Here is a 58047-nt window from a genome sequence, read left to right on the forward strand (position 1 = left end):
AAGGGAGTGGGGCTTCTGCTCCTTTGAATGCGCTGTAGTCATTGTCAAGGGGTATTCTGGTTTTGTGCCAACTTGTGTAACAGGCAGAAGAAAGCATCGACGACCATGAAATGCATAAATATTCTTGAGCAGGCAGACGAATCGATTGTAGCCGACTGTACGAATACCCTAGGAATGTAGCTCCTTATACGAGCTGGATACCTCAAATGCTGCATATAGTTTTTCTTTCTCTCGTTTCTTGAGGTATTGCTATATTCAAACCCAGAAAATTATAAACCAATCAGACATTGAATGCTGCAGCTATAAAGGCTTGCTGTGTGTGTATGTGAATTAATGTACGTGCATCTATAATGCAATATGGAATGAATAACGAATGTATAGCGCTCTGTTTACAGGGTATTTTGTTGTTGCGCACGCCTGACTCTCTGTTCTGGCTTGTTTTCCTTTTCGCTTTGTGCAGCCTGCCCTTGCAGCTCCCCTGCACTCATCAAGCCTTCCACACATGGACTAACAGCGTGTGCCAAGCAAGACAAGCAGGCAGCCGCCCCCTGTGACCCCCCCCCCCCCTCCCCACACTCCCCTCTAACATACTACCCTTGCCTCGAGGTTTGCCTTAAAATCGATAAACTCATTTTGAAGTTGTCGCTCCTTCTCGCCCGCGCTGTGTGCCTGGGCTCTCTCTGTGTGTGTGTGTGTGTCTACTTACTTTTATTTTCTATGCGCCTATTAACCCCGCGCTCTGCAAGCACCCCTCCCTCGGGCGCTTCAGTTTTTAAAGCTCTGCTCATCTGAAATTGCGGCTGTTGCTTTTGCAGCCAGCAATAAATTTGCCTTACAGTCAACATTTCAGCTAATTAATTTAATTAAATTTGTATGCTCCAAAGTGCGGGCAGCTTCTATTTGTCTCTCCCTCTTTTCCTTATTTTTTTATAACTCGTAATGCTCAGTGGGTAGCTGGCAATTTACAACGGGATTGTCACCTTTTTGCTTTTAATCGGGGTATTGAATTTGATGGATCTATCCAGATTATGTGCTGTAAATGTATAAAGGAACTGTGAGGTTAGCTTTAACATGGGCAAAAGGCGACTTGGATGAAACGTTTATTCAAATAGGGAATGCTTTAACTAAAACAACATTTTAACTCTATGGAAATACTTAGAGAGCGAGTTAAACTCAAAATGAGTTTTAAATTTTAACCATTTTTGGATTTTTTATCCTTGTTCTATTGTCTGTGTAAATGAGAACTTAAAGCTCTCATTGATTAAGCACATTTAATAAATTGTATTTAATTTTTTAAATTTATTCAATCTCCGTTTCGCTTTAAAAACAAAGCCTTATAAATTTAATTTAAATTGACTTCCTCTCGACATTAAATATGAATCAGTTTTGCAATCCTTGTTCTGGCACCAGAATAGCAGATTTATATGAACATTGGATAAACATTGTTTCAAGTTGTTAATTTTTTTCACTTTAAGCAATAAATTCCGCTTCGCATAACTTCTCCAAAAATTGCACATTAACTAATTAATACTTCACATAAAGCACACTTCAAACAATTTGATTTATTATTTCCTTTTTCTAAATAGCAAATATTACTATGTAAATGTTATAACATTTATTGCTTTACTTTCACAAGTATACCCAAAGAATACAATTAAATTATAAAAATAATTCCCAGCTGCCTTCAATTTTCAAACAATTCAAACATTTTTTTTAAATATTACCCAAAATTATTTAAAATTTAAAAATTTAAACTGCATGTTAACCTGCCTGTCTAATGCTTGCCAATCTCCTACTATTAAAGCGATATGGCAACGCCGAGAAGTGTCAGTGATGATAAACCAAACCGCAAGCTACCGCAATTTCTCAATCATAAATGCTGACAATGTTGTCACTGGACAGAGGAGCTAAGTCCAAAGCCACCTGCACCACAATGCCCACCTACAGTCCCCACGCCCAAACGTTTCTGGCGTGGATTCGATTTGTCGACTGTAGAGCGACGACAGCATTTGCCATTCGGTTTGCCGTCTTTTTTGACTGCAGGATAAACGGGCGCAGGAGTACGAGAGCAAGGATAACGGCGCCAGACGCCAATTGCCAGACAGCAGTTAGCATTGTGCGTCGGCATTTGCCATCCTTAGACCCCAATACCGCACGCCCTCCCTTCCTGCTGCCCTGCACTCAGCTCTCGTATTTATCTCCATCTGCATTACTTCACGCATTGCACTTCTCCTAGCTGCACTCGTGGCTTCCCATTTGATGGCGTTGCGAGTCTGTCGATTACTTGCGTTGAACTCTTGGCTGCCTAACGGAGATTATATAGAGGGTGCCCAGCTCTGGCTGGGGTAGCATACGATGCACTCATATGTAAAATTAACCCAAACAAGCCACCAAACTCAAGTGTTATATACGTAAAACTCTTTGCAAGGGATTTCTTATTTTTTAGGCAGCTCGACATATGCTGGTAATTTAATGCATGAATAGATAGTGAAAAAGCTCCTTAAAAGTTTATTTTAATAAACAACTTGGTCAATCTTTAAAAAAAGCTTACTAACAACTTATTAAAGGCGTATGTGACAAGTTAGTGAGCTATTTATTCCATTCAAAGTTATTAAATTCCATTTAAGTTATTAATGATTTATTCAATATAAGCTATTTGTTCCATTCAAATTAACTTTTTTACTCTTAACAGCAAAGCTCCCTAAAAGCTCATTAATGCTATTAAATATAACATTTCAGGAGAATAAATAACTAATTTAAAACACAAATTCTGCACAGCTCGTTAACAGCTCACATTCTGCAATTAACAGCGACTTAACAATATATGTAACATAAAACTTTTACCTGACAGAAAAGTGCTCCGCAGCTATTAAAGTTTATATTTATTATGTTAAAAGATATGCCATACTAGCGGGTATAGCCCGGCCTTGTCCGTGGCACGTATAAAATAAATTTTCTTAAAAAGCTTTGAAAGATATTTTGAAACTGATCGGACGGTAAACAAATAACTTTCATACAATCGAATTTCCCAAATCACTGAAACACGTATACATTAAATTCTTATGTAGAGCTTTGCAAATAAGGTTGAAGCAAATTGGAAAAAACTTAAAACCCCATCACAAAATTTTTGAATTGCCCTTTCTACCGTCTCCAATGATTTTTCATATAGATCCTTGGATATGAATTTGAGCACGAAACGAAACCCACCCAATTTTTGGACCCATTTCCACCAAGGAGGACGGATTTTTCGAAAGGTGTGAAACACCATTCAAATGAATTTGAACAAAGATCTTTAAAATGAGTTTGAGTTCTGTCAGGACGAACAGTTTTATATATAGAGATGATAAAAGTCTACGACTTAGCTAGATTTTTAGCAAGCTTTAACAACTTTTCGGAAAGTTTTTAACATCCTTAGTTTTCTTTTAAAAAGGACTTCAGTTAAATTTTCTACAATTAGATTGATTACTTGCCTTGTTGATATCGATTTCTATTGCTATTTCTATTCCTATTTGTGTTCCTATTCTATTTTATTCTATTCTATTCTACTATCGCTAATATCTTTTTCTGGTTTATTCTGGGAACTTTAGCTTTTATATATCCTCACACTGGATTTCATTTTGGTTTATTACAACTTTAATTTCTTGTACAGTCCATTTCTGGAATTTGTTCTTAACATTTCAACCATCTGGCAACGCTTGATGGCTGCCATAATAACCATAACGGTTATGTCCAAGCAACATGTGACATCAGCAGTTATTGTGACCAACTGGAAGAAGACCTGAAGTCCTGCAGGCGGCGTCTCTGGTCGCTCGCCCGTTGTCCGGCTTTTGCAACCTGCATTGCACCCTACTTTGCACCCTACCTTTTCGCTTCAGACGCACCGCTGTGACAATAAAATCTGTTGTTAGATGCCCTTCATTAGATTTGTTTTTGTTGGTGTTGTTGTTGTGACTTTTGTCTCACCTGCAGCGCAATGTGCTCATTTTCTGTGGACTGCCCGCTGTCTTAATTCAGGCATTTTGATGCCGTGCAATTTGCATATGACATGGGATTAGGCAACGAAGGGGAGGGGCAGGGGAGGATTCGACTCTAATGAGCTTTACGCTTGACGCTTTTGCTGCCTGCCCCCCATTGTGACTGTGTTTGATGATTGAGCGGCAACTGATTGTCGTTTAATGCGAGCCGTGAGAGCCGAGTCCTGGCTGGGCTTTCCATCATTTGGGGCTTATGTGGCGTATGCGCAATATGCGAATGCACTCGCGGCGGCCACCCTTAAGCTGCTGATTAGCGAGGGCCAACTTGGAACAATGGAGACGACTGACCACTTGGGCACATTGTGTGCCAAGGGTAGGGGATTTTCGTTAACGGGATTTTCGTGGCAGCATTTTCATTTTCATAGCAGCAAAACATTTTTCATTACTTTACTCGAGCGGAAATGGCAAATTAACTGCACAAATACACGAACACACAGCACACACGTCTGTGAGTCTGGCTGTGTGCGTGTACGTGTGTGTATTTGATTGTATGCTCATTTATTCATTACACTGCAGGGTCGCTGGCACGCCTACTTTTTAAAAAGCCCACCAAGCATCAACTCATTGACTGAGCGACAAAAGTCGATTTGGGTTCGGTGCGGGCTGCCTTTATGCTTTATGCCCTACAGACGCGGGTGCTTGCGACTTGCCATGTTACATGTCATGCATTATTTATAATTTCTCTAAGACCTTTAAAAGTATTCATATTAATCATGTATGCCGATTTCTTTGAATAAAGTAACAACGGCGCCAAGTTAGGTTCAAATTATAATAGCCTAAAATTGGAAAGTTATATGTTTCGAAAAGGAACTATGGTAAATTGATTAAAAGTTGTATATATATAATAAAATTATTTAATAATTAAGTAAGCTAACGATCATGAAAATGCATGATTAACCTAACTTAGAGGACACATAATAATAACTATAATTATTTTTAAGGCATTGACTGAATGAAGAAAGCTACTTGAGAACTATTTAAGATATATTTTATGATCGATGTCGCTAGAGAATATATTTTAAAGAAAGATTAACAAACATTGTCTGTTGAATGTGGATAATTTAAACGAAGAGTGAAAGATATTCGTTTTAGTTTATATGCAAAACAATTTCTGGAGCTTTCGAGGCATTTTATCGACGCAATCTTTGCAGGCCTTTGTGTTATTGTTGTCTACCTTATAAATAAATATTCAGTTAAAAACAAAGCAAAAGTCAGGGCGGAGGATGATGAGAAGGATGATGATGAAGATGGTGATGATGATGATCGCGATGATGATGATGGGGAGTTGAGTGCAGGCAACGATTGAAACTGACGACATCGTCATCAATGTCAACGATGACGAAATGTGTGTAAATAAACAAATGCCCGAGCAACAACAACAACAGCAACTACAGCGAAATCAACGACAACAAATAGAAATGTTTAATGAATCGCGCCCCTGCCCAGTCGAGGGAAAGGTGCTGCTGTGGGAGGGAGAGGGCGGAAGAGGGGTTGAACAATGAGCTCGCTCAACGATATGTAGAAAAATTTACGTCTGAGTGAACTTTAGCCAACTGGACAGACACACAGACACACACAGTCGGGGAGAGGGGGCAGACTGCCAAGGGGGTAGCCGAGTGGACAGTCAAATATATCAACAGACGCCGCCGACGACGACGGCAACGAGAGAAAAAAAGAAGAAAAACGGAAGTTCAAAAGGTGACAATGACAAAGACAACGACAACATTCGCGCTGATGGGAAAGTGCGGCGTGGCGGCGAGGGCGGGGTTAAGCAACATAGGGGTGGGGGGTGGTCAAAGGCTGACTGACAACTGGGCAATTTTTTGCAATGGACGGCGGCTAAATTCACTTTAAACAATTAAATTTATGAGATTGTTGTTGTTGTTGTTGTTATTGCGGCAGATGAAAGGGAGAAAGAGCTAAGGTAGAAGAAGAGTTGCCCAGCAGCTGTACAGGAAGGAATGTCAAAGGTTAAAACTAGGCCGCAGCCAGGGTTGCCAGCTGGCAGGCTTTGTCAATAAGCGCCAGGCAAAGTATACTAAATTACACTGGAGGAAAAAAAACAAGCTTAGAAATGTTTATATAAAATTAATTCGCAGTTATGCGCTTTGAATTTAAATTACCCTTAATTAAATAACCCTATTACAAATTATATTAAGTAAAAAATTAACAAACAAACTTGAAATGAGCCTTGAATAAAGGGAGAACAAAATGTCTTAAATTTAGTTCTGCAGTTGAGTATTTTATTCAGGAATTTCAAGATTCTCTCGAAATAAGTATTTCGTTCTCAGCTTAAGATATTTTAAGCTCTGCTGTATTCTTTATATACATTTCTTTTCTTTGAGTGTATTGCCTTATATATATATATATATGTATATATATTTCTCAATATATACGCACACATACAGCGCGAGTGGCTATAAAATTTCTTTGGTTCGCATTTAAATCCGTAATTTCAATTCAACTTGTCGTGTTTACACACACAATGCATAATTTATAGAAATTTGTCTGCAAACGCAGCAACAGCAGCGGGCCAGAGCGAGATGGCAATGCCAATTGTAGAAGCCAGCACGTGCGAGCGAACAGGATGCACAGACACGAGCGTCTCTCTGTTTGAGTGTGTGTTTGTGTGTGTGGTAGTGTGTGAGGCTCATGTAATGTCAAGCAAGCGCTGCGTGCGACCAGCCAAAGTGGCTGCAAAAAGTATATGAATCGAAAGACACAAAATGAAATATAGTAGCTGTGTGTTAAATATGCGATTAAGACTTAATAAGTATATCTGGCAACTGTTTAATTAAATATTAAGAAAAATCTAAAATAGTAATAATATTTATATTGACACTATATCTCTATTTCGTTCTACTCCAGTCTTATCGACTTTTATCAATTTTGTTATGTTCTTATGTGCGCACACTTTTAATACCCACTGTTCTTATAGGCAATCGTTCTCCCCTGTCCCTTTTCATTTCCCTTTGGTTATGTGGCGCATATGGCGAGCAACGTGTGCCTAGCAATGTGCCCCAGCCCCCCGCTTCTCACACCGTCCCTCTGTCAGCTGACACCCTGGCTACAGCCTCATGTGCTGCAGCACTTCGCTTCCCTCTAACCCTGCAACTGTTCTCCCCTCTCTATTCGCATTCGCCTCGTTTCGTGCGCTTTGGAGCTGTAATGGGGCAGCTCCTCGTGCCTATCATTGCGAGTGTGAGTGTGTGTGTGTGTGTGTGTGTGTGTGTGTGTGGTCGTGTATGCATGTGCGTGTGTGTGTTTGTGTTAATCTCAACGAAGCTTAAAAGCTTTGTTTGCACCAGGCACGACTCAATATTTGCTCCTGCTGGACTGCGTTGATTTTGCCCACTGTGCAAGTGGAAAGTAAAAATGGAATTTTATTTAATTATTGCCTAATTAGCAATGGCCAAGCAATTAATTTGCATCTTTTAATTAAGTGAAGAGAGCGGAAAATCTTGAGAGTATATGCATTTAAATTCTTGTATATATATAAATTTTTCATTTTCCAGCTAGATTTTGCTGCAAGACGCCGCTCAATTGGGGCACGTTGATAAGAAACGTTCGCTGTTGTTGTTGTTGTTGTTGTTGTGGCAGTCAACAATCAAAAGTGCATGGAAGAGGAGCGGGAGGCAGAGGGGGGGAGAGGAGAAATTGCAAAAAAAAGAAAAAGCGTTGCCCTGGCCATTGAGCGAGCGCCTCGCGACTTGCCGCGCCCACAATTCACGCACGCCTTTAACAGAGCGCAGGAAAAATACGACAGGCAGCCACATAATCCACTTTTTCCCACACCCCTCCCACCTCCCCTGCCTTCCTCTATGTACACAAACCCCCCCTGGCAGTCGCCATATCCCCGCCGCCTCCTTCTGTTGCTTTTGTTGCTGCAAAAATATAAAAAATAATTGGAAGTCGCTTGCAACGATGTCGTCGTCGACGTTGACGTTTTGCTTGTTAGCTGCTGCTGCTGCTGCTGTTGCAAGCAGCCCCCCCTCCCTCCCTCCACACCCCCTGACCGTATGCCCCTTGCCAGCCCACTTTGCCTGCTGCGCCTCACGTTGTGGTTAAAAATCTTTTGCCTGGCTTCTCTTTTGATTTGACTTTTGTTTGCTGGTGATTAGGGCCAGCCAGCAGCTAGCTGCTCGGCAGAGGGGGGCGTGGGGGCGTGTTGAGTCGGCAGTTGCTGCCGCCACACGAGCAGCAGCAGCGGCAGCGGCAGCAGCCTCTACCAGCTGGGCAAGCACAGCGTGTGTGCGCCATTTGTTTTTTAACAAATTTGGGCCGCCTATTTATTTTTTCTCTAGCTTTTTGCGCTTGAGGTTATCTGAAGATTTTTAATTGATTTGCAGTCGTACGTTGAGGGGTCGCCAGGGGATTTGCATGTAGGGTGAAGTGGCAGGAGAGAAATCGAGAGAAACAGAGAAAGGGATAGAGAGTGGGGAAGCGGCAATGGGATCACAAGTGCTAACCCAGTTAAGCTCTCAGGCGCATTCAATTTGTGGCAGCAACTGGTTTAGATATTTGTTTAAATAAAGTTGAAAATATCTCAAATATTAATATTTATAGACTATTATATTTATTCTAAAAATAACGATTCACTTCATATCAATCGATTGTGTTTATTCGATAATAATCGATCAATAAGTAGCAATATTTCTTGATTATTGACCGAGTTATGAGAGTGAGAAATTTTGACCCATGTCCATAAAGGATATTTGAGTTTACCATTTTCACATGAATTTTGACCAAAATTAATTATCAGATTTAGATGCCAAATTGATCTAGAGGCCATTATTATTAGTCTAAGATTATAAACCATTCATTTTATATTTATCGATTGTATTTATTCGATATTATCGATCAATTGTATGCCCATATCTATCTTTTATATTTGAGTTGATCAGATTTGATCGTTTTCCAATATTTCCCTAATGCTAATCCCTTATCAAGATAAATATTTATCTCATTTGGCGCAATCTAATCAAAAGCTGTTTGCAACGTTCTCAGATTTTCATTAGAATATATTTGTTTTCTTCTTCTTGGCAAATGACTTACACATATTGTTAGTAAATTAATAACTTGCATTGAACTTTTGCCAGCTTATTTGTTGCTCAACGGCTGTCAGCACATTTTCCCCAGAGCCCACTTTCACGTATATTTATGTAGGGTGTTTGTATCCGTTGGGTTTTGTATAAAGTTTTCCTCATCGCCGCTCATCACCATCAACATAATCATAATCATAACTATTATTATTAACGACACAAACAGCCTATTTAGCGTCAGGCCAAAATCACACTCTCAAGCTCAACCACTCAGCTAGCTAACCCTGCATCCCCCAGCCCCACCCAATGCCCAACCCCCCCTTTCCAAAAACTTTAGCAAGCGATAAAAATTTGTCTACATTACGCCGCAAAACACAGTCGAAACGAGCAGCCGTCACAGGTTTCAGCGCGCATATGCTTTAGCGGATCCCCTGTACCCTATACCCCCTGTACCCCCTTCCCAACTTAACCCTGGCCTGGTAGGGGCGCCCAGCCTAGATAGCAACCCCTAACTATCTTGGCAACTGATATCTTGCAAGTTTTTGAGCCTCAGCAATGTCTAACGGTGTTTACGGTGTTTACTATTCGTGCAGGTCCCTCCCAACCTCATCCCACACCCACCCCCACCCCTTAACCCATCTACAGGCCCCGTTTTTAGAATGCGTGTATGTGTGTGTGTGCGCAATTTGTGGCCTGGCTTTAAGCCCTTTGCTGTGCGCATGTCCTGCCACAAAAGCAGGACCAACTCGTCCCTATGCACCAAGCAGCTCCCTTGCGAAACTTGTCTTTGGGGCAATCTTCTACTTATTGAAAATGTTTAAAGTTTTTGTGCCTGTCTCTATTAATTGGTTGTCCGCCCGTACACTTAGCGAAAAAATAAACTGCATTTTGCACTTAAATCAAGCACAAACGTTCATACAATCCCGTTGCATATTCTTATACTAAGAGTAAAATTATTATTTCAAGAACTTTTCTTAACACCGAAACTTTAAATACTAAATTTTATAGCCTTAGCATAACATACTTATTTTAAGAGCAGTTTGATTCAATTTAAGAAATTATTCTTAAGCTTTGATTTTCACTTGACCCTATTTAAGCTTGGCTTTGTTAATAATTATTTTAAGATTTTTTCCACTCAATCAAAGAAATTATTTGATTTCGTAGAGCATGTTTTTTGTTTAATTTAAGTATTTAAATTCTTTGAATAAGTAATTTTATCTTAATTTCAGCCTTTTTTATTTATTTAAAGTTAAGCTTTACAGTCTGCTATTGTGCATACTTAATTTAAGAATTTCCAAAAAAGAGATGTACTTAAAATGTTAGATTTTATAACAGCTTTTTTTCCGAGTGTACCTTTTCCTTGATTTCCACTTGACCCTATTAAAGCTTGGCTTTGTAAAAGACTTTTTTCAAGATCTTACATACTCAATCAGAGAAGTTATTTGATTTTTACGCTAAATTAAAGTATTTAAATCCTTTAAATGAGTAATTTTAACTTGGTTCCAGCCTCATTTCTATACTTAAAGTTGAACTTTACAGTCAGATATTATTCATACTTAACTAAAATGTTCAAATTTCTAAAAGTCTTTTTCTCTGAGTGCACTTTTCTTGATTTCCACTTGACCCTATTAAAGCTTGGCTTTCTGACGCTTCCGTTTCGGCTACTCGTTTCCCTCGCTCTGTTATTTTGCTTTATCGAGTTAACTGATTTTTGCCATATAAACAAATAAAAGAGCGCAAGAGCACAAAATAAATAAACAAATGGAGTTAAATTTAATTTCATTAAACGGCTGCCAACGACGACGTCGACGACGACATCTAATTGAATGTCGCACACGACGCGAGCGACGTCGACATCGTCTTCGTCTTCGTCAGCGCGGCTCTGAAATGCACTTGACAATAAGCAGCCAAGAAAATTGCAGCTGCATTGAGGCAACAACATAAGTAAAAATCGACTTGAAGATACTCTGGAATATATTTTTGACCTGCTTATGATCCCAATTCATGTGTCTTGCATACACATTTCAAAATACAAAATAGTACTTATTTATGCGAACAAAGCAAAAATAAAGATCGACTTGAAGATACTATGCAATATAATTTGATCTAGTTTATACTCACAATTGATTTGTCTTGTAAATCCTCGACAGATGCATTCATTCCAAAGCACATAATAGGACTCATATATGCATGCAAAGCAGTTTATACCAAATGATTGACTGACTGACTGACTGATGTACAACACGCAGCGGAAACTGTAAGACATACTAAGACGAATTTTTCAAGAATTCCGCTCGCACAGGTGGAAAATAAGCGGAAGATAGTTAGACAAAACATTTCGTTTTCTATTCGCTTGATTTCCAATTAATTTTTAAGAATCCATTAAATAGTTATTTTGAAATGTGATGCAAAGTTCTTTCTTTGACAATTTCAGTCTAACTGCATGTACCCAACTTCACAGTTTGTCTTACAGGGCAAGAGACACACTTTTTTTCCCGTTCTCTCTCCCTGTTTCTTTCTCTATCTTAATCTGAGACGTATTTCCAAGTTTTTGCTTTGACCATTCCAGTCTAACTGCAGATACCCAACTTCACAACTGTCTTACACGGTATAACAATTGCTGCATTCCTTATGTGAGTCTCTCTTGCCCACACACTCTTTCCCGCTCTCTCTCTCTCTCTCTTTCCCGTTCTCTCTCTCTCTCTCTCTCTCTCTCTCTCTCTCTCCTTTCTTTCTCTCTTAGCTGCGGCTGCAGCTTAAAGCGGCTTCAGAGCTTGCATTGCCTCAAAACAAAATGCAATTAAGTTGATTGCAAATCGTGTCGTGTTTATAGGAAAGAAATTCTAATGAGGGCGTTGGGTTTGCCCATGGATGGGAGATTTTTCAAATAGAACAGAATAAAAAACATGGATTATTACTGTGATAACATTTATATGATTTAATTATTGAGTGACACATTGCGTATACGTAATATGCAATTTTAAATGTTAATAATATCTATGCCAGGCTTGAACTGAATATGGGCTATATCTAAAGGGGATATTCGGATTATTATTCTGATAATATTTATTATATTGTGTATACGTAATGCGAAATTCGATATTAGGGTATATCTATAGGGTATATTTAGTGCATATATATATTCACTCCAATTAAAGAATTCAACCAAGTCCGAGCCCAAGTTGTTTATTTTATTAAACCTTTACTCAGTTTACTGTGAAATACTCTTAACTGAAATTCCTTCATTTAATGCGAGTCTTTATGCACTTATTTCTGGCTTTCACAAATAACTGCAAATGCCAGTTCAGAAAAACAAAAATCAATTATTCAAATATTTTCCTCTTGGCATAATGCAATTTTCATTTCACACATTTAACGCGTTTGCTTCTCACTTTAAAAATTTGCCTCATATTATTTGGTTGTTGTTGTTGTTGTTGTCATCTATTGGCCAACTCTAGTTGTCAGGCTAATTGAATTTGTCAGCACGTCGCTGCTGTTGGCTATCACTTGCATTTTTATATTGCCTTTTGCTATATACACTCACTTTTTATATACCCTATAATTATTATTTGCTGTGCAAGGGTATAAATATTTGTATATATATTTATATATATATATTTTTGTAAGTTTCAACAAAACGTATTAGTACATAAATGTTTTGTATTTTATTCAAACCCCAAAAAATGTTAAGAAGCTAATTTTATATTGAATAAATCGCATTTTAGAGTATTTGTTATATTATTGTTCTATTTCTATGCAACTGCGTGTGACTGTAAATAATACTTTAAAATTTAATTATGCACGTTTTTTTTTATAATAAAATTATTCCCTTTTTTTCTGCGCTTGCCACTGTTGATGATTTATTTTTGCACTTACGTGTAAAATATATTAATTAATTTACAAAACAGATGCGGCACTTGTCAGCCACAATAACAACAACAACAACAACAACTATATAGGAAGTTTTTTAAATTTTTATTCAAGCGCATCACAGTGCGTATACGTGCTTAAGTTTTTATGTAATAGTTACTAATACACAAAAAATTAGTTGAAAAATGGAAAAAGAAATCTTAAAAATTTAAACAAGAATGCGTTTAAATTGATTTTCCCAATTTTTTTGTGTAATTTTCATTGGTTGCAACACAAAATCAAACCATGAAAAGTTGAGAAAACTTCGCAAGCGTTAAAAAAATGTATGTATATTGTGCATAGCTTTAATTTCACTAGATAATTTTTTTTTTCGAGGAACAAACTTGTATCTATTGAAGTCAAACAAAAATTTGTTCTAAAATAAACACAGAAACCTCTAATTAATTTATTATAGTCCAAATTGCTTTTTGTAGCCAGTTTAACATTCTGTTCGACACGCGCGACTGTTAGCTAACAGCTGTTTAACAGCGCCCCGCACAGCTAGTGTTTCGTCAATTTCTTTTGTTATGCTACGACTGTTTGTCTATGCTTTCTGGCACTCACTCACTCACTCACCCTCGCACGCGCTCTCCCACACTCTGACACTATGTCGCTCATTCTCAGTGTATAATATAAAGCCGCTGTGTACATTTTAATGGCAAATCTGCTGCCATTTGCGGCACATTTCGCGTACAATTTTCATTTTTGTTATGCCCACATATTTATTTTCATGGTTCGCTCAGTATAGTGCAGTGTGCGGGGGACAATCGCAGCATAACGTCGCAAAGGGGCGCACTTTACATTTGTTTTGTTTATTTTGGCGTGAGCGTTGCCCAGAGTTGCATGAAGAGAGCGCGCGAGTTGCGGCCACTGCCTGCTGGGCGAGAGCAGAGAGAGAGTGTGAGTGCGAGTGTGAGTGAGACGTGGTGAGTAGTTGTTGGTGTTGGCATGCCATTTCCCGTTATCAGTGGCAGACTGTCTGCCAACCTGCTGCCAGCTGCCGCAGTCGTAGCCGCAGAACGTCAGCGACGCGCCGCTCAACGGTGACGTCGACAGCGTCGCCATTGCCGCCTCTGCCATCGTCGTTCTCTCTCTGTCACTCTCTCTCTCTGCTGACGTCGCAACGTCGCAGCTAATTTTGGATATCTAAGCGAGCAGAAATATTTTTAGCTTCGCTTTGGCCGTCGCGCACGGCAGCCACATGCAGATTTTTGCAATTGTTTGCCTTTTTTGGCCGCTGACGTCGACGTCAGCGCTAACGTCGGCGTTACTGTTGTTATTGCTGTTGCTACTGCTGCTGCTGCTGTTCTTGTCATTATTGTTGTTGTATTTTTAGCCAGTTGATTTATCATTCGAGTTGCGTTCACGCTGCATTTGTTAATCAGCATTCTCCCTCTCTCTTTCTCATTGCAGGTGAGTTTCGTTTTAGTGTTGACAACGCTCAATTTTAAGCGGAAAAGTACGTAAGTAGCGTAAACAATAATCAGAGTGCGAAATATAAGTGGAAATGCAAAGGGAATTGTGTACAGATTAACATTCATGTATGAGATAATCTGAAATGTCACTCACCTGGGTATTGTATGTTCAGATATTGGTAAAGAAAAACTGTTTCAAAATTATTTTTAAGGGGACGGGAGGGGGAGTGCTTGATATTTTCTCGTCACGCCCCCCCGTTTGCCTTGCTAGGTTAAATATCAAGTTGTAGTCGTTGTTATACTGGAACTTAATCAAATCCTGAGCATAAAGTGTCATAAAATCAAATCGTAAACCTCAAACCTTGGCAAACAAAGCCCAGTTTAAGCACACAAACACACGCATACATACACATGCATACGAATACGGTGTATGAGTGGGAGCGAGATACCAAGACAGATTTAGAATTGTGTCATCGCGTAAACAAACAAGTCAGTTTTCACTTGTGTTAGTCTGTGTGTGTGTGTGTGTATTAAAAGCCAAGCCAAGCCGAGCCATGATGAGACGAAGCGAAACGCACAGCGCCGAAATACCAAACGCAGCAGAGACCAAAGCGACGTCTCTCACTCCCACCCTAACTTGACGCCCGCCCTCAACATCTGCAAGCGCCTGGGCCAGCTGCGCTGTTGCAGCGGCGTAGCATTCGCTGCCGCTGTTACTCTGCTGCTTGTTCTTTCTTTTCTTTACATTTTTCTTAGACACCAACACATTTGCATTTATAGTTCAATGTTGTTGTTTTTTTGTTTTTTTTGTTTTTCTGTTCCCAGATTTGAAGTGTTTACATATTGCGTTTGAATTATCGTTCAGCTGGTTTTTTCCCCTTTGATTTTTGTATTTTGTTGTCGATTTGTGTTACTGCTGTTGTTGCCTGGCGCTGTTTTCGGTGCTGCCTCTTCAGTTTTATATTTAAGCTAATTTTAGTATTTAGCTTTTCATTTGCATTTCAATTAGAAAATATATATACATACATATGTGTGTTGTAGACTGTACTTTTATGTATTTTGTTATTGATGCGTACGTGAAATCTTGTTGAATTTATTTTTTTAAGGCATTTTGGCAATATTTAATATACCAAAAGCGGAGCTGTTAAATGAGGATCGAGCAGCGATTGCTTTTACAGCAATCAAATGCAGCTAACAGCTCGCTTTAAGCTCAACTTGCATATTCTCTCTCTTTCTCTCTCTCTCTCGATCTGTTACACGCTGTTAGTTACAGTGCTGCGCTGACCTCGCTCGATATTAAGTTTTCAAGTGAAACAAACGAACGATCGACTGTTACTAACAGTATGCCCTAAGCTCAGCTTGCATTTACTCTCGTTCGCACGCAGCTCGAACTCGCTGTTAACAGCCGCTGTGGGCTCTGCTGCGCTGACCTCGCTCTTCTCTGTTTTTCGTTCAGTTCAAGTCAAGTTTTATGCGTCGCAATTGAAGCCCAAGTTTGCTCAACAATAACAACAACAGCAGCGAAATCCCTTGAAGCGTTGCGTTTTTCATCATTGTTTATTTTATTTTGTATATTTTTTGCTTTTGCGCTTCGGCTTGTTTGATTTGGCTTGCTCACCTTCGGCTCAACGAAAGGCAGCGACAGCGACAGCGGCGGCAGCAGCAGCAGCAGCGGCTCGTGCTGTTACATTTGAATGAGCACGTCGCTGCTTTTGTTGCTGCTGCTGCGCTGCCTTGGCATAGGGGGAGTTGGCGGGCAGCAGTTTCGCCGTCGCCGTAGTCATTTATCACCGGCCTCTTTTTGCCCAGTCTTGGCTCGACCGTGCGTCCGACCGCCCGCCCGCCCGCATTCACCATAAATATCATATTAAATATTTGCCATAGAATCGTCGTCAGCAGCAACGTTTGCATTACCGCCAAATGTTGTCTGTTTATCTCGCCTAGTTATTGTTTTGCCGTGGTTCAGGGGCGGTTCTAGTAGGAGGTAGGTGAGGTGAAGTGGGGGGGGGGGGGGGGGGGGTAGGGGGTTGCAACATTTGGCAAGACGGTGGTTGTTGTTAACTTTTTGTGGCATTGCCAGTTGATTGGATTGCCATGAGATGAACCAGAAAGTATCAATGTGTGTATGTGTGTGTCTCTTTCTGTGTGTGGCATGTGATTTATGAGTCCCCAGCGCTGATATGGGATATAGGATAAGGCCATACAAAAGATACAATGTGATTAGCTGCGAGGGTGCTGCCAATAGAAACCAAGTTCCGAGCACTTCACATAAGAATCCATGCGAGTTGCGCAATTCACAAGTCATTCCCGTTATTTTTTTTCACACGGATATCTGTAGAGTGCATTTAGTTGGGGTAGTTTTCTTCCAAATGTTTAGAAACGAAACCCAAGGTCCTGACTAACCGATTAACTGATTGAGTGCCTGATGATTATCTTCATTATGGGGAGTAGTTGGCTAAGACTAAGCTACTCCACGTATTTTCCACCAGCGCGCGTGGAACTTATCCATTAGAGATGTAAACTGATTTGAAATATAAAACTATAAAAGTGGTTGGCCCTGCCAAAGTGAGGGAGAACTTAGCTGGCTTTGAAAATTAACTTGGGGCTCCACAATATCAATTTCACTTTGTTTTCACAACCCTCAGCGGAAGCAAAACTTAATACGGAATATATATAAAATTTGATTCGATTTGATAATCGTCAGCATGCAAACTCCGGAGGAGCAAATATTTACCTGCGGCTTTGAGGTATTTGGCGAGGTGCAGGGCGTGCGAATGCGCAAAGCAACCCGCTCGCTGGCTCTGTCGAACGGGGTGCGCGGCTGGGTGATGAACACGGATCGCGGGACTGTGACCGGCGAGTTGGAGGGCACACTTCCAAAGGTGAACGAGCTGAAGTTCTGGCTGCTCTGCTTTGGCAGCGAGAAGGCGGTCATCGAGCGGGCCGAGTTCTCGCCCACGAAGGAGGTACCAGTGCACAGTTTCGATAGCTTTACCATACGCTATCATCCAGATCGGCGGGAGGAGCCCCAGCTCATCTAGATTGCGGAGAGCGGGGGCGGCCAGAGGTCGGACGTACGTATCTCGAAAAGTTTTGGCGTTGACAAAATTAATTGATTGTTGATCGTTTCTGTGTGTGTTGTACATGAAATAAACCTGGTTCAGATCCCGAGCAACTGGGCCCCATCTCGAACATCATTTATAAAACTCAAACATGCTGCCAGCCACTAATTAAGCATTGCCATCGGGCGCGCACTCAGGCCAAGTATCTAAAAGATACACACATATATATATACGTACATTCAGATACATATATATATATCTATATATCTTTGGACAGGCACACACCTGCAGCCTCTGGCTGGGCCGCATTTCCAGTTGAGCGCCGCCCCGAACTGGCGATGAGTTTTTACGAGGCAACATCGAAGCAACAGCTACAGAAAACAGAGCCATAGAAATGGCTGCCATTGTCGTTGCCCCTGCCACCAACATCTCCGCCTCCGCCTCCGCCTCCGTCTCTGTCTCTGGCTATGCCACCACATGACGAAATTGCCGGGTAGCACGATTTCGCACGAGGTGTGGTGGGCATTGCGTATCCAAAAGGTATACAAACCCATAAGATATAGCATAAAAACAAAAACAGTTTATCGAAACTTTATTTATATTATCAGTATTGAATAGAGGTTTATCAACTCAATAGTACTGGGTCATGGCCTTTGCCTAAGACATTTCTACAATATGGCGCTGTTTCATGGTTCGAACCAGCAACCTTCTTCAGTTAACCGAATGTCCGACTCAGACTAATCAGTTATTTCTATAAGTAGGGGATATAGTTATAAGCTATCAATATTACGGTCTAAATCTCGCCCTGGTCACAATTAACCTAGGTTCGAACCAGCAACCTTCTCAGTCATCAGCCTACATGGACGAGTCACGTAGATAACTCATATCTGTTATAAATTACTTAAAAAGACTCGGACAATAAATATGTATATATTTCCATATATTTCCTTGCTTTTTAGACAATTACGGTGCATAAGTAGGTAACTACATCATTTCATTAGTCTGTAGTTCCAGTCCGAATCTCAATTGCTCTACCGAGCATTTCGTTGAAGAAAAATATTTGTTTAAATCATATAAGATATTTGCATCTTATTATTTTTCCTGCATATGTTTCATATTTATATCAGAGGGTATATTAGAGGCCACAACTTGTTGTTGTCCATTTATACCCAGCAATATTAGCAGCATATTTAAACATTTTGTTTATTTTTCTTTTCAATATGTGGTTCACATTTTGTTTAAAATTTTTAGATTGAAAATATTTTTGCTAGGGTATCTGCAAGTCGCGCTCGCTCGTTCATTGCATATTTTATATGCTGCTCATGTTGTTGTTATTGTTTTTAAGTACTCAATGCCCTCCATGGGTCGCTGGCTACAGCGCGACGCCGACGTTGGCGCTGGCGCTGACGCTCATGCACTGCGCATAATCACAACAAAATCAAATAAATGAACGGCACTGACAACAACAACAACAAAGGCAGCAACAGCTACAGCAATAACAGCAACAGCTTCGTAACAGAACAACGGCGCTCGCGTCGCTGCGTATTTGCGCGCGCGCCTGTGTGTGTGTTAGCAACTTCGTTGCGTGCGTAACAGGCGCGCAGAGACAAAGAGCAGCAACAGTAAACGCAACAGCAGCGCCAACATTTTCCATGCTGCTGCTGCAGTCGCAAACCTGCTGCCGTCGCCGCTGTTGCTGCGGTATTTTTATAGGTTAAACTGCAAAGTGCGTGGCAGAGTGTGCCAAAGAGGGCCTGGGGGGCGGCGCAAGGGTGGGCTGAAGCTTGGCTGTGGCTCTTACTAGTTTCAGCCGGCCGGTGTCGTTGGCATTTTGCTAGCGAGAGCAGCAGCGAGTGGGAGAGAGAGAGAGAGAGAGAGAGAGAGAGAGAGAGAGAGAGAGAGAGAGAGAGAGAGAGAGAGTGAAAATATTACACTCCTGAGCGACGTTGCGTCGGCTCTCGCTCGCCCTCTCTCGCAGTCGCTGCCGCTGTCGCAGTCGCTGTTGCGCTGCCGGGCTTTGAGTGATTCTTGCCTTGGGCTGCTGTTATTGCTCGCAGGAGCTGCCAGCATATTTTTTTGAGACATTCCTTTGCGCATTCCGCGCGCGCGTTGGCAGCCACGCGTCGCTGCTGGCGTCGCAGCACTGCTGCTGGCTGCGCTGCCGGCGCTTCCGGTGTCACTTCCTTATTTAGTTGTTTACATTGTTGTTGCTGTTGTTGCGAGGGTTGTGAAACTCGAGCGCTGGTACCCACCCGACAACTCCTCTCGCGCGTCCTTGTTACAGTTACCAAAGCTAGAAGGGGGTTGGGTGGAGGGGTGTCGTAAGACGAGGCAGCAGAACATTTCAACTTAATTTAACAGTCATCAAATGGAATTCAATTTGGCTGAAAGGCGCACAGAAACGAAACACAAAAGCTTAACCCCAGCCTCACCCTCCCCTCCGCCTACCGCCACAGCACCTGCCGGAGTATTGTCATTAGTCGCTTTATTATTGGGGGCTATTATGTAGTAATCAAATTTATAGCACACTTTGCAACACTCACACACACGTACAAAGTAGCTATGTGGAAAACAAGTCGGAAAACTTTTATGACGCCAAAAAAAGAAAAATAAACAACAGACAATATTATTACAATAAATGGGCAAAAAGAAAATGGAAATTGAAAATGAGTTGAGTAGCACACACACACATACACTTTGCACAAATATTTGTGTCATTAAACAAATGACAAACGAATTGGTTTTAACATGAAAGCGGCAGCAGGCAGCGTCGCTGGCAGCGACGTCGGCGCTGACATGTAACAGCGACAACTGATAAGCCAAACGGCGACGCGCTGTTAAAGGTAACAGACAGACTTAACATAACAGCTTGACAGCTTACAGCCACCCCCACAGTTACACGCACGCATACACGCGCGCGCACATTTTACAGCGCTGAAAAATTCGCTTGGCTGCCTTTGCTGCTGCTGCGCTGCAACAATGCAAACGCAAACTTTCTCGCTGCTGACGTCGCTGCCAACGTCAACGGTCTCTGTCCGCATTCGGTTCGTGCTGCTTCGCTGGCAGCGGCTCGTGCCAGTTATAAACCGACTGCCAAACGACTCACGACAGCAGCAGCAGCAGCCGCAACTGAAAGCAACAGCAGCAAAAACAACAACAACGGCAGCAGCAGCAAATCACAAGCCGAAAGCAAAAGAAAAGCGACGCTCGCTGTGCGTTTAAAAAGAAAATAATAATAATAATAAAAATAAAATTTAAAAGAAAAACAACAAATAAACATCAAGTGCAAGCGGCTCAAAAGTGTTTACCCAACAAAAGCAACAACAACAAAAATAGCAACAACAGCAACAAAAGGCAAAATATCATAGAAAATCGAATCAGTTACAAGTGCAACATTTTACGATTATTTCAAACCGTTTGGTGAATAATTATCTTTTTTATTTTATTTAAAACAGACAAACAACAAAAAACAAACATAAATAATAAAATATAAAAGAACAAATATTAAAAAATGTATAAATGAAGAATCAAATGTTTAAATAAAATAATGTAATTACTACAAAATAATTAATCAAAAATACATTTAAATAAAAAATAAAAATAATACAAAAACAAAATGAAATAAAAGATACAACATAAAAATTACAAAAATAAAAATGGTATAAAAAAAAGTGAAATAAAATATTAAAAAAATAAAAATAATACGTATGTAAATACTTTAAACAAATAATAAATGAAAACAGACTAAAAAATAATTTTATAAATTAGCAAATAAATATTATAATATCAATAAATATTATATCAATAGTTTTTAATTAAAATATCATGATAAAAAAAGCGTAAAAAACTTAAAGAACAAATTAAGCGCAACTAAAAATAAAAAGTTTAAATCTAGCATAAATTTTCTTTTAAAAAAAGAATTCATTGAAATTAATGCGAAACTTTTTTTCTTTGGGTAATTTCCCAGCGACAGTCACCAAAAATATTTTGCATAATGTTTTTATTTTTATTTGTTTTTGTTTTTCTGAAGAATTTTCGGGCCTCTCTAGAAGTGTTTTCTCTGTGTGTGTGTGTGTTTATTTATTTGACATTTGTATTTCCTCTGAGAAATTATGCATGGCGAATGCAAATTTATTAGCTGCAGACTCATTAGATAACCCCCCACCCCACCCCACCCTCCTCTCTAGCACACCCCGCTCTGCCATCCTCCCTCCACACAAATCAGTTTTTCCAACGCGAGCGAAATTAAAAAACATAAATCAAAATATGCTAAATAAATCAACGAAAATTGCGCAAAAAGTGCGGACAATCTATTTGTTTTTTGTTAAATTTAAAGCAATTTTGGAATGCAATTGAATTTTATATTTCAACGGAATACTTTTAAATTTCTACACTAAAATAAATATCAGACCAATTATATATATGTACACAATGTGCCAATTATATTATATACTAATTATATAGGTACTATTTCCTTTTATTTACTTTTTCAAATTATTACCCAAAGTTAGGGCAAATATTGATCTTAAAATCTTCTCGTTTACTATCTCTCGCTCCCTTCATTTATCAGACTAAAGTTGGTTGTAATCGGGCTGAAAGTGCGTGTAGAAAGTGGAAGGAAAAAAAGGAACGAGGTTCGATGCACAGTAAAACTTAATTTTGATTTCTTAAATATAAACCTTAAATAAAACCATTTTCTTACTCATTTCTCCCAAAGACCAAGATATTTTCAATTAAAGAAAACTGTTTATTTCTGTGTAGATGAGAGCAACAAATAGACACTAAGAAAGAAAGAAACGAGGTTCGACGCACAGTAAATCTAACTTTTTATATTTTTAAATTTATCCCATATTTTAAATAGATCTCTTTTTTTTCGTGAGAAGACCAAAAACATCTGTCTTCCATTCTATTTTTTCCCAAAGACCGAGATGTTTTTCAATTAAAGATAAGTTTTTCTCTGAAAGATAAGTTTTTTCTCTGCAACAAATAGGCACAAAGATGGAAAGAAACTAGGGTTGATACCTTTATTTTTTAAATAAACCTCTACTTTGTTTTTTTTTTGAGAAGCCCAAAAAGCAAACTATTTTTCATGCTCATATTTCCCTAAGAGCAAGCTGTTTTTCAATTAAAGAAAAGTTTTTCGCTTTGTGTAAAGGTAGAACAACAAAAAGACACAAAGAAAGAGGATAACGAGAATCGATACACAGTAGAATCCCTTTAATTTTCTTTTTTTATGAGAAGCCCAAGCAAAATCTCGTCCATTCTCATTTCTTAAATTTTTCAATTAAAGAAAAGTGTTTCTCTCTGTGTAGAAACAGAGCAACAAATAGACAAACCCGACCGACGAATTGTGCATGCAACAAACGGCAGTAAAAAGCTGCCGCAAGAAATGCAAATGGCCAAAAGGAAAAATGGCCAAAGAAAAATGCGGTCGCTGCCGATCATTCAAATGTGTGCTAATATGCATAGATGTATAAATGCCTCAATGATAATAATATTATTATTATTATTAATACTTCTTATTATGACGATTGTTCTTCTTCTTGTTCTTCCCCGTCTGAGCTTATAATGTGGCGTCTCTTAATTAATTTTGCCAACATAATTTCTCATTAGTTTTCGCAAGCAGTTAAATGACTTGAAAAATGAATTATTATATGCATGCATCGTCTTAATACTCCGTAAAATTATATATGGAGTTGTTTAGACTGTGCCGCAAGTTTGATCAAGTTGAAGAAATTGATTTAGTTTGTCGATCGGGATGGATTCATCAGATCCGCATTCATTACATTTACAGGGTATCTTCCAGACTCTCTGTCTCTCCCTATCCCTCTGTTGTTGTACGATTTTTTTTGTTTTTTTTTTGTTGCTGCCCGAGCGCGAAATTTCTTATAATGTGCAAAATAATTAATAGTATGGAAAATGTAATAGGAGCTGGCACTAAGTGGGCGTGGCAAACGCCCACATGCTTTAACCCTGTGCATGCACTGCTCCTCCATCCCACCCCCCCCCCCCCCCTGCCTTGAATACAAATGTGAGGGGCGTTTGCAGTTGCAAGGCTAAAATATTAAGCATACGCCATGGACTGCAGGTTCAAATAGCTCCAAATTAATTGGAAAATAAAGCAAGAGCGGAATAGAGGAGTCTACTACTAAATTATGTACACTTATTAATGCGCTTTTTATAATTAATTAAACTAGCCAACAAGTGAACGAGAGTGTGGGGGGGAGGGAAGGTGGTGTTAAAGGAGTTGTATTATTAATGAGATCTGACAAAGTATTGCTGTAAAATATAACGAAAAAACTGAATGAAAAGTCGAATATATTTTATAGCTGCACTCAATTTCGAGTTATAATTATAAACGAAAGCCTGCGCTGAAAAATATTCGTATTTAAAATAAGCTGCTCAGCTGACAGGCTGAAAACAAACGGCATAATGTATGTGAGCATGTATTACATTTTATATAATAGTTCAGCTATTAAGAAGAAAATTTCAAATATGTTGCATTCAATTAACTAGTGATTTTTTGCAATTAAAAATAGTTATAATGGGTGGATAATTGGATACAAGAGAAAACTGTTTCATGTAGCTGTTTTGATAATTTCTCAGCCTATTGATGAAATGTTTTAATAAATTTGGTTGCAAGATCAAGAAATGAGTAGAGACTGTAACAAAAACTTATTTATTATAACTCGCTATTAAGTTATTTTCACAGTTTTTTTGATAGATTCATTAAGGAAAATGGGGTAAAGCACAGCAAAAGTTGTATATAGTTCATGCCGAGGAAAAAAGTTTTTCAAATTTAAAGCCAAGCTGTTGCAATATAATGTCAAAATTATCAACTTCGTTTCTAGTTTTTGGCAAACTTTCCTTTTATAAATTCTAGTTAAGCTGGTTTGTAACAAAAATTAATAATAATTTTCTTTTTAATTTATATTTTCCGATGTATTTCGGCTGCAACCGTCTTCAGCGCGAATATTTTACACATCTGCGCTTCTAGACGTCTTAATATTACCGAACCAAAATTTTGAAGGTTTTAATTCTCTTAGGTTTTAAGAGCTAGAGTCAACAAATTTGACAGTTAGCTTCTAGAATAGCAGAAAAGCAGATCAAGTGTCTTCCATTTTATAGCTAACTTCCGCCCCTTCCTTTCGCCTGTCACGAGCAGCAATTGCTGTTGGTAGAAGAAGGTTCAGAGTATCCTCTAGTCGGGCACTCCCGACCAGAGCCCAGTTACTTGTTGATCTCCCAATTGTCGGCTAAAGGTGAGCCGTCCTCTTTATAAATCCGAACCACTTGGTGTGCCTGCCGCTTAACGGCTTTTAGTCGCACTTATTAACATGCTTCCCTCGCACGCTTGGCCCCCCTTTATAGAGTAGCGGAGGTCTATCAGCGGCTGCAGACAGCTCGTCGCGGCGCCTCGCAGCAGAACTGAACTGAACGCAACTCAATTCGATTCACGCACACAAAAGTTGCTTGTGGGCGATAGGAGGAGGGGGTGTGCGGGGGGTAGGGTGTGGGGTAGGATAGTGGCTAACTGGCAAAGGCTTTCCACGTATTTTTCGACCACTTCCGTTGGCCACACAGTTGCTGGTTAGCAGTTCGCTTACTGGTTTTTGCTCGCTCTCTCTCTCTCTCTCTCTCTCTCTCGCTCGCTGCTAATTCGCATTAATCATACGCCGCGTTGTGCACAGCATTTATTTATTTTATTTTTGCAGCGCGCCGCATTGAAACATGAAAATATAAAATTCAGACAAAACAGCAGAAGCCAGCAACAGCAGCAACAACAACAGCCGCAAAGCTTTTTCACATTTTTATTTTTACACGCAAATTTACTGACTGTCGACGACGACGACGTCGTCAACATTTGCCGTCTTACTCACAGCCGCTGTCAACGTTGGCGTCGCTGCCGGCGCTGTCGGCGCTGCTGTTGCTTATTTTAATGTGTCAAGGTTCGCGGCATCATATTTTGCGCTTTATTTCAGTGCGCTTCAATCGTAGAAAATTATTTTAGCGCCCGCGACTGATACGAAGAAAGAGAGCAAAAGAGAGAAGGAGAGAGAGAGAGATAGGGGGGACGGAAAGAAGGAGGCAGTAAACAAGAACTCTCCCAAATACACTGCGATCTTTTGACTTTCTTCTCGACAAAACAATTAAAATTCTGCAATGTGCACTGAGAGAAAAAGGTGAACTTAAATAAAGTTGGAATGAGTTTAAACAAAGTATTTGAGAGACAGTATTAAGATACTAACTTAATATTTGAGATACTTATGGAATGAGCCTTAATTTAGTATTTGTGAATCTTACAATTGTTAATATTAGGGAAACTTATTCAAAATGAGCACAGAAACTATTTAAACCAAGCCCAGAAAAATCTTAAAATAAAAGCAAAGAATCTTACATCCAGAAAATACAAAAAGCATTATTATTATCAAAAAATATCCGAAAAATATATGTAACTACTGTACAAAATTCAGCTGACTATCTATCTCTTGCGGCTTGGGCGGTGCCTCGATTATCAGCCAGTCAGTCAGTCATTCCGTTAGTCCGTCAGTCAGTCAATAGATCAGTCAGTAATGTTAAGTATATAGGCAAAAGTTACATCACAAGTATTCTTAACAATCAAAGGGCTTATTCTTCATATGCTTCACCACACTTCTGTATATTTATTACACATATTATTTGGGTAGATAAGCTCTAGACATGTGGATCGATAAATGCAGATGTATTTCTATGAATCTAACCTAAAAATCGTTTTCATCTGTGGCTTATCTGCAAGATATATGAAAGTACATATTTAACCAGAAATATACATTATCTTGATTTTTTTGCTAAGGAAATGTACGGAGTAGCTCGTGGGTTTGTGGGCATTAAGGGGGGCTTGGCAGGGAGCGGGGGTCAAGATGAAGAAGAAGACAACGACAAAGACGTATCGATAAATGTAAATGCAGTGCTTGGCAGGGGCGTGTAGAGGAGCGGGGAGGCGGGGGGTTAAGTTGTAAATTGGAAGACGGCAGCAGTGTAAAACGAAGTTGTACTTTTGGTGAGCTGCGAAAGTGTGTAAGAAAGCGTAAGAGAAACAGGGACAGAGTGAGAGAAGAAGAAGGGAAGGAGCGGTTCACCCTAGCGAGCGAGCGAGTGAGCAAAACATTTTTATTACCGCAGCGGAGTCGTAAAAAACTAAATTACTTTTAAGTTTGTAAATTGTACGAGTTGCTTTAACGCTCTAAACGGGCCTCCACATTGGACCTGTCGCTCACTGTGTGTGCGAGCGTGTGTGTGAGTGTGAGAGTGTGTTCGTTTGTGTGTGTGTAACATAAGCTTAATATTATGGCAAGCTATGCCCCCCCGCCATCCGCTCATCGCCCAAGCGCAAGAGTTTTGCATTCTTTGTGTCACGTTTCCATCGAGAGATGCCCACAGAGCGAGCCGCACAGGAGGTGAGAAAGCTCTGCCAAAACGAAACAAGTGGCGAGTGCTCGACTGGCAAATACCCTGTGGGCAGCTGCTGTAAATATTAACAAGCGGCCCGGCACAAATATGCTTGACTTTTGTATTAAATAAGAGAGAACTTACTCGCCTTACTTAATACCTATCGAGATATTAATATTTATCGATATTTGTAAAATCATAATATATGTATAAGCAACATTCTTTATAGTGTCTTGCTCATATTTGCCCAGAAAACCAATATACCCTATTCACAGAATTTCAATGGGTACATTGTATCAAAAACCCAGAGTGTGCGAGAGGGTGAAACGGGGCAGGGGCCCTCCCCCAGAAAGAAAAACAAATTTATGAAACGGCATTTATTCATAATGAGCCGAGCGAATGGGAAAAGTGTTTGGCGCGTGTATCGGTTCACTCGGTTTTTATGGCCACGACGGACACTGAGAAGATTGCGAGTACCCAGCCAGAGGCAATATTGCATTGAGTGTGAGTGTTTCAAATGTGTGTGTGTAAGTGTAAGTGTGAGTGTCTGTGTGTCATAAAGTTATTAACTAGTGCTGCGACTGTTCGGATTAGGGAAAGTGCTTGACTATGTCGGAGAGAAATACACATAAAGTTTATGTGAATCATTTTATTATGAATATGAATATCGCAAATGATGTGCACTAAGAGTATCGACTATGCATACAATTGCTTTTGTCTGGTGAATTTGATGCGAGCTATTTTGTGGAAGTGATAAATTGATTAAAAATACTCATAATTCTATACGAATACTTTCAAATATTCAATAAATGAGTTCATTTTTTATAACTGACTGAATTGTTATCGCCAATCAAGTATTTTATGTTTGATTTAAACGTAATGAGTGTTAATAAAAAACACTAATGAATTTGTTTGAATATATTCATATTGTATAAATAAATAGGATTGAATACAAATTGTTTGAGAAGTGTTTAATTGAAAAATGAATACACTCGAAACACTCACTTGATTCGTTCTCCCACGAATGAAGTAAAAGCAATGAATATTGAAACACCCACTTTAACTGTACCCGTTTCAAGGTGTACCCACACAAAAAACTGCTCCCAGTGCTTGCGACGTAATCCCGTGTCAGTTTACCGTTCAATCCATTTCGCAACTTCCTCCGCTCGTGTAAATGCATATACACATGTATGTATATATAACATGGGTGTGTGTGTGTGTACATATGTATGTGAGTGCTCTTCTTCTGCCGCTGCGCTGCCTTTTGTCAAACCCTAAGCGCTATCCGCACATACAAACAGAAGTGTAATGAAACAACGAGAAGAACAAGAAAAAAAAAAAAACACTCGCTTTGTCCAGACGCGCCGCTGCCCGCGCACCTCGCGCGACCCTTGCTCTCTGCTGCGCCTATGCGCTGCTATTTTGTATACATTTTGCATTAATTAAAAACAAAATAAATAGCAAAAGTCGCGCGCGCGGTCTGCCGATTCGATCCAAGCCGAGCCGAGCCGAACCGAGCCGAGTCGACCTGGCGCGAGCCGAATCGAGCCGAGCCGATCAGATGCGAGCTATGGCCGCAGCGCGGCGATGCGAGAAAACAAAACTGAAAAGCAAACACATTCTGATTTAAATGTGATTGTTTTTCTTTTTGTTTTTGTTGCTTTTCATTCTTGCGCTAAAAGCACAGCAGGCAACAAGCAGCAGCAAAACAAAACAAAAGCAGCGACGTCGACGTCGCGTCATTTGCCACCCGCTCTGGGTTGCTCGCGCTCTGCTACTCACGCTCGCGTAGTCTGTTTGCAGTTGTGCGGCCGACGTCGCTGCTGATTAGAAGTGTCTTTGGAGTATTTTGTTTTGTTGTTGTTGTTATTGTTGTCTTTGCGCACTTGCGTTTTTGTGTTCATTCTCTTCGCTTTTGTCTTTTGTATGTTTTCAATAAATTTTTGTGCACGCCTTGCAGTGAATTTCTTTTGATTATTTTTGTCATGTCAGCGCATTTTGCGCTCGCCTTTTGTTGCTGTTCTTGTTGAACTTTTGTGTAAAGTGTTAATCGAATTGTCGCTCCTTGTATGCAGCTGCCCAATCAAATTGCAATCAAAAGAGACTCTAATCAGAAGCAAATTGAGAAAAACGTAAAACCAAAAACAAAATCAAAAACAAAAACAAAAACACAAATGCGCGCACGCAGCAAACGCAACAAAATGCACAACTGTCGACGCTTAGCAACACTGTCGACATTCTACAACACTACTGGCCGACAGCGCCACTTTTATCAAGTCTAAGCCGCGCCGCAAGCCTCCTAAGTGATCAAACATAATCTCAAATCGTAACAGTTTCTCAAAACATAGACTTCAATTCTAAAACTCAACTTAACCTCAACTCTTAACTCGCACATGCTGTAAAACTGAATCTTATAAATACTTTGCCTAATCGAGCATAAAAACTAAAAAACTATATCTATGAATATTTGGGTAAGATGTAAATTCAATTACTTTTAAATATAAATATTACTTTAACTATAAATATGCAAATGTATGGCCTGACATTGATTGATTGATTGACTGACTGACTGCGTAAGAGCTGAAAAGCTGTATTTTTCATAGAGTTTGGCTTTTCTGACATTTTGATGGTATGCCCCAGCTGCATGCTCGGGAATATGGTTAAGTGAAACTTTTTGTTTATAATCTATTCGCTTTATTTGCTTTAAACTCATTTCCAAATATGATTGTGAAAATAATTGCTCGCTTTTCGTGAAGTTAGGGAAATTTTCCGATTGGCTTTGAACGCGTTTTAAATGATTTTGAAAAATCCACTTATGCAGGTGGAATAATGGCGAAAAACATGCTTTTAATGTTATAAGAAATGCTTGACCCGCGCAATGCCGGGTATACTTGTCATGTAATGCCCATTTTAAAATTAGTTCAAAAATATTCTTTTGCAGCAACAAAAAATCCTAAAACGACCAGCGGACGATGTTGACAATGGCGCCGAGAATTATGAACCGCCGCACAAGTTGCCCAATAACAACAATAATAACAATAATAATAACAACAACAACAACAACAGCTCAAGCGGCGTTGGCGGCGGCTCAGAGAATCTAACCAAGTTCTCCGTGGAGATTGTGCAACAACTGGAGTTCACGACATCGGCGGCCAATTCGCAGCCGCAGCAGATCAGCACCAATGTCACAGTAAAGGCGCTGACCAACACCTCCGTCAAGAGCGAACCAGGCGTGGGCGGCGGGGGAGGAGGGGGCGCCGATCAGCAGCAACAGCAGCAACAGCAGCAGCAGCACCAGCAACATCAACAGCAGCATCAGCAACATCAGCAGCAGCAACATCAGCAGCAACAGCATCAGCAGCAACAGCATCAGCAACAGCAGCATCAGCAGCAGCAGCAGCAACAACACCAGCAACAACAACAACACCACCAGCAGCAGCAACAACAAGGCGGCGGTCTGGGTGGCCTCGGCAATAATGGGCGCGGCGGCGGGGGTCCTGGCGGGGGTGGCCACATGTCCACAGGACCCGGCGGCGTGGGCGTCGGCATGGGACCCAACATGATGTCCGCCCAGCAAAAGTCCGCCCTCGGCAATTTGGCCAATTTGGTCGAATGCAAACGGGAGCCAGATCATGATTTTCCGGACTTGGTCTCGCTGGACAAGGACGGCGCCAATGGCCAGTTTCCCGGTTTTCCGGATCTGCTGGGCGATGACAACTCCGAGAACAATGACACATTCAAGGATCTCATCAACAATCTGCACGACTTCAATCCCAGTTTCCTCGACGGCTTCGACGAGAAGCCGCTGCTGGACATCAAGACCGAGGATGGCATCAAGGTGGAGCCGCCCAATGCCCAGGATCTGATCAACAGCCTGAATGTGAAGTCCGAGGCGGGTCTGGGCCATGGCTTTGGTGGCTTCGGCGTTGGCCTCGGCCTCGACCCGCAGTCCATGAAAATGCGTCCTGGCGTTGGCTTCCAGAACGGACCCAACGGCAATGCCAATGCTGGCAACGGCGGTCCCACAGCGGGCGGCGGCGGCGGCAATGGCCCCGGCGGACTCATGTCCGAGCACTCGCTGGCCGCGCAGACGCTCAAGCAAATGGCCGAGCAGCATCAGCACAAGAGCGCCATGGGCGGCATGGGCGGCTTTCCACGCCCGCCGCACGGCATGCAGCAGCAACAGCCGCAACAGCAGCAACAGCAGGCGCCGCAGCAGCAGCAGCAACATGGCCAAATGATGGGCGGTCCGGGCCAAGGACAGCAGCAGCAGCAGCCGCGCTACAATGACTACGGCGGCGGTTTTCCAAATGACTTTGCCATGGGCCCAAATCCCACGCAGCAGCAGCAACATTTGCCGCCGCAGTTCCATCAGAAGGCGCCGGGCGGCGGGCCGGGCATGAATGTGCAGCAAAACTTTTTGGATATCAAACAGGAGCTGTTCTATTCCTCACCAAACGATTTCGATCTCAAGCGTCTGCAGCAGCAGCAGGCCATGCAGCAGCAGCAACAGCAGCAGCAACAGCAGCAGCAGCAACATCATGCACAGCAGCAACAGCAGCATCCCAATGGCCCCAAGATGGGCGTGCCCATGGGCGCGGCTGGCAACTTTGCCAAGCAGCAGCAGCAACAGGTGCCAACGCCGCAGCAGCAGCAGCAACAGCTCCAGCAACAACAACAACAATACTCGCCATTCAGCAATCAAAACGCCAACGCCAACTTCCTCAACTGCCCGCCACGCGGCGGCCCTCAAGGCAACCAGGCGCCGGGCAATATGCCCCAGCAGCAGCAGCAGCAGCCGCAACAGCAGCAGCAGCCGCCTCGTGGGCCGCAGTCGAATCCCAATGCGGTGCCTGGCGGCAATGCAGCCAATGCCACGCAGCAGCAACAGCAGCAGCAGCAACAACAACAGCAGCAGCAACAGCAGCAGCAGGCAACAACAACCACGCTGCAAATGAAGCAAACTCAGCAGCTGCACATCAGTCAACAGGGCGGCGGCTCTCACGGCATTCAGGTGAGTTTCAACCAAATATATATTTGCGTGCTGCTGTTGAGAAACGCGCACTACAATATTGCCCCCCTGAGATTGCTGCTTATCCAGTAATATAATGCTACTTAATACCATTGACACGTATGTAAATTTCCTATGCATATTTAAGTTATCAGCGTAACGAAGTCAACAGCTTTGACAAAAATCCGGCATTTCCAAGCAACAACAGCAGCAGCAGCAGCAGCGACAGCGACGCTGACGCCAGCGCCGACTGCGCTGTTTGCATGGCAAGTGTAAAGTTTCGACCATAACCATTCACACAATTGACATACAAAAGTCGCCCGAGCAGGGACGTTACATGTTTTGCCAGGCGCCCGAGCAGGGACGCTAGACGCTTGCCAGGCGCCCGAGCAGGGGCTCATTTTTTTCTGGTGGTTGAGCTCGCATTGCAATGCACTCGCAACTGACTCAAAAATACGCTCACTCACACACACACTCGCACTCCCACTCACGCTCTCTCACTCGTCGCTCTTTCTCTTAGCTCTCTCAATCTCTCGCTCTGGCGTTTAACCCTCCTTTGGCAACGTCCGCCCAAGCTTATCTCTGTCCATTAATTTTACCACACATCTGTTCATAAAATTGTCAGTCGAGCTGGCGTTCGGCTTCAGTGTGCTGCTCGTGCCGCGTCGGGCAGCAGCAACAGCAGCTGCGTCGGACCCGCACCAGCGCCCGATCCAGGACTGTGGCCATGTGCGCCATTTTCATTACGTGCCGCACGACTCACAGCAGCCAACAAAAATCCAGTTAACAGTTGTTGCTGCTGCGTTCCATTTGTGCCTTTATTTTGGCATTCGAATAAGGTTGAATAAGGATGATAGAGTACTCGTCCAGCTCCTCGTCCTTTCGCTGACTTCTGGCATGTAGCGTCAAGTCATCCCGTTGTCCCTAAGCGTAGCGGGACTCAGATTCTCATTTCCGCTGGCAATTGGCCTGCAGGCGTGTCAAATTGTAGTTAATCGCTCTGAATACCTGTGTGCCGTATTCATATGAATAAAATATGTAATTACAGGATACACAATGTTTATGATTACGTACTCACATAAGAGCAAAATAGCTTTGCATGAGGACAGCAGCGAGTCATTCACGATTCATTCCATGCATATATTCCTTTGTAATTTATATATTTTTAGATTTATTCACAACTATATTCACCAAAGCATATATATGACTAAAGCCTCGTCTTGTTTACATTGGTATTCAAACTATTCATTGGACACTCATGAGTGTATTCACTTTTAATTTTATTTTTATATTTTATTATTATATTTTATTCATCCAAGCAAAAGAATGACTAAAGTTTTGCTTTGTATACATTAGTATTCAAACTATTCATTATACACTCATGAGTGTATTCACTTTTAATTTTATTATTACTTTTAATATGACAGCTTTTAATCGACCAAGCAAAAGATTGACTAAAAGCTTGCTTTATATGTACATATATTCATTGTACAATCATGAGTCAAAGTGAATACTTTTAATTTCGATATTATTTTCAATAGGCATGTCTTATGCGATGAAAGCTACTCACAATATTCATGAATGCACTCGTAAGTGTATTCACTTATTCATAGAACATTTTGATCGTATTTTTGATGAGATTATTCAGATAGTCATATGCTATGTTAATCACTCAAGTTAACTATATCTTTTTACAAACCAGAGAGAACGTCAATTCACATGCAATTCATCTAATGTTATTCACATTACTTTATTCACAAGTAACTCAATGCACATTTCCAGCGTTGCAAACATCTTTTGTCTGAACTTTATGGCAGGACCTCATTTCTCTTTATCGCTATCTCTCTCTCGAGAGTCTCATTACAGGTTGTGGGGAGCAGCTCTTCACTCAAATGATATTCTTATATTCAGACATGGCACATGCCCTACCTAACCCATATTCATTATCCGCTCCAAATTGTTTTCCTGCTATTTCATAGCAACAGCAAAAGCAACAACAACAACAGCAACAACAACAGCAACAAATACAACATTTCACATTTACAAAATGAAAGTGCAAAACTTTTAAGTTAAGTTTCATGTCGCTGAGTAGTTTTCATCAGAAAAGCAGCCAAAAAACCAGGAGCGAACAGAACGAACAACTCGTTGGGTGCTCGAGTTGTTGATGCAGTCGCTGTTGTTGTTGTTGTTGTTGTTGTTGCTGTTGCTGCTGCTGCTGCTTTTGGCTTTGCCTTTGCTAAAGGACACGGTTGAAATTTCCGTTTTGCGCTTTAGCCTGGTCCAGGCTGGTCCAAGCTCAAGTTTTCCCATGAATTTTGTTCATGCATTACCAAGTGGTAGCCACAACTCCCTCCCCCTACCCCTCCCTCTCCATACCCAAGCCCTCTCTCAGTGCGCAACCCCTGCCTGCATATAGAAATAGTTGTGCAAGTGGAGAGCCAAGCTCTGGCCGCAACGAGCCAAGCAGATTGGCAAAAACTTGTTGACGATTGAGATTGAAATTTGGTTTAGTTCCCGCTGCCGGACAATCCAACCCCAACACCATCCCCAACCCCAACCCCAACCCCACCACGCCTCAACCGGATTTTAGAAGTTGCCACCCTGCGAACATTAGCGTCCAGTTTTAAACCCCCCGTCAAAATCAACGCGAAGGACGGGTGCGTCTTATCTTTTGGTCGTATGAAAGGTCTCAAGTCAACACGTATAGACACTTGGGTCTAAAGATATATTTGCATAGGACTCATTAAGATACCCAGAATTGCCAATGGCAACCCCCAAAAAAACAAAAGCCTTCGACAGGGAAGCTGCAAAAAAAAAAATCAAATTCAAGCACTCGACTGCAAGAAATGAACACGCATCGTGTAAAATGTACCAGAAATATTCCAACACAAAGAAAAACGAAGAAACCACAGCGAAGAAGAGAAAGATAACAACAACAAAAAAAAACACACACAAATGAAATGAAAATAAATCTTCCTGGTAAATATTTGCCTAACGAGCTTTTTAGATGTCCTAACGAACGGTAGAAGGCGTGAGAGTGAGAGAGAGGGGGCGAGAAAAAGGGGTACAAGCCAAGTGCATAATAAAGTCCAAAAGAAATTGGAATGTTCAGGATAAATGTCATTTAAATAACATGCTTAAAAGAGAATATTGTATGTCTTTCCATTGATATTCAGGTTTTTACGCCGAGTTCAATTATTCATGCATATCTCGAGTTCTTCTCATAACGAAAGAGAGAGAGAGAGAGAGAGTGACAGAGTCTCTTAATGGTATTAAAAAATGTAATAACAGTTGTAGGATATTTCTTTTGCTTAAAAACATAAGACTACTTATATACTTGGGGTTTTCTTTTGCTAATCAGAAACACATTAGTTAAAGTAGAGAAATAATCATGAAAAGAAAAAAGAAAAATTATAGAGACATAAATGGAGATTAAAAAAAATATTGAACATAAAAAATACCCATTAGATAATGTAAAGAAAGGTGGTCTGAATTATTCAAATAATATATAAGTATGTAAAGCATTAAAGAAATGAATTAAATGAATTTGGTTTATGGAAGGGCATAAAAGATTCGACATTGTTCACTCTACCAACTCTAACTTAATAGCTCGCGCTGCCTGCCGCCCTCTCTCATTTACTCTCTCTGCCAAACAACCTGACGCCGCAGTCAACTTCGACGCTAACGAAGCCACACGATAGCAGCAGCAGCAGCAGCAGCAGCGATGGCAACGGCAGCGACGTTGGCGTTGGCGTTGGCGTCGCTGTTGTTGTTGCTGTTATTGTCGACGTTGCTGTTTACGTCGGCGTCTGCGTTGACGTTGCCGTCGCTGTTACTGTTGTTGTCTTTGCCGTTCGGGCCGTCGTGTAAAAGTTCAATGAATTCAGAATGTTCACATTTGCATGTCCTGCATTAACTCGTTAAAATGCCAGCTACAAACGAAACCCCAAAAACAACAACAGCTACAACAACAAATACAACAACAACAAGTTTGGAATGGCAGCAAGAATTTGTATAAAATAAAATAATGCACGACTATATAACAGCACATAGAGTATTCGGGCATAAGAACAACATGAAAATGGCCGCGCGCACAAAAGTATGCAACGGAAATGTGCGAAACGTGAAAATGTGCGGAAATTATATATTTCAAGGGTGCAGATTTGAAAGGGGTCGGGGCTGGATGGGGACGAGGGGTGGGGACTGGTTTTTAAAAGCGTGCCAGATTTTTATTACCCGCCGCGCCAAGTTAATGAAGTTGCGAGCTGCAAAAGATTCGAGAGTTCCTCACAACTGGACAACAAAATGGCAAATGGGAAAATGGAAAATGGCAAACGGAAAATTGCCTTTGTAATACTTTGCAGCGGGGGGCAATAAATAATTTATAACCATATAACGTAACATATCTAAGGACCAAAAAAGAAACGAAATCAACTCAAGAATTGAGCTCAAAAGCCCCCGAAAAACGAGTCGAAATGATTTTGAGACCAAGTTGAGACGAGTCGAGTTGCGATTCTGACTGTGCGCCGGCGCCAAGGCAATAAAACGAAGGGAGATTGTGTGGGAAAGCGAAGAGAGGGCACGACTAGCCACATATCCTGGGATAGGAGAGGATTCCGTGTAAAGTAAACAAAAAAGTTATATAGAAGAGGACGTGCTACAAATATATAAATTCCTTTAAAACAAAACAAAAATCTTTTTCATTGTTTTAATATTTTGTTATTCTTTAACAATATTTGATTGGCACATTTGTTATACATAGGCATACCCCATGTGAGTTCCATTTATTGCAGGGTATCAGAATGCCTTGACTATCTGTTGGGTGGCTTGTTGACTGGGTGGTTGGATGTAGCTGTCGTGGGCTGCCAGGCAGGGGGGTCAGCGGGTAGACGAGAAGCTTTACAGGAAAACATTCGAATTGTTTAACAAACTCGTGACATAATTCGTTTGTTATGTCGTTGAGTGTGGCACAGCCCCTATCCGTGCCTCCCTGCTGCTTGCCCCTCGCTCCTCTCCAGCTGTCTGTCCAGCGAGGCGCATTGAGTCGCGGATTATTGTAAAGTTATGCAAAAGTGTATTTCTGGTGGGTTATGCGATTAATGGACCTCTATGCACGACATAAGCATGCAACTGCCTAGAATTGATAGGGGGGATCATCCGCAACTTTGGCACTAATTTGTTGTTAGGGAATCACCTGAAATATTTATGGCATAAAGTTTAACAACAAATTACGAACTGGAACAGCGGCAGCAGCCGCCCCAGAATGCCATAAAATCTATGCCAGGGTTGCCGCCACCATGTTGCATTCATAATTCAAAGCGGCTGCCAAACGAAACGGCATGGGGCATATTCTAGTTACACTTTTGTTGTATTTGTTGTTGTAGGGGCCAGCGGTCGAGGCAGAGGCGGAGGCAGAGGTAGGTGGACCCGCACTTTAGCACATCCTATCAAACGATGAGCCCCCGCCATTTTGTTTTAGGCCGCCATTACACAACGCATTTGATGCTCTCAAAGGTCACATTATTTACCTTTTATATTCCCATTCGTGTGGTAGCCCCCTCCCCACCTAACTGTAACAGTAGCAGTAACAGTTGGCAGTAGGGCGCCTGTTACGCAGATTAGGGGTGGGGTGTAGAGGAGGGGTGCGGAATGGTGCGGGGGGGGGGTTGGTATCATGATGGGTTTTTGGCGCATCGCAATATTTGCTGAAATTTTCTTTTTTGCTGGTTACTTATGCGCTGCTTCTTCTTGCTATGCTTCCTCTTCTACTTTCCAAGAAGTTTCGTAATATTTTCATCAGTTTGCGCTGCGTTTCAATCAATTTTGCAGGTGTTGCCACTGCGTTGATGCGTTGAAACTGGATGCCCGAGGCGCCTCAGAATATTTTGCGGTTAGCAAGTGCGCTGGCTAGGAGGAGGGAGGGGGTGGGAGTGGGATGGAGTGTAAAGTAATGAACCTTGAAATTCAACGTAGGGCTTACTTCGATTAGAGTTGTGCAAGGAGGGATTTGCTATATACATAGATATATACATATAAATAGCTATATGCACAAACGTTTATGCCTAGACGTCTGCACAGCTTTTTCTTCTATTTGTTTAAATAAAACAATATATCTATCCCCAACTTAACAGCCAATAATAAAATGGAATAATTCGGGGAACTGGACAAACCGGTTGCCGGCAGCATGTTGCCCGTATTGTGTTGAGAATCTGTTAGTTTATAACTACATAAGATTCTGAAAATAATAATATTTATAAATATTTCAGTGGAAAATCTATTTTCCATATTCACTAGAAATTTTTGCACAGTTTTTAGAATTGTATTTTAATTTGTACATGGAAAAATATTCAATGCGGGGAAAAGCAAGTTTTTCTTTTGTGGCAGCGCCTTTCATCGGTTGCTATTGCACTTTGTCTCCTCCCTAAAACTGATTTTAACCTTGTCAAAGTTCTCTTTAGCTATTTTCCGAATGGTTTGCCACCTCTTAAATGGTTGCGCCCCTTTGGGGCAGCCTTCACCTGGACAGCGGGCAGAACTGCCAATTCCCCTTAGCTTTGCAGCCAGTTGCTTCTTCTATATATATATATATATATATATATCTATATATATATGTATGTATCTATATATATATGTATGTATCTATATAGTAACTGGGAACTGGTTGTGTTTGCTTCATTCGCTGCTGCGTGGCATAAAATTTAATATTTGCGCGTGTGCTTAACCCCAAGTTGGCCCCTGCTTTGCCGCATTTATCTATCGCTTGGCTGCTCGACGAATATGTGTGTGTGTGTGTGTGGCTGTGTGTATGTTTGTATATACATGTGTATATCTGAGTGTGTGTGCGTTGTGATTATTATGCCATGTAATCTGCTTCATATAACAACGCAGCGACGACAACGACGATGTTGAGCGTAAAGCGTGGCAAGCGGCAAGTGGCAAGTGGCAAGTACTTTTAATACTTTCACCTTCGCCGGGTGAGCGCTGCGTGCCCCTTGGGGCATTATCCATACATATTCATCGCGCCACACACACACACACACACACACACACACACACACATACAGAGAAACATATATATTCATATATAAATATTTCAGTTTTTAATCTATTTTAATGGATATTATTTGAAACGAAGCAACTTCTTGGCGAGTGAACCGCTCAGGTTTTACATTTTACTTTCTATAATTCGCTTGTCGCGCAGCAACCCCCCCCTCTCGCTCTCTCTTTCTCCCTCTCTGAGTTTAATTTTTTCTAATCTCGCGCTAAAGTTGCGAACAGACAAATCGTCGCGACGGACGCGCCAAAGTATGCAACACTTTTTGCTGCTCCTCGACCCAGTCTGTGTGTGTGTGTACTTGTTGTGCGTGTGTGTGTGCGGTCGCTCTGCAAACAGCTCACGTCGCATATTTATAGGCTGCCAGGCATAAAAAGCGATTTCAACTCGAGCTCTCGAGCCGTTTGCCAAAAGATTTACAAAATGTTTTGCCACCTCTCGCTTGTATTTCCCTTTTTTCCGTTTCATATACTCTATATCATTTTATGTTTTTTTAATAATAAAGCTGATCCAAAGCTAGAATCTATAAAGCCCAAAATGGGCTTTCAGACATTGCCTAAGTGCAGTGCTTGCAAAACTGTAAACAGAAGTTTTACCATAATTCCCAAACAGTTCTAGCTGTCCCTCAACTTAGCTGAAGGTAACTATTGTTAGGGTATCATATCTTGTCACAATAGCATAACTTTTATACTTTGTTAATATAGTTAAATTGGCTATATTGGTGTCGAGCAAGGAATTGGGTGTATCGAGAAAGTTTCATATCTCTCACGCAGCTTTGTAGATTGAAAGCTTTCCTACAGAAGGATTCGCTCCTCCACCAGTTTTATGCTATTTGCAGGCTGTGAGCAGAGTATTTCGCAGTCAATAGCAACCGACTGCAACGTTCTGGCTTGATATTTTTTCTGCCCATAGCCACGATTTAGCTTATTTGTAAGTTGCAGTCGCATTTGTTTAGGCCACAGGCTCAAAGTTTGTTATCACCGACTGCAGTTGAATATTCAAATTCGTTTTTATTTATTTTTGGCCCAGACCAAAAGAGCAAAGAGCCAAAGAGTTGGCAAGACGTGATAAAGAGGGAGAGAGAGGGATTGTAAGGCATATCAAAAAGTGTTTGCACAATTTGTTTAAATTTCATGCCACTCCAGACGGAAATTCATATAAAATGTCTCGGTGTGCGTGTGTGTGTGTGTATGTGTCCGTGTGTGTGTAAAACATGCAAATAATAAAAATCGTTACATTTTATGCAACTGTCAAAGGCAGACGAGAGCAGACAAACGAGCTGGTTGAGCCTCGGTCAAGTGCAAATTGTAGCAAAGCGAGACTTAGTGAGAGAGTTAGATGCCGAGAAAGAGAGAGAGAGAGACAGAGAGTGAGGAAGAGAGAGAGAGAACATGCACATAAACAAACAGAAGTACAGAACATTTGAAATTCCATTAAAATTTGTAGCTGTTGTCACAGAATTTTACACTTACAAACAAACCAACAAACAAACGAGACATGAAAGAACACCAAATTTAACGGCCACATTGCGTATACGCAACGTTTGCCAGCCGTGTCAAAACAGCAAAGTTCATTTCATTAACTGACTGCCGCCACACACAGGACCACACTGGACACAATCTGTTGCTGTATATTTGCTCATAAATATGTCTGACCTGGCCACACTCCCACGCCCTCCTCCTACTCCACCCACTCCGCCCACATCTTGGACCGCCCCCTCAACAGGCAACAGTCACTTTATCAAATTAATTACTTTTTCAACAACAATTGGGGCCTGGTGTAGGTCTCGGCAAAGTGGTCAAAAAGTTGCCTTTGCTTACATTTGCCTTGTTTTATTGCACCCCCTCGCATTATAAGCACGCACGAAACTTGAGCCCAACTGCAGAGATTACATGCAAGAGATTATCTGAAAGGCGTAAAGAAAGATTGGAGAATCCTCCGATTCCTTTAAGAGTGGCACGCGTGAACTTTGCTCTCTGTTTCATAGCTGACTTGAAAAACAAACATTACTTGAAGGCTTATCATAATATTATGATATTATATTTAATTATATATGGTCCGCTCTCTACTTCACATCTTATAATTATCTAAAGATTAAATTGAAGAGCTTAAAAGCGCCTTGAAGTACTTATCTGCCATATATGAAGGCTTTCATGGCAAAGATATTTCCATTGTTCTGACTGACTGATAAATTGACTGACTAAGTGAAAACTAAGACGCGATTTTGACGAATTTCTCTCGCTGGGGTGGAAAGTGAGTGGAAATCATTTTGCTGCTTTTCATCTGACTGTCTTTAAAGATGGATAAAATATGTGAGGCACTTGTGGTGCAAAGTCCTCGTTTAAATGGGAGCCCTTTTAGCCCAACATTTGCCATATCCATTGTAATAATAATAATTATTATGGCATTGTGTAGTTAAATAGAGCGTGTTTTTTTCTTTTGTAAGGCAAAAGAGCAAAGAGTTAAATAGCTGTATGGAAGTCATGTGCAGTTGTGACGTCATTTAACGCAATTAAGTACCGTTTAAAAATAGTTCAAGGAGTGCGGCAGAATAAACGACGGCAGCGACTGCAAAAATGTCACAAAGGAAAATCAATAAAATAGCAAGAAGAAGAAGAAGAAGAAGAAGGAGAAGAAGAGCTCGAAGAGGAGCACAGTAGAAGTTGCACCAAAGCCCCACGTCCCATCCATATGTCGCTCTAATAATAAAGTAATTTAGTTATAGGGCAAAAATATTTAAGGGCCTGCTGACAAATTTCCATTGCAATAAAATGGAAATTGTGAAAATGAGGGCGGACTCGACAAAAAACAAACTCTCAGCACTGAGGGCTCCGCGGGGTAAGGGCGTGTGGGAAAACTCTTGCGCACGTGACAAGGACAACGCCAAAGCCAGTAATTAAAAATATAAAAGGACTTGCAAAAAGCACTGTATCCACACACAGAGGGCCTCTAATAAAGCCACAACAAACAGACAGAACCGTAGTTCAACCAACTAACCAGTTAACCCACCTGGCCAACATGGCGTACGTGTAATTTTATATTGTCAGTCTTGGTCTGGGCGCACTTTTGATCTTTTGCCAGGCGGCGTCAACAACAACAACAACAACAACAACTCGAGCCAAAACTGTGACCAAGGCATTAAACTAGCTAACGAGATGGCCCACAACACAGGGCGGGGCAGACTATTCACAAAAGATGGCTGGGTGGAGATGGGGTGGAGCGGGGGCTGGGTTGGACAGGTGCGTGTCTGACGCTCGTCACTTCAAAGTCCTTGCGCAAAGTAATTGAAAATGTAAATGGTCGACACGAGGACATGAGTAGAATGTGTTGATAAATACCCTAACCAAAAACAGTCTAAGCGTGAGCGAAGGGAAAGGGCATCGCCGATGCGGAGAGTGTGTTTGTGTGTTTGCGTGTAAGTTGATGCTGCAAATGTATTCAGCTTGTATTTAAGACAAATCTCCAGAATCGCCCAATGTAAAACGTTAACGAATGAGACACAAAGAGAGAGGATAAGACCACAATCAAAATCAAATTTCGGCAGTCATTGCATTTCATAACCAATGAGAGGAGAGAGAGAGAGAGAGAGAATCGCCCAATGTAAAACGTTTACGAAGAAGGGAGAAATCAAATTAATGTATTTGGTGGGCTAATGCCTTTTGCAAATGAGAGGGAGAGCAAGGGAAAGACAAAGACAAAAATAAAGAAAAAGAAAAGAAAGAGTGAGAAAGATAGAGAAAAGAATGAGACCGAGAGAGAGCGAGAGCGAGAGAGACCAAAAGCTGTTTGTATGCCTGACTCGAGCGGAAAGACTTTATGAAGGGAAAGGGTATTTGCCAGGCGGATAATAATATTGAGCCGCAGAATTTCAAATTTAAAAGAGAATTTATAAATCTGTATTTAATCTACTTGGTATTTAGAGAGGGTATTTATGTTGTCTGCATTTCTTGCTTCCAGTTAGATATTTTTAGGGTACGAAGTAGGAGGGGAAATGCACAATAACTCCTTTAATAATGCTTTTTTTGGTTCGCCGACCTTCCAGAGTATCTTTATGTTTATTTGCAGATAGTTGGGCTGCGCTTTGTGCGTAATAAACATGCGAGAGCTGGGCTTAGTTCGGGGGCTTAATGCGCGGTAACCTTTTTTCAGTTTATGTGACGGGGGCCATGTTTTTGTTTAGCCGGCCGCATTTGCGGCCTGCCAAATGTTTTGTTTGCTTTTATTATTATTAATTGCTTATTATTTTAATGCATCAGCGGCAACAGCAACAATTGCGAACCCTTTGGCATTGTCAGCTGCTGCTGCGGTTGGGCAAATAAATTAAGTAATTAACTTTAACGATTGCCGTTTGGTTGGGATTTTTGGTTAAATGGATTTTTATGCTCGCCATTTGCAACATTCTCATTGATTTTTAGTGCCAGCTTTGGCCACGCCCCCCTCTCCGCCCATTCAAGTCATTTGCATTTCCAAAAATTTTCGGAATGCATCAACAGCAAAAGCCAAAGGCAGAAAATTCAATTCATTTGCTGGTCAGCTCAATTAGGGGGAAAAGTGTGGCAAGGGTTCTCTCTGAAGGGTGGTTGATGAGGGGAGGGGAGGGGGGGTTGTTGATCTGTGGGCATGTCTCATTTTGCGCAAATTGCAATAATTTTTGCTACGTGTCGCTGGATGTGAATTTTGTGCGTTTTCATTGCGCTTTGCTCCTGCTATTTGCATGCCTTTTGCAGCGACTATTTGAAAAGTGCGTGTAAATAAAATTAGCGAATGTTGAACTTTAAATTGAAACGTAAATAGGAAAACTCATGGTGCAGGAGATGGCAGGAAAGGCGGAGCTTATTTTAATGCTGTTATTTAACTATAGACAAGATTGATCGATGGCAAACTAATTTCATTAAATATATTTTTATCGAATTAAACACGATTTTTGTTAAGCTCATCTGTGAAAGGTGAACAAAGAAGGCCGCTTAAAAGGGTATTCATTATGCTGCTGGACTCACGTTCATATATAAAAAGTTATATATATTCTCGATTCTGACTTAAAAATCTTACGTATATTTATTTTGATACTTACTTATAAATCGTATGCTCATAATTATTTCTGAGACTATATCGTATGCTCGTAGTTATTTATATCGTATACTCAAACGTATATCGTATTCTCACAATTCTATCGTGTACTCATATCGTCATCTTATAACAACACTTATATCTTATAAGCTTTATTTTACTATCATACTGTTATCTTATACTCATATCATTCGGTGCAATATTTGTTTTCAATCATATGCTCATATTTATATCTTATCCCAATACATACACATTTCTATCGCATCCTCATGCCTACGTTCACATCTTTATCTTATAACTACACTTATATCTTATACACTTTTATACTACTATCTATACTCATATCAGTCGGTGCAATATTATATATACTCACTATTCTATCGTATACTCATACTTACGCTTATATCGACATCTTATAAATACACTTATATCTTATGCGCTTTTATACTGTAATACTACTATCTAATACTCATATCACTTGCTGCATTTCTCTTATTCAATCGTATGCTCATAATTATATCTTATCCCAAAACTTATATCGTATACCTATACATATATTGTACACACAAACTCTTATACTCACTCATGCCTGCGTTCACAACTTTATCTTATAATTACACTTATATCTGATACGCTTTTATTCTTTTATCTTTTACGCATATCACTTGCTGCAATTTTCTTCGACCATTTTTTTCCGCCTCAATTTGGGTGACAAATAGTTTGGGCATTTCATTTGTAATGGCCCCCTCCACCTCCCCCTCAAATGCGACATGCAATTTCCATGCATCTTTCTATCTTTTTGTCACCCTCTCACCCGCCCTCCTCCGTCTCTCTGGCTTGTCAGTGATTGCATTTTGTTCTTCTCGCTAGGCACTTGGCACGTTTCGTTTGGCATTTCAATATCGCGTCGCAGTCAGAAAACGCGCTGTGAGTCAGACGCAAATCGCGCGCGTTTCGCTGGCGTTTTTAGCTGTGTAGATGTGGCCCGCAGATGTTTTGTATAGCTGCCGCTGCCTCTGCCGCTGTCGCCCGACAGCTGCTGTGCCACACGAGTCACTTGCTAAAGAATTCTTCCCATTGCTATTTTGATTTCAATTCGTCGTCGTGTTCTTCTTCTTCAACTTTGCTTTGTTTTTGTTGCCATGCAGCTGTTTTATCTATCAGATGCTTTGGCTCTGACTCACCCAAGCGAGCCTCTTGCCATTATCATTTGCCTTATCGCCGGAGCCAACGATAAGTGCTCTGTATACCCATTAAGTGGGTTTAGTGCGAGAGATCGATTCGCTATATGTAGCAAATATGCTCCGATTTGGCCTAAAACAATTACGGGCTGAAATTGTTTACAGCTCATTATCGTTGCAATTATTGTTAAATTGATATATTGAAGCAAACTGCACGCAATGGGAATGTATTGTACATTTATCTCGGAACGACTTTCAGAGATTTCTCAACCAATTAGGGCAACAGCTTTTTCCAATTACATTCAATTCCTAAGTCATTAAGACTAACAAGAAAACACATTTTTTATAGCTTAAACAAGGAAGCAAATCAGAATCTTATAGAGAATATTCATTAGACCTATCCAACGGGCTAAGTAAGATTAAAATAGCAAAAGCTTTTAGAGTCCACCAAAGTATTTCAGCATGGAATTCAATGTAACTCTAGAAATATTTGAAATATACTTCGAGGCACGCAAATTCATAGAATTGATTGAGTATACGTATTTTGAGTATTTCGAATATTCTGCGAAAATCTGTAGAGATATTTTCAAAGAATTTTCCCAAATTTAGTTTTTCTTCTTTTGTTGTTTTATTGTGTGCTGGCAATTATTAGCCGGAATTAGTCGGGTCAAGGTATATTGCATATAATTTTTCACCCTTTTTATTGGAATTTTCCAAATGCTTGTCTTGAAATATACTTTAGGGAGCTTTAGATGGGTTGAGCCTTAAATCAAATCAAATTGAAAAGAATATTTAATAGAGATTGACTTGTCTTTAATCTAGGTTTTGGGATTGGCAAATAAAACGTTGATATGATAATTCTTGTTAATCTAGAATCTTAATCTTAACTGGCCTATATCACGCTAAGCTTTCCTTAGTTGCTGAGCTTTATGTGTAGCTTTTTTATGGTGTGGATGTGTTTAAACCGGAGCTTTTGCCAGCTCATTTGCAGGCTGCTCGTTACGGCATTGGCGAGGCCATTAACTTTGACAAGCGATCCATTAAAATGCATTCATAAATTGTACAGGTGTGTGTGAGGGTGTGCGACTGTGTGTGTGTGTGTGTGTCTGGTGTCCAATGTTCAGTATCATGTCCAATGAGCTGGACCTTAAATTAAACCAACAAAGTAACAAATCGAATGCACTGCGGCCCACAAAGCGGCCCAATGATTTAAGCGGACAATTCCCCAGCCACCCACAACACACACACACGCGCGCGCACACACACACACAGACACACACACACACACACACACACACATGCACACACACAGATACTCGCTGTGATGTAGTGCAGTTCATTTGGGGCTACAGGCGGCAGCCGTTGCATGTTTTGTTGCTTTGTCTCGCTCTCGCTTTGGCCCCATTGCCCGCCCCTTTGGAGGGGCTCTGCCGCCAACCTGCCCTCCAACCCCTGCCCCGCCTTTGCATATGGCGCTCTCATGCCCATTTATGCCAAAATTTAATTTATAATTATTGCAAGTTTAATTTATGATCATTGACATGCTGCAGCACAAACACACACAGATACACCGCAACACATGAACATAGACAAAGGAGGCGGATGGGGTGGGGCTGTGGCTGTTGTGTAACTGAGATTGGGACCTCTTTGTGTCTATACTATGAGCGGAATTGAGGGCCAAAGGGTTCCCTTGCATTGTGTGTGCTAACTGCAACTGTTTCAAAAGTTTTACACACACACACACACGCAAGCTCTCTCTTTCACTCTTGCAGTGGCACATGCTTATAGCTGCGTCTCTTTCGTGCACACATAGACATACATATATTGACATTTACCCTCGAGCCTGCAACTCGAATCCTTTGGGCCACTCACCGCTCGTTCAAACTTGCCTGATATACCAGCTATTCCCTTGTAGTTCCCGTTGTTGTTGCTGCCGAGCTGGTGAAAGTTGGCAGCTACCCGAGAGATTCGCATTGAGCTGCTGTTCAGAATGTGTTGTAATCTAGAGGAATATCCAAACGGCCTGGCTAACTGCTTGACTGAAATAAGCTCGAGTTTAGACTAGACAGAGAGAAAGAGCGAGACAGGGCGAGAGATTAGCTGAGATATATCAAATTTGATAGTTCTGCGTCAGTTCTTTGAGAGAAACTTTTTCTTTATGCACTAAATTGTTTATTCTGCTGATTGATTGACTGACTGACTGATGATCAACGCACAGAGCACATCGTAAGAGCTGGGCAACTAAATTCTTCAACTTTTTCTGATATTTACTAATAACTAAAACGGGGTTTGGTTATCTTTCCATGCTTTTTTAAATAAGCGCATACGTGCTTCTTCTTTACGTCTTATGTCATTTAATAGCAATCGATTGTTTTGCTATTCGTCCAGTCACATAATTTCTCGTTCTCTTAATCCTAATCTTAATCCCGTCGATAAGTCGATAAGTGCCTTTAAAGTTTATACTTAATAACATTTCTGTGCGCAGCCCCTCCTCATTTGGCTGTCATTGCCAATTAAAAATCAAATTCGCTTCGCTTTAACGCCTCGCCAAATGAGATTCCTCCCCCACCCCCGCCCTCTCTCTATCTTTGTTAGACGCTGTCATAAATTCGTTAAATATCGCGGGCACCTCCAGCCGAGCGAGGACTAGGAGCAGGAGCAAGGCAGAGCGAATGAGAGTAGCTAGTTTATGTCACACAAATATCCAATGACAGCGGCCCCTCTGCCTCCCCATCCGCCCTTCCTGCGCCCCCACATGCCCACTCCATGGGGCCGTCTCCTGGGCAGGACGACACATTCTCTTGGCTTCATTTGGATTTTTTGGCTTCCGTGCCAAAAACAAAAAAACAAATAAGGAAAAATATCAAGAAAAGCGGCGCACAGTCAATTCGCGTTGGGGACTGTACCGTCTCCCTTAGCATTTGCGAGGGGGCGACAGTTGTAGGGGCGTGTTCTTTTGCTAATTTCATTGACTCTACGCTAGGCCGCTGCCAAGTGCATAATTCGATGAGTGGGCGGCTGTTGCTTCAGTTGTTTCGATTGCTTTCTGTGCGCGCACTTGAAGTTACTTCCAATTATCCTTCGTCCTTACGTTGGTGGCGGGTGGAGTCGCACATATTGTCAGCTTAAATGTAACTCGATTGATCAATGACTAAAAAAAAGTGACAAACATTCGCCCAAACTTGATTTCCTCTTTATAAACCTTGGATAAAAAGAACAGTGGCATGTCAAGTAGCTGCAGTCAAAACGTATGCTATTAACAGCTATGTTATTAAGCAGCTGTATAAGGTTAATGTAAAGTAACATAACATGGCAAACATTTCCCCAAATTCAATCAATTTAAAAAGTAAAATTTAGAACAACATTGCAGAGCTTTTATTTAAAAACTTTGCTGCTGTAACTGAAAGTTGTTCTGTTACTAACAGAAATATAAGTTCTGTAACCTACATATGTTAACTAACATTGAGTAAATAGTCGCAAATCTTATCACACAACTAGTTTTACTTGTAAATGCAACTCGTTTTACCCACATAACATTAACATGTTGGGCAGATGTAACTGTAAATCCCGCCGTGATAAAATTGCTGCAGTTGAGCATACGATTAACATATGTTAAGCCACTTTGAGTTATTAGCATGGCGTTAACTCATGTCAAAGCATCAGCTGTTATGCTTTGACATGTAGTTCATGTAGCTTTCAGTTAAGTTTCTATATATTCCTTTTCAATTATTGTAAGTGCCGGGAAACAAGTTCGCCTCACATTTTGTTATTGTGTTGATTTGTGGTACAGTTGCGTTCTCAGTTTTCAACTACTTATGGCTTGTATGGGGGCCAATAAGAAGAAACAGCCCCCGAGGCTGAGTTGAAGTTTCATTTCTTTTTAGTAGAGCGACCCCAACACACACTGACACACACCCACACACACACACACATAGACACACACACACCAGCAGCAGCACACATTGTGGCATAGTCACATATATCATTGTCAAGTCTATATGCAAGGCAGCCCCCCTCTCCGCCAACGCTGGCCACCCAGGCAGCATTCAAGTTGCCCTCTGCTCAAATATCAGTCCCTTGGCGAGGGGCGGGCGGTTGCGTGGCGTTGGGCTTTGGGTTCGTGGGCGGGGGCGGGGGCGGGGGCGGGATGCGACAGCAGGGCATATGCGGCAATCTTTTTGGCTTGTCAAATGCGCATTTCCTGCTTACGAGTCCTTGCTGTGTGGCATGCGTGGGTGTGTGTGTGTGTGTGACATGTGTGTGTGTGTGTGTGCGGGCTGCCCGGTTTGTCTCCAGCGCAATCAATATGGCGGCGCTGGGGTAATAGCTTAGGATTTACGCGCACGGCTTACAAAGAGAGAGCGACTACAGCTCCTGCTGCTTCTTCTTCTTCTTTTGCTGCTGCTGCTGCTGCTGCTTCCTCTGCTCCTGTTCCTGTCGTGGTTTCGTCGCCAAAGCTCGCGCGAAGTCGTCGCAGTTACCTTTAAACTTTTTTATTGATATTTTATGTATGTAGTCGTTGCCCGTTGGCTGCTGCTGCCCCCGCTGCTGCCCCCGCAGCTGCCCCGGCTGCTGCCACTGGTGGATGGCTTAAGCCTGGTCCTGCGCCTGTACCTGCGCCTTCGACTGTGCCATGTTTGTCCTTTTATGAAAGCTGCTGTAATGATTTGTTTTATGAAGTCGTTCGTGTTGCCAACCAACCCGCAGCCCATTCCCACTCCCACTCCCCACCTCCCCTTCCTTTCCACAAGCTGCGCCCCAAAGTATGCTAGTAAAAAGTCTGTGCTTACACTTTGTTTGCCCAAAGACTCAGTTATTGAGTCCTTACAAAGGATCTGCTTAAAGTCAATTATTTGAAATGAGAAAAGCGTGCAGGCATTCACCAGTCGAAGCTCTGATTAAATCGATCACATATTCACCTTGATATCAATATGCCAAGGGAATTCATTGGATACACTTGATATGTGTCTGACAATTCATTCGCAATTTTTCATACTGTCTATATATGATTATATACTTATTTATTATTTTAGCCAAAGGCGGATTCGCCCAAAATTCAAGTCCGGCTAAGAAATCCCTTTTGGTTATTTATCAAACTTGGCATTTACGAGTTTTTCCATGCTGCTCTTATCCTATATAACTATTGCATAAACTAAAATTTAGTTATTTTATTACACACATAAAATATTTTTAAAAGATATTTTTATTTCGCTTTTTGTATGAAAATATCGTCAAGCACTGTCATGCGTTTGTCTGCGATGTTGTTTAATTACTGCTATGATATGGATACAGATATATGGCTACATATATGTTATAAGGCATATCTCTGCTCAGTCTACGTTGCGTATACGCAATAAGCAACACTGCGTATCTCATAGATTTCAGACATTCTCATCCACACGACGTGTTGCAGACGCATTTCACACCTTGCCAGTGGCATGCAAATGATTTATGAAATGTCGGCCAGGGGGCAGGGCGGGTAACAGAGGGGAGTTGCTGGAGCTGGGAGTTTTAACGGCTGGGGCAGAGAGCTCAATGGCGACACTTGGCGACCGTGGCCAATGCTGTTGCCGTTGTTGCTTTTGTTGTTGTTTTTGATGTTGTTGTTGTTGTTGGCACTAAACTTCAATTAGCTCAGCGAGTCCATGACTTTTAATCAGTGTACTTTATGCCACACGCACGCACACACACACGCGCACACTTAGGCACACCAGGCATATGCGTGAGCCACAAAAACGCAATAAATTAAACCAACAAGCAATTACAACAACAATAACAACAACAACAACAGCAGCAGCCAAAAGAGGCCACAAAGTTGCTTAGTGCGCTTTTTGGGGCGCCACCAAAAAAGCAACACACGAGGCAGCAACGAGCGACGCTGAAGTCGTGTCGCCAAGATTTATTGGCTGGCCTATGCGTCGCGTCGAGTTGAATATTGAGTTGACAATGATGAGGACGAGGACGTCAGCGAGGACGACGCCGAGGACACGGACACGGACATAGACCCAGACGAGGACACGGACTCCTGTGTATATACCAGAACAAGGTGCCCGGCCAGGGGCAAGCGATTTCCTCAGCCTGCGTCCAAACTTCTGCCAACACGACGGCGTTCGTTAGCAGAGATTTCACTGTACATTTATGGTTCTTCGACACGCGCTCATCTCCAGCTCCGCACACACATCATTTGGGGGCAACACGAGCTTTGGCACATGGCATTGAAATGCGCCGCGCAGTTGCCCCTTTTAACCCCATTTCCTGCAGGGGGTCGGTTGGGGAGTAGCCCTCGATTACAATAACAAATAAATTGCAAATATGAACATAAACTGGGCAAGGGCAGCGGGTTGTAGCTGAAGATGCCTTTGCCCGCTAAAGTAGACACTCGAAAAGTGCCAAAAGATTTATGCCTCAATGTTGTTGCTGTGTGTCTGACAGTGTGTGTGCGAGTGCGTGTGTGTATGTGTGTGTGTGTGTGTGTTTGAATTTGGCAGCTTAGCCAGCAGCAGAAGCCATTGAATGCGACACTGATGCGGATGCGAATGCAGTTGTGGCGATAATAAGCTTCAGCAGCCGACTTGATGTCTGCACCGCAGCCCCCCCCACACACACAAGCCCGCCCACAGCCCCTTACCACCTTTATAACTGCTGTTGACAGCCGCAACGCAAAGGCTGACAGCTGTAAATGGAGTAGGTGATGGCCAGGTCTTAAATGCGTCGGCTGGCCTAGGACCTGTCCGGGAATTAGCCTCAAAATCTTTGACTTTGGCTCTGGCAGTCAAATTCAGCAGGATGCCCAAAGCTGATGCAAATTGGAAAGTTGACAGCGGGGCAGAGCAAGGGCTGGGGCATAAGAGGAAGTCTGTAGCCAGACAGCTTGATTGCAATTAGCAGAGATAAACTACAGCTATTGGCGCTCAAATATCGCTTGATGAGCTCGTGCTTTACGGCTGCAAATGAAAGAAAACATATATAGAATATTATCGGTGATTCGCTTTAAGATTTGAACTAACGCCTCGCGTTAGATTTCAGTTGGGTAAAGTTCTTTAAAGCTGTGTGTCATGTTCGAGAAGCTGCATACCGAATTTGGTGTCTATAACTTTAATAATTCCCGAGTCAAGAACGTTTCGTTTCGCTCTGCCAACTGGCAGCCACAGTGCGTATACGTAATCTGTCGTATTGCTATTCTCGGGCCATCAATTAAAACTGAACGAAAGTGATATTGAATATTAATTGGACTTTTAATTAATCTCCTCTTTCGCTCTCGCTCTGTCTTTATCACAGGTCTCCGCTGGGCAGCATTTACACCTGAGCAGCGACATGAAGAGCAACGTTTCGGTTGCCGCGCAGCAGGGCGTCTTCTTCAGTCAGCAGCAGGCCGCGCAGCAACAACAACAACAACAACAGCAGCAGCAGCAGCAGCAACCAGGCAATGCTGGCCCCAATCCCCAGCAGCAGCAGCAGCAGCCGCACGGCGGCAACGCGGGCGCCAATGGGGGCGGCCCGAATGGCGCACAGCAGCAGCAGCAACCAAATCAAAACATGAACAATTCAAATGGTAAGCAGCGCAAGCAAATGAATACCCAATGAGTGCACTCACATTAAATTCGATTCAATTGAATATTTGACAGTACCCTCCGACGGCTTCTCGCTCTCCCAAAGCCAAAGCATGAACTTCACGCAGCAGCAGCAGCAACAGGCGGCGGCGGCAGCAGCAGCTGCTGCTGCGGCACAGCAGCAACAGGCAGCCGCCGCTCAGCAGCAGCAGCAGCAGCAGCAAGTGCCGCCCAATATGCGTCAGCGTCAAACGCAGGCGCAGGCAGCGGCAGCAGCAGCTGCTGCAGCAGCTGCACAGGCGCAGGCCGCGGCCAATGCGAATAGCGGACCCGGCGGCAATGTACCGCTAATGCAGCAGCAGCAGCAGACGCCGGGCGGCGTGCCGGTGGGCGCGGGCAGCGGCAACGCCTCTGTCGGCGTTCCAGTCAGCGCCGGCGGACCCAACAATGGTGCAATGAATCAACTGGGCGGACCCATGGGCGGCATGCCGGGCATGCAAATGGGCGGACCCGGCGGCGTACCCATGAATCCCATGCAAATGAATCCGAATGGCGGCGCGCCCAATGCCCAGATGATGATGGGCGGCAATGGGGGCGGCCCGGTGCCGGCCGCCAGCCAGGCCAAGTTCCTGCAGCAGCAGCAAATGATGCGCGCCCAGGCCATGCAGCATCAGCAGCAGGTGCAGCAGCACATGGCCGGCGCACGGCCGCCGCCGCCGGAGTATAATGCCACCAAGGCGCAGCTAATGCAGGCCCAGATGATGCAGCAGACTGTGGGCGGTGGCGGTGGCGGAGGCGTTGGAGTGGGCGTGGGCGGTGGTGTTGGCGGTGGCGGCGGCGCCGGCCGCTTTCCAAACAGCGCAGCCCAAGCGGCAGCCATGCGACGCATGACACAGCAGCCGATTCCACCATCCGGGCCCATGATGCGGCCCCAGCATGCTGCCATGTACATGCAGCAGCATGGTGGTGCGGGCGGCGGGCCACGCGGTGGCATGGGCGGCCCGTACGGCGGTGGCGGCGTCGGTGGCTCTGGCGGACCCATGGGCGGCGGCGGTGGCGGCGGCCAGCAGCAGCGGCCGCCCAATGTGCAGGTCACGCCCGACGGCATGCCCATGGGCTCGCAGCAGGAGTGGCGCCACATGATGATGACGCAGCAGCAGCAGCAAATGGGCTTTGGACCAGGCGGACCCATGCGTCAAGGACCCGGTGGATTCAATGGCGGTAAAGTCGATCAAGACGAGTTTCACTACTAAATTTCTCAATTAATCGTGTTGTTTTCCAGGTAATTTCATGCCCAATGGAGCGCCCAATGCGCCGGGCAACGGACCGAATGGCGGCGGCGGCGGTGTCGGCATGATGCCCGGCCCCAATGGACCGCAGATGCAGCTGACGCCCGCCCAAATGCAGCAGCAGCTGATGCGACAGCAACAGCAGCAGCAACATATGGGACCCGGCGGTGGTGGCGGAGGCGGCGGCGGCAGCATGCAGATGCAGCAGCTGCTGCAGCAGCAACAGAACGCAGCTGCCGGCGGAGGCGGCGGCATGATGGCCACCCAGATGCAGATGACCAGCATCCACATGAGCCAGACCCAGCAGCAGCAGCTCACCATGCAGCAGCAACAGTTTGTGCAGAGCACCAGCACGACAACAACACACCAGCAGCAGCAGCAGCAGCAACAGTTGCAGCTGCAGATGCAGAGCCAGAGCGGAGGACCCGGCGGCAACGGGTCCAGCAACAATAATGGTGCAAACCAGGCGGGCGGTGTAGGCGTCGGTGTTGGTGTCGGCGTTGGCGTGGGCGTGGTCGGCAACTCGGCAACCATTGCCAGCGCCAGTTCGATCAGCCAGACGATCAACTCGGTGGTGGCCAACTCGAATGATTTGTGTCTCGAATTTCTGGACAATCTGCCCGACGGCAATTTCTCCACGCAGGATCTGATCAACTCGCTGGACAACGACAACTTTAACATACAGGACATTTTGCAGTAGAGCAGCGAGTATCCGCAAAGGATTCCCAAGCAGAGACGCCGTCGTCACCACCACCAACACCACCCTAACCACCACCAATTGTTGCCTGTTTTTGTTTGAATATTTTTTGTTGTTGCCTGTTGTTGTTATTGCCTCCATGCCCCATGGCCCATTAACCCACACCCACACCCACAACCATCCCCTCCCCCACTGTTTGTTAATTGTGTGTATTTAGAAGCTAAGTTCGTTTCGATGTACTCTAATTTGGGACTTTACTGTATTATTAGCCGCTAGAGCTGCCCGCTTTCTTTTATAGGGGGCAGCAACGGTCCAAGGCGGGCGAGCGCTGGGGCGTGGCAGCGGCAGCGGCCAGTACGCAAACATTCCATACTCTACAAATATATATCTATATATATTTGTCTATATATAAAGTAACAAGAAAAAAACAATTCGACGAAAAGTATTTGAGAGCAGCCTCAGAAAATTTTTAAAAAATAGTAAAGCACACACCTACACACTCACACACACACACACACACACACACACAACCACTCGCAGAACTTAAGCACTTGTACTTAATGCAATTTGGCCACGCCCAGCGACCAGTTCGCCCGCCCAACATTTCATTTTACTTAAGCAAAAAGCGAAAAAGAAAACAAAACAAAAAAAAAAGAAAGAAAGAAAATGGAACCAACAACAAAAGAAAACTTTTTAAGAAATGCGTCAGAAAAACAACAAAAAAAAGTAACTAAAGAAATTGTACATTTTATATTGTATTTAATTTAATTTAATTTTTTAACTAAAACAAAAATGCGAAAGTAGCAAAAGAAAAACACAAAAAAAAAGAGTAAAAAGTGCAACAGCAAAGGAAAAACGCAAAAAGCAAAAATATTGGTGATATTTTAATTGCTTACACACATAAACACACATACACATACACACACAAACAGAAAGAAAATTTGAAAATTTACTAGAGAGAGAAAATAGAAAAGCGGAGAAACAGTTATTATTATTATTGTACATTATTTTTGTGTAACAATTAAGTTTAAATGGATTTTACAAACAAAAAAGCAAACGCGGAGCAACAATGCGAATTAAGCGCAAACAACAAACATATTTAAAAAACAAATTATATATATATACATATATGTATGTATATATATACATATATTATAAAACTTATAATTAATTACTACGCGTAGTTTTTTGGTAGTGAAAAGCGTGCATAAAGCCCTAAACATTAGTAGTTTGTTAAATAAATTTATATATATATATATATACACAACAGCCAGACAAACACACACTCATACACACAAACTCACACTATATACTTCTCGATATATATATACAAATATATATATTCGATTATTGAATTAGAGTTCTAAGCAGCAGACAGATTTTTAGCTAAATGCGTTTTGTGGCCGCGTTACCAAGTGACGTCACGCCATGCCACGCCCACAGCAGCCCACTTGACAAAATGATAAGAAGAAAAAAATAAATAATATACGCCGAGATTCCAGCTATGAAATTATTGTACCGACATTTAATTAGCGCAATTCCATAAGTCCATAAGTTAAATAGTTCAGATCGGTTCAGTTCAGCTCAGAGGCCATAGAAATTGCGACAGACACTTCCAGATATATATATCTATATATAAAGCGAGTACATAGATAATGCCTAGATCGAATGCTGATCGAGCACACACACACACACACACAGACACACACAGACACAAAAACACACACAGACACGCCTAGAAAACAAACGCGTAGCCCAAAGTATTTAAGCCGCAAACAAACAAAAACAAAACTAACAAAAATTATTATTAAATAATTATTATTATAAAAAAAATACGCGAATTGTAGTTTGTAATTTATGATACGAAACCAATTTGTTTACAAAAAAAAGAAAAAAATTAAAAACCACGCAAATTATATATTATATAGTATATATACATATATATACATTATTATTATTACTATATACAATATGGCATATTATTATTACATATATATACGAGTACAGATATATATATATATATATTAAAAATGAGTACACAAATTAGCAGCGCAGCTTGCAACCGAATCGAGGCGCAGCGAGTTGCAAGTGTTGCAAGTAAAACACACACACACACATACACACACAGCCAGACACAACTCGATATCAATTAAAAGCAAACAGCTGCCAGCGGCAAACCAAAACTTTAACAATTTACAAAAAGCAAACTTCAAAAGCAAAAAAAAAAAACAAAAGCAAAAGCAAATGCAAATGCAAATTAATTTTAGCTCATAATTTATAAAAAAAAGAAACAAAAACAAAGAAATACAACAAATCGAATTGGATTTGAATTCGATTTGAGAGCCTTTTGCAGCATTTTGTTTTGTTTTTCTTTTTTTATCATTTAGCCAAAAGATGTTTGGTGCACAAGTCTTCGGTTTGTCGTTTTGTTGTCCTCCAGGATGTGCAACAGAACTTATGTGTCAATAACTCGAACACGTACGAATTGTTGGCCCAAAAACAAACATACAAAAAAAAAATACAAACATTTGTAGATTTTCTTTTAATATTAAAGAAACCAGATAAAACAAAAAACAAAAAGCAACAAAATAAAATAGTAAAATATTACTTTTGTAAATAAATCAACAATTTCTTCTTATTTCATGAGAAATGCCAGCCAAGGGAATGGCATACTCTTAGGCCGACCCAAGTAACTAATGCCTTTCTATTTTTGTAAAATCACGGCATACTCTTAAGGTACACAAAGCAGCAATTCACGATTAATTTCGCTGCATACTTCCGGGGATGTGTATTATTGCTCAAAGTAAATAACTCGGCCATGTCCTTGCGGATTTTCAAAGGACTTGGGGCGTTAGATTTGCAGGCATCCACTGCACCAAAATGCATCAAAAAATTAGGGGGCTATCCAAGGACAAATCCTTTCTCTTCCAACTGCGAATTACTCAGCTCTTTCCTTTCGCATCCTCTGATGTCAAACGATGTGTATAAACCAGAGCTGCCAACTGTCCAAAGGACACCAAATTCGTCCTTGTAGTTTTCGAGATATGAAGGATTTTGTGTTTCCTTGCGCCCCACGACAAAAATCCAAATCCAAATCGTCCTTGTAGTTTCGGAGATATTCAGGATTTTGTGTCAAATGCCCATTTTCTTGCAATCCGGGGCTGAAAAAATGACCAAGTCCTGAATTCTTAGATGACCCCCTAATTTTTTGTTGCAGGTCGATGGCCTTGATCCTTACGAGCCTAACGCACCATGTCCATTGAAAATCTGCAAGGATATGGCAGAGCATTTAAAAATCAAATTCATA

At 41.9% G+C, this 58047-nt stretch overlaps 2 protein-coding genes across 2 annotated transcripts; both read left to right on the top strand.

Moving 5' to 3' along the window:
* The first annotated feature begins 17024 nt into the window (after positions 1-17024).
* Positions 17025-17592, top strand: LOC135426650 (acylphosphatase-2). Its single transcript, XM_064679877.1, has one exon. The coding sequence runs from the start codon at positions 17106-17108 to the stop codon at positions 17439-17441; it is 336 nt and encodes a 111-aa protein (XP_064535947.1). The 5' UTR covers positions 17025-17105; the 3' UTR covers positions 17442-17592.
* Positions 17593-20543: 2951 nt separating this feature from the next.
* Positions 20544-57240, top strand: mam (mastermind). The gene is given in 8 exon segments (XM_064680135.1): positions 20544-20674; positions 28967-29362; positions 29833-30158; positions 30235-30296; positions 30299-31905; positions 52483-52756; positions 52830-53975; positions 54037-57240. Coding segments are annotated over 7 exon segments (4134 nt in total). The 5' UTR covers positions 20544-20674; positions 28967-29350; the 3' UTR covers positions 54744-57240.
* The last annotated feature ends 807 nt before the right edge of the window (positions 57241-58047 follow it).

This window comes from Drosophila montana, unplaced genomic scaffold (assembly GCF_035044405.1).
Source record: "Drosophila montana isolate Dmon_TW-CO22-7 unplaced genomic scaffold, ASM3504440v1 contig_2081_1, whole genome shotgun sequence".
Classification (NCBI taxonomy): domain Eukaryota; kingdom Metazoa; phylum Arthropoda; class Insecta; order Diptera; family Drosophilidae; genus Drosophila; species Drosophila montana.

What these genes read in the sequence shown, in the direction of transcription:
- LOC135426650 (XM_064679877.1), top strand. Translation starts at nt 17,106, where the DNA reads ATGCAAACTCCGGAGGAGCAAATATTTACCTGCGGCTTTGAGGTATTT.